The 72,089-nt window shown below is 43.3% G+C and overlaps 1 protein-coding gene and 1 pseudogene across 1 annotated transcript; one reads left to right on the top strand and one right to left on the bottom strand.

Moving 5' to 3' along the window:
* Positions 1 to 15,146: 15,146 nt before the first annotated feature.
* Positions 15,147 to 16,856, top strand: LOC147972854 (uncharacterized; annotated as a pseudogene).
* Positions 16,857 to 23,976: 7,120 nt separating this feature from the next.
* LOC147972853 (uncharacterized) lies at positions 23,977 to 53,933 on the bottom strand. Its single transcript, XM_087524475.1, has 2 exons — positions 53,144 to 53,933; positions 23,977 to 24,149 (listed from the first exon to the last, which is right to left on the bottom strand). Exons 1-2 carry the CDS (start codon positions 53,931 to 53,933, stop codon positions 23,977 to 23,979), a joined length of 963 nt encoding a protein of 320 aa, XP_087380601.1.
* Between the last annotated feature and the right edge of the window lie 18,156 nt (positions 53,934 to 72,089).

Here is a 72,089-nt window from a genome sequence, read left to right as displayed (position 1 = left end):
GAGCCGCCGCCGTCTCGCCTTTTTGAGTAGGGCATAAACCCTAACAGAACTCCAAGAAGTATCTAAAAACCAAACACTGTCGCTGGCAAAGGCCGGGATCCATCGCGCCCCAAGGGCCCTAAGTCCATCAAAGACGAGACGGACCGGCGACGGCACCAGCGAGAGGCGGAGGGACCCCCTGGAGACCCTGAGCTTTTTGGGGAGAGGAGGCGGCGGCGGCTGCCGTGCAAAGTTTCTTCTTCTTTGCAACTAACCTGTACCACAAGTTCACAAATTAGGGCTCCTTTGGTTTACATGAATTTTATAAAAATTCTGAAGGATACAAATTTTTTACTCTATAAAAATTTCTTTAGAACCCTTTGATTTATAGGAATGGAATTACAATTGGAATCAATTCTTAACATTTCAAAAGAAAAAATATATTAGCCTTGACTCAATAAATAAAAAAACACCCTTCCTTGCGTGTCCATCTGTACCAGCCAAGTTAGAAAAAATCATTCAGTCAGCCAGTCTACGGTCAATCATTCAGACCGTAACCCTGATGTGTTTTCATTGATTAGTTTTTCACTGAAAAACAAAAGTGGCCGGCTAGCTTACCTCTGCAAAAGCGTACACGCGGTTCAATTATATGATCGTTCTCCACCGCGTCTAATGACAGGTAGGCAGGTGCAGGATAAGTTAACTCGAACCAATGCCGGCGGATAGTTAGTGAGGCTCCAAGCCAACGACGGGCGGCGTAATGCGGAGTCCGTTGTTGGAGTAATCCAAACATGCCTACGTGGCGTTTTTGGCTTGCATGCCATCTTGCAGTAACATATGTGTCGAGTCCGATTAGCACTAGTTTGAATAGTCTAAGAAGAATAGTACCACGTACGGCAATCATCTCAAATAGTAGTACAAGGTAAAGCAGAAGGCCCTGGTTAGAGATACAAGAGTTGAGAGCAAGAGACGAGCCTAACATCTTGAGATTAAGCAAACCACTAGAAGCAGGAACCTAAACAAGATCCTCACGAACAACTAGGCAACAAAGAAAGCCGAAGCAAAAACAGCAGAAATAGCTTCGGCAAGGGAGCAATACATCAGATCACCGAAAAAAAAAAAAAACATGCTGGCATCTTTGATCGCCGCAAGGCATGATTCATGTGACCTGTGAATTTCATCCATTTGAAATGGGCAGATATTTGGTGCCTGTGTTTGGACAGTTGGCATCCCACACGCTGTCTATGGACTCTATTCTGAAGATTGACGAAATCATCACAAACACCTTATAGCAATGAGAACATATTATTTCACTAAACGGACATCCCTAAAAAGGCTAAAATAATTCAGAAAAATGTGAGCTTCAGGGGAAGTCTAGAACTTGACCCTGATGGATTGGTTCTACCGCAAGGAACTTAACCATATGAGCTAATGCCAATTTGCGTCCGTGGGCATTTGATGCCACCAAATTTGATCATCCATGATTGGAGTTGCCGTTACAATTTCGGATTTGCATCTCAAGACCCTAATGGCTTGCATAACCATCGTGGCATGGGCCAAACCTGGCCATACAATGTTTTTCTTTTTCCTTTTTTGCTACTAATCCATACCAAGTCTTTTTTGAACACAGTATAGATTCAAGCGCTCATATATACGTGCATACACTCATCATTATGAACGCACACACGACCCTACCTCTATGAGCACCTTCAAGAGACCGAGCCAACATATCACCTGAGATTTACGAAGTCACTGTAGGCGCCTAGTCGATGAGAACGTTTTCACCCACTGAACGCGTATTGCCGGAAATCCTAAAATAAATACAAGAAAATGGGAGCACCAGGACTTGAACTCTGGTGGGCTAGGGGATACCACTGTACTCCTAACCATCCAACCACAAGTTGATTCGCAATCCATACCAAGTTAAACTCACCCTTTCCAGCGTGTTCATATGTACCAGCCCAGTTAGAACAGGTGACAACACAACATATTGCAAGGGCCGTTGCGGCAAGTAATAAAAGGCGACATTGTACCACAGTAGCTCAGGGGAGCCCGTGAGCAATGCTAAATACAACATTTGCTTTGTCCTAATACTAATGGTGGTGTTAGAGAGGATGTTCAGGGGAGCTAAACATAGTAATAGAAGCTCTATCGGATACTTATTTGACCTTCCTACCATGATTAGGGTTGACATAAGTGATTGTTTTTAGCATCTTAGAATCTGTCAACTTTTGGAGGGTTGGAGGAAAAAAACACCTCTATATGCATGGCATGGAATTTTTTGTTGAAATCGGTAGCTCAAGCAATTCCATCCTATGCTATGTCGGTGTTTAAATTACCAGAAGAAATACAGAAGTCAATTACTGATGAAATTGTTGGGTTTTGGTGAGGAGATAATGAAGAGAAGAAAAAGAGGCACTGGTTTTCTTGGTGGAAGATTCCAAAGAAGAAATGGGGTTTGGGGTTTAAATACCTTCATAATTTTAACCTTCCTATGTTCACAAAATAGTGTTGACGACTACTCTAGAAACCGGACTCTTTCTGTGTGCATGTATTAAGTGCTAAGTTTTATGCAAATGGTAATATTCTGAAGGCTGGGCTGAAGAGAACTTTATAGACTTGGCAGAGCATTGTGGCGAGCATACAAACCTTTAAAGGGGCTGCATATGGTGTGTTTGGTCGGGTTCACAAATCAATATTTGGCGTGACCTCTGGATCCCAACAAGTGTGTCATGAAAACTAATTACACCTAGAGGTGCAACACTTTTGAGAAGGGTTTAAGAGTTGATAGACCCGCACTCCGAAAAGTGGGACGAAGTACTTATCCAGGGTATTTTTTCACCAATGGGTGTACAGAGGATCCTTCAAATTCCACTCAATGTTCAGATGTGGATGTTTTTGTCGCATGGAATTAATTATACCCACTTGGGTAGTACTTCTCAGTTCGGTCAACATATCACAAAGCATCAATTTGGCCAGCGACGGATAAGTGTTGATGGGCAGGGCAATGTGCACATTAATACCATCTGGAAGGAAATCCGAGGTCTCAATGTTCCGAGGAAAATTAAGCACTTAGCTTGGAAAGTCTTACATGCTTGGTCGGGGTCGAGGATGTACATCACTGTGTTTACTTGCCGTTGGGCTAGGGATGTAGTATGTACTGAGCTTGGTTTGAAAGAAGTTATCATGAAATCTATTATTGAGGACCGATCCGGCTCGATTACTATGGAGATTATTATTGAGCTACCAACGGTGGAACTTGTGATTGTGGCGGCCCAGTATATCTGATGGCAGCGTCGCCGATTTGTCAGGGGAGAGCTTGTCCAAACACATGATAGAAAAACATTAACGTTTAAGGTACTTGCTACAAATTACATCAGACAATCCATGCCTAAACGGCCTATCCGAAAATATGTTCACATCTGGAAGAAACCGAGAAAGGGTGTTGTCAAAGTTATGTAGACGCAGTGTTTCAGGCGAGAGTGGATTTTCTACTCTCGGGTGTACTACACCCGAGTTCATGAAAAACCATAAAATCAATATCAAACATGATCCAAAAATTCTGAAATTCTGCGACATGAGATATGATCAAATGTTTTAGGTTGTTACCAAATTTCATCCAAAAATAACATTTGAGGAGATCTTGTCAAAAAGCACAAAATGATGTACACAAAAAATGCAGAAAACATTGACCAGTGATTTAGTTATTTTTGGTGAGAGCTCCTCGAATGTTATTTGTAGATGAAATTTTGCAAGTCTCAAACATTTTTTCATGTTTGATGTCAGAAAAAATTCAGATTTTTTGGATTACGTTTGATACGTGTTTTGTCAGTTTTTTGAAAATTCGGATGTAGTACACCCGAATGTGGCCACACCTTTCCGCTTTCACGCTGAAACTCTTTCTAGTGCCACTGGATCTGTAGCTCGTGATGAGCATGGGAACTTCATAGCGGCAGCAACATGGTTCCTACCTCATGTTAGCAGTGTCGATTCGGCTGAGGTGACTGCTATTAGGAACGAGATGTTTCTCGCACCAAAAGTCGGGTGCAACAGTTTGCCCATTGAATCGGATTGCATGCAGCTTCGTCGTGGAGGCAGTACAGCATCCAGACTATTATGTTGGTCTGGATGTAGCTAGTGTTATGGAATGCAAGCAGCTAGTCACGTACCTCGTGAAAGTTTTATACATGCAATGTTATGGCCAAGCAAATGAGGTGGGAAATGGATTGAGATTAGCTAAGAACTCTTTCAACACTAGATCCTCCAGTTTCTGGGACTCTTCGATCGTGACTGTATTTCTCACTTATTTGTAAACGATATGACGATCAGTTGAGGAATAAAGTCTATTTACTGTAAAAAGTAATAAAAGGCGACACACACACACCATCTCTGCTTATGCAACTTATTCATTCAGTCAACCAGGCTACCGTCATTCATTCAGACCGTAACCCTGCTGTGTTTCCATTGATTAGTTTCACTGAAAAACAAACTGGCTGGCCAGCTTACCTCTGCAAACGCACAGGCGGTTCAATTATATGAGCGTTCTCCGCCTCGTCTAACGACAGGCAGGCAGACAGGCGCAGAATAAGTTAACAAGACCACCGGCGCATAGCTTAGCTTGACGAGCGCCAAATATTCCGGAGAGTGAACTAATTTTGACTCGCAACAGAACGAAGGCGGTCCGGTTCCCTGTTCACACTTCTGATTTTGTTTTCTACTCTCCACGAGCTGTTCGTTGCGCGTTCCTTTTGAGTTCTCACATAAACTAGTGCAATGCTTACGACAATTAGTACCATCTCTCCGCTAACCTGACAAAAATATGGTGTCGTCTCTCACGTAAGTAGACAACGAAATGCACGTTCTCCTCCACACAGAATTTATATTGTACTGCATGGACTTCCAATATGAAGGAGGTGGGAGACTGAAAGTGCCCTTCTACCCCTGAGCTCATTTGAGCTCGGGATGAACAGTAAATTCCAAAAAAAGAAAAAAAATGAAAAAATTCTGAAATTATTTTGGTGCAAATTTTGAGAAATGTTCTCAGTGCTTGTAAATTTTCATCCCGAAATAACGTTCGTGGAAGTCATGAAAAAAACACTCCAAAAATCTTTGAAAAATTGCATTTTTGCAGTGCGGATTTTGTTTTTTTACCACCACGACTTTCAAGAATGTTATTACGTGATGAGAATTTCCAAGAACTGAGAACATTTGTGAAAGTTTGCACCAAATTTTTAGAAGATTTTTCAAGTTTTTTGCTATAACTTTTAGTTTTACTGTTCACTAGGGAGCATATGAGCTTGAGACTAGATACTCCGCATCCGTGGGAGACTACCAACATAATTTAGATGGGTCATTTACACTTGTAAATGAAACACTGCAATGGGAAGCAACGTTTTGGTATACATGCTATATGTAAGTCGTCTGAAAATTTATTTTGGGTAAGTCAATTTTCTAGACCATTAAATTAAAGATCCAACGGCCGTCCCTCTTTCTTCTTCCTCCTTCAACCATTTTTTTCTTACAAAACCGACTTATCATAGAGGTGTAGTGTCACTCTAATCTAACGGTTCATATTAGCCGGTTTAATTAATCTTCACTGTGGAAGCCTGGAAGTGTGTCTTACTTCTCGCTTGGTGCATTGTGTCCACTTAACGAACATCATCGAGGAGTCTGAAATAAATCTAGAAAATGCGAGCACCAATACGAAGTCTAGGAGATGAACCCTGATGGGCTGATTCCATCACAAAAAATCTAACCATCTTGGCTACACTTAGTTCACATCTCCCTAATGATTTTGACTCTATACAACACACATGCGGTTGGGTGGTATGATAAAATAAAAATAAACACCCAATATTAATCTGTTGTATGGTAAAAGGGCTTTTTCTATAAATTTAATCAAAGTTTGCAAAGCTTGTTCTTAGAAAACATCTATATTCCCCATGTTAGGAAATCAGATCGGAGTACAACCCACGGACGTATCTTTACGAAAACATCATCTCGTCGGGTAGTAACCATCCATCCCGGAGGCTGTTTTCGTCCCTGACTTTTGCCGCGCTTTATTAGCCCAGCTAGGTGATGTGCTATGCATGATTTCGATGTACACATCACTAAGTCCCTCTAATTAACTACTCTCTCTGTAAATTAATATAAAAGATCTAAACACTTCTATATTAGTTTATAGAGGGAATACGAGAGTATGATACATGTGCTAAGTACACCTACCTCCAAGTACAGAAGCATTGCATTGTTTTAGAACAGTTCTCCAAGCAGCCAACAGTGCATTATTTGCCCACGCACACGAGGGAGGCGATGCATGGGCGGTGCGTTCCGAAATTGTACTCCCTTGTGAAAAACATTCTGTTTAGTTTAGTGGTTGAGGAGAGACAATACGAATCATAGGCATTATTTGTGTGTGTGTGTGTGTGTGCGTGTGTGGGTGTGTGTGTGTGTGTGTCAAAAAGAACAGTGGCAGCTTCGAGTAAGTCTGACTTTTAGACCAGTGACAGATATGAATCATAGGCGTTAATATACAAATCATAGGCATTATTTGCGTATATACTAAAGTTTTGGTATATACATGCGATATGTATGTCGTTTGAAAATTTATTTTGAGTAAATCAATTTTTACATCATTAGATTAAAGATCCAACGGCTGGCCTTCTTTCTTCTTCCTCCAGTTTTCATCCTCCTTCGACCATTCTTCTTCTTACAAAATCGACTTACCATAGAGCTGTAGTATCAATCCAATCTAACGGTTAATATTAGCCGGTTTAGTTAATCTTCACCGTGGAAGCCTGGAAGTGTGTCCTTATTCTCCCTTGATGCATTGTGTCCACTGAACGAACATCATCGAAGAACCCAAAATAAATCTAGAAAATACGAGCATCGATGCTAAGTCTAGGAGTTTAACCCTAATGGGTTGATTCTACCACAAGAAATCCAACCATCTAACTTATGCTTAGTTCACAACTCTCTAAGAATTTGACTCTATACTACACATAACAATACCCCCCCCCCCCCCCCCCCCGCCCCTCCAAATATTAACCTGTTGTAGCAAAGCTTGTTTAATAAAAATACCTATGTGCACTATGTTATGGAATCACAGGGGACTACAAACTACCCAACTATATTTACGAAAACATATATCATAGGGTATTTTTCTTTTTGAAAAGGGAATATATTAATGTCATGAAGATAGCAATTACACCCACTCACGAGGAAAATATCTCAAAGAGATCCAGGATGCACGCAGCCAAAAAAAAAAAAAAACAAAGGCCCGCCATAGTGTTCAATTCCTCTCAGCAGCAGCACACAAACCAACACCAAAGACAACACCCGAAAAATATAAAAGATCTTCAAAAGCGACACCTTCAAAAAGAAAACAATGCACAAGCATCGTCGTCGTCGCCCGATCCAAGATTTTAGCTTTTCCCCCTAGAGAAAGTCCGAGCTCTCAAAATAATACCTTCAGCAAGGCAATTGCGAGGCACAACCAATGAAGGTCACACCTTAGATTTTCATCCTGAAAGTCACGACTCGGCACCTGAGGCGCACCATCAAAAATGAAATCCTTCCGTGCTGCCGCCCCCACTTGTCACTGTTGCTTCTGAAATTTATCAAATAACTAGCTGACTCAATCGCCTTCAAGGCCCCCTCTGCCGGTTATGTACCATCCACCTGGGCCGTTTGTGTCCCTGACTTTTGCCGTCGCTTTAATTTTTTTTAAAGGAGGAAGACCCCTGGCCTCTGCGTCTGGGCGATGCGTGCAGCCACTTTATTAATTATTCACAAAAGATCTTACAAAGAAATACAACAATAAGTTTAAAGCCATCATCTAGGCAACATCTGTCCCTACTCCTATCCAGTTGATGAAAAAATGTTGATAGTCCGGACCTAATACCACAGGCCTCGCAGCCAGGCCTGCCGTCGCTTTATTTAGCCCGGATAGGTGATGCGCCATGCATGATTTTGATGTACCCACCTCCAAGTACGAAGCACACTGCATTATTTGCCCACGCACACGAGGGAGGCGATGCATCGGCGGTGCTGTCCGTATTACTCCCTTGTGAAACACATTCTGTTCAGTTCAGTGGTTGAGGAGAGACGATACAAATCATAGGCATTATTTGTTTATACAAAAGACCAGTGACAGCTCCGACTGACGTGTGATCCATGAACATCTTGCAAAGTAACAACAAAAAATGGAGTGTGAACAGAGGATCACCGTCGTGTACGTACTTATGCTGCGGGTCAAAATGATTCTCTGGAACATTGCACCCGTCAAGCTAAACTATGAACCGATGGTCAAGTTTATTAAATTATCCAATTCCTGTCTCTTTGTACGGGTGTATATTTGCAGAGGTAAGCTATATACTTAGCTGGCCAAGCCAGATTAGTTTTCACTGCAGCCAACGTCTCGTCCATCGCTGTGGTTTGAACGACTTACGGATTGAATGAGCTACAAAGTGACACGACAGGGGTGGACTATATCTGGGCATATCTCCGACTGGGCCAAAAAAGGCCCGGTGCTAAAAACCCAGGCCCAAACCCGGCCCAGCCCGGCCATCGGGCCTATGAAATCGTGCCCAAGCCCGAGAAAGCCTGACACAGCTCGTTTGGCCCAACTATGACTAAAAACACGTTTTGGCAGGCCCGAGCCTGGTCCAATGGCACACTCGGGGTCAACACGGCCCGGGATTTTCGGGCTGGGTCGGGTCGGGCCGTTCGGGTCGGGCTGCACATGGCCAGGTCTAGTGTGGACTAGGATGCTGTTTGGATTGTGACTATTTTCGTCACATATTGCTACACTTGTCTTACTTGAGTTGTTCAAATTGTTAGCTATACTTTGGCTTGCTTAAGAGAATCTTATCATATTTTTTGTGTCTATAACATGTGGGATTCACTCCTTATAAAAATATTCTTGATTTAGGTATGGCTAGAATCATACATCCACCTAACTAAGTCAAACTTGCCTAAGGTAAGATATAATAAAATGTGACAAGATATGGCTAGGAATCAAACAGCCTCTAGATAATACCGCTTTTGTGACGTTGTCTTGCCAACACGTCTACAAAGTATCACACGCTGGAGCCGCGTAGAGGGTATAATTTCCCTGAAAGTTCAGTTCCTTGAAGGTGATTCCAGTTGTTGTCTGATATAGTAACTTTCGTAAGGTACCTTTCAGAGAAAAGGTTTTCTGTAAGGTTTGTGGACTGTATTCTGCACAGGTTCGTCTCTCATGCAAGAGCATCTCCAACATAGTCCATTAAGAAGCTTCCGAAGGCCACAAGAAGCTTCCAAAGAAAAGTTTTTTTTATTTTAAGTTCTGCTCCTTCAAGTATTTTTTTCCATGGAATCTTCCAAAGGCCACAAGAAGCAGCCGGGGGGCCCATAGCCCCCCACACGCTGCTTGGGCCCCTGGACCTTCGATCCACCGCCTCTCGACGCCCATGACTCTATATATACCGGAAAATACCTCTGGATTTTTTAACCCCAATATTTTATCCTCCGCATCTCTCTGTGATAATCCAACCTGAAGACCTTTTCTGATACTTTGTTGGAGGGGAAATTCTTCATGGTGGTCATCTTCATCAACTTGAAGACTGACATCATCGTCCATGAGTAGTTTTTTTTGAACTATGGGTCCATAGCAGTAGCTAGTTGGTTTCTCTCTCATATTTCTCAATACAAAGACCACATGAGCTGCCATATATGATTATGATCTATTTGGTGTAATCTCTTGGTGTGCTTTCTGCATTGTGATGAATTAACACTTTATGATCAGATTTATCCATGAATCTTTTTAGGTCTATTTGGTTTCTTTGCTGCATAACCATTATTCATATATGCTCTCCGGTCTATTGTTTTTTTTGCTTTGGCCAAGTTTGAGGGGTAATCTTCATGAGGGGGTTGTGTATAATATTTGGGTTCAATCTTACAAGTAATCTACCACAGTAACATAAAGTAGAAAAGAGTTGTAGTGTGTTGTTTCCACTATAGATAAAAATATGATTGTGTATTTTTGTTTGAACACAGCATGAAGACAATATATCATCTACTTCATGTCATCATATTTACTGCAATACTCTATTTTTAGTTAATACTTTAATATGCAAGCTGGATAGCGGGTGGAGTATTAGTTATAGATGCAGTTGGGTAACGGTCTACAAATATTGGGACGCGATGCTCATATTTTGATTATGCCATGGATAGTCATAATCATAAAAGCTGCAATTTAATTGGTAACAACTGTAATTTGTTCACCACATAGTGCTTTCTTTTGAAGAGAATCAACTAGTGAACTTATGGATCCCGATCCATCTTCTTTAAATATTCTCTCAACCTCAATCAAATGCTCTTTTTTATTCCTTAATTTTACTTTCTTGTTACAATTAAATCTTTCACACACATGTGCTTTTAATCCTTGTAACTAGTTAAGATAGTGAGACTGGCAACCTCGCTAGTTTTGTTTGGGGCCAAGGCAATTTTGTATTTGTGTGTGTAGGTGATGATCATTGTATGTGTTCCCAAATTCTTGTTGGTTATAAAAATTAAAGTCACCTACTTTAAGGGAAAATTGTTGCTTGCTACAAATACTTGGATTTGGGGCCCACAACTTCCTAGTTCAGAGGAAGTAACAAGCATCCTCAAGGCAGCTGTTACCTTCTGGTAACCAGAGAATCCTATGTTTCCAATGACATCCTTCTTCAAGATGAAGTAGTCATCATAGGCCCGGACACCATTGTAGAGGCGATCGAACACATTTCAAATCACCCGGAATCGACGACGAAAAAAGGACTCGAGTAGCGCATCAAGGACAAATTAGTCATCGATCAACATCATATGCATTCGTGCCTTCTTCCGATTCAGAACTCGATGCCCCTTGAAATTGAGAACATGCTCCTCCGCAAGTTGGCTTCTTCGAGAACCACATGCGTGATCGCCATTTCATTCGCATATTTATCCCCATCTGACGAGGATAAATCCATGAACTCGGCATAGAAGTACTCTGTGACCCAAATCATCATGTTTGCTTCAAAGTAAACAATAAAAACATCAATAATATTGGATATGGCATTTGGTCGAGCACTTTCCCGACGTGGTATCCACCATGGACAACAGTGTGCAGGGGTGTAGGGTACTTGAGCGGCGGCCGTACCAAGGGTGGAATGAAAGCGTATGGAAGTCAGCTAGCAGAGGTCCGGCAAGGCATGTATGACGGAGTGGGTAGTACAATAGCGGCGGAAGTCTCAGACTACGCGGATACACAGCAAGGGTGGAGGGACGGAGTGAGAAAGGCGAGGCTCCAGATGGAGTTTTTATGCGGGCTGGGGTATGATGTGGTGGTTGTCCAGGTTTGCTTCTAGTTTGCGGGAATTCGGATGTGCGACTGGTCCGTGGACGTCTCATGATGATGCTGGAGAGCTCAAAGTGTCCGGACCACATGGTACAGATGTTTACGGGCGGTCTGATGCACCGCGTTGGAGATTACCTAACCTTACTTGTGGCAACTCAAGGTCTTACGCATGTCTACAAGTATGATTGCCAATAAAGTTTTTAGCACTGGTCTATTTTATTTTAAGAAACACATTACATATGAAGATGTTTACAAATTCAAGTTTTTACAATCGTTCTATTTTATTTTAGGAAACACATTACATATGAAGATGTTTACAAACACGCACACACATTTTTCATGACAACTCAGAATCTTATGCATGTCTATAGTTATGAGAACCCCTAACTTCGTTCCGTATGATAACACATCTACCATTGAAAATGTTGTCACGGTCAAATTTAAGACATAAAAACCATGCAAAGTGTTTTCTTGCCAAAAAGGTTAAAGATTATACTCCTTCGGTTTCATAATGTAGTGCATATATTGTTTTTTCGAAATGTCAAAGTTTGACCAGGTTTATAAAGAAAATTATTTATATCTATGATACGTCTCCGTCGTATCTACTTTTTCAAACACTTTTTCCCTTGTTTTGGACTCTAACTTGTATGATTTGAATTGAACTAACCCGGTATGATGTGGTGGTTGTCCAGATGTGTGCAAACCTCCCCCAGGTTTGCTTCTAGTTTGCGGGAATTCGGATGTGCGACTGGTCCGTGGACGTCTCATGATGATGCTGGAGAGCTCAAAGTGTCCGGACCACATGGTACGGATGTTTACGGGCGGTCTGATGCACCGCGTTGGAGATTACCTAACCTTACTTGTGGCAACTCAAGGTCTTACGCATGTCTACAAGTATGATTGCCAATAAAGTTTTTAGCACTGGTCTATTTTATTTTAAGAAACACATTACATATGAAGATGTTTACAAATTCAAGTTTTTACAATCGTTCTATTTTATTTTAGGAAACACATTACATATGAAGATGTTTACAAACACGCACACACATTTTTCATGACAACTCAGAATCTTATGCATGTCTATAGTTATGAGAACCCCTAACTTCGTTCCGTATGATAACACATCTACCATTGAAAATGTTGTCACGGTCAAATTAAAGACATAAAAACCATGCAAAGTGTTTTCTTGCAAAAAAGGTTAAAGATTATACTCCTTCGGTTTCATAATGTAGTGCATATATTGTTTTTTCGAAATGTCAAAGTTTGACCAGGTTTATAAAGAAAATTATTTATATCTATGATACGTCTCCGTCGTATCTACTTTTTCAAACACTTTTTCCCTTGTTTTGGACTCTAACTTGTATGATTTGAATTGAACTAACCCGGACTGACGCTGTTTTCAGCAGAATTGCCATGGTGTTATTTTTGTGCAGAAATAAAACTTCTTGGAATGACCTGAAAGTCAACGGAGATTATTTTTGGAATACATTAAAAATAATGGAAGAAGAATCCATGTCAGGGGGCCCACACCCTGTCCATGAGGGTGGGGGCGCGCCTACCCCCCTAGGCCCGCCCCCTGCCTCGTGGGCCCCCTGACGCTCCACCGACTTCAACTCCAACTCCATATATTCGTGTTCGGGTAGAAAAAAAATCAGAGAGAAGGATTCATCGCGTTTTACGATATGGAGCCACCGCCAAGCCCTAAACTCTCTCGGGAGGGCTGATTTGGAGTCCGTTCGGGGCTCCAGAGAGGGGAATCCGTCACCATCGTCATCATCAACCTTCCTCCATTATCAATTTCATGATGCTCACCGCCGTGCGTGAGTAATTCCATCGTAGGCTTGCCGGATGGTGATGAGTTGGATGGGATTTATCATGTAATCGAGTTAGTTTTGTTAGGGTTTGATCCCTAGTATACATTATGTTCTGAGATTGATGTTGCTATGACCTTGCTATGCTTAATGCTTGTCACTAGGGCCCGAGTGCCATGATTTCAGATCTGAACCTATTATGTTTTCATGAATATATGTGAGTTCTTGATCCTATCTTGCAAGTCCATAGTCACCTATTATGTGTTATGATCCGTTAACCCCGAAGTGACAATAATCGAGACCATTACCGGTGATGACCGTAGTTTGAGGAGTTCATGTATTCACTATGTGTTAATGCTTTGGTCCGGTACTCTATTAAAAGGAGGCCTTAATATCCCTTAGTTTCCAATAGGACCCCGCTGCCACGGGAGGGTAGGACAAAATATGTGATGCAAGTTCTTTTCCATAAGCACGTATGACTATATTCGAAATACATGCCTACATTACATTGATGAACTGGAGCTAGTTCTGTGTCACCCTATGTTATAACTATTGCATGATCGATCGCATCTGACATAATTCTCCATCACGGATCCAATGCCTACGAGCTTTTCATATATTGTTCATCTCTTATTTACTTTTTCGTTGCTACTATTACGATCACTATAAAACCAAAATCTACTACCGTTACCACCAGTATCATATTACTTTGCTACTAAATACTTTGCTGCAGATATTAAGTTGTCCAGGTGTGGTTGAATTGACAACTCAGCTGCTAATACTTGAGAATATTCTTTGGCTCCCCTTGTGTCGAATCAATAAATTTGGGTTGAATACTCTACCCACGAAAACTGTTGCGATCCCCTATACTTGTGGGTTATCAAGACTATTTTCTGGCGTCGTTGCTGGGGAGCATAGCTGTATTCTTTGAGTCACTTGGGATTTATATCTGTTGATCACTATGAAGAACTTGAAAGATCAAAGAACCAAGATTTTCCCCTCAACTACGAGGGGAGGTAAGGAGCTGCCATCTAGCTCTGCACTTGATTCACCTTCTGTTTTGAGTAAACTTGCGAAACCTACACATGCTATTGATTCTGATAGGTCGCATGTTATTGATGATCCCACTTCTTCTTTGCATGATACTTATGATGAAACTACTTCTATGCTTGATACTACTGTGGCGCTAGGTGAATTTCTTGATGAACAACTTGCTAAGGCTAGAGAGAATGAAATTATTGAAATTGATAATATTGATGAAAGTGATGATGAAGATTCTCCCCTAGATATGAATTACTTGTTGTTCCTGAGGGTTATGTTATGGATGAAGAAACTGCTATAGACTTCTTAGCTTACAATGATAGATCTGATCTTAAAAAATTATTAGCTAAGCTTAAAGAGAAGTCTTTGAATGCCAGAATGAAATATGACCCTGCTTTTGCTACTTCACCTATCTTTATTACTGATAAGGATTATGATTTTTCTATCAACCCTGAGATAATTACTTGGTTGAATCTGATCCTTTTTATGGCTATGAATCTGAAACCGTTGTGGCACATCTTACTAAATTAAATGATATACCCACCCTATTCACTAATGATGAGAAAACTCGCTATTACTACATCCTTAAGTTATTTCTGTTTTCATTAAAGGGTGACGCTAAAACATGGTTTAATTCTCTTGATCCTGGTTGTGTGCGTAGTCCCCAGGATATGATTTATTACTTCTCTGCTAAATATTTCCCCGCTCATAAGAAACAAGCTGCTTTAAGGGAAATATATAATTTTGTGCAAATTGAATAAGAGAGTCTCCCACAAGCTTGGAGGAGGCTTCTACGATTACTTAATGCTTTGCCTGATCATCCTCTTAAGAAAAATTAAATACTTGATATCTTTTATAATGGACTAGCCGATGCTTCCAAAGATTACCTGGATAGTTGCGCTGGTTGTGTTTTCAGGGAAAGAATTGTTGATCAAGCTGAATTGCTATTGAATAATATGTTGACTAATGAAAATAATTGGACACTTCCTGAACCAACTCCCAAGCCAACTCCGAAGAAAAGGGGTATTCTATTTCTCAGTCCTGAAGATATGCAAGAGGCAAAGAAATCTATGAAAGAAAAAGGTATTAAAACTGAAGATGTTAATAATTTACCACCTATTAAAGAAATACATGGTCTTAATTTGCCGCCCGTTGAAGAAATACATGGTCTTGATAACCCCACACAGGTAGTAAAGGTAAATTCTCTCTATAGATATGATAAAGCTGGAATCCCGCCTATTAAGTTTGCTAGCCAATGCTTAGATGAGTTTGATAATTTTAATGCTTATGTTGGTAGACAATTGAAACACAATGCTTATATGATTGAACACTTGAGTGATTATATGGCTAGTGTTAAGGGTGAACTTAAACTTATTAGTAAACATGCTTCTATGGTTACCACTCAAGTAGAACAAGTACTTAAGGCTCAGAATGATTTGCTCAATGAATTAAATAATAAGAAAAATGATAATACTGTTAGATTTGTGACAGGAGGTGGTAAAATGACTCAGGAACCTTCGTATCCTGAGGGCCATCCTAAGAGAATAGAGCAAGATTCTCAGAGAACTAATATTGATGCACCTAGTCCTTCTAAAAGGAAGAAAAAGAAAAATGATAGGACTTTGCATGCTTCTAGTGAACCTGTTGTTGACACACCTAAGAATCCCAATGGTATTTCTATTTCTGATGCTGAAACACAATCTGGTAATGAACCTGAACCTAGTGATAATGTTAATGATAATGTTCATGTTGATGCTCAACCTAGCAATGACAATGATGTAGAGATTGAACCTGCATTTGATCTTGATAACCCACAATCAAAGAATCAACGTTATGATAAGAGAGGTTTTGTTGCTAGGAAGCACGGTAAAGAAAGAGAACCATGGGTTCAGAAACCCATGCCCTTTCCTCCTAAACCATCCAAGAAAAAGGATGATGAGGATTTTGAGTGCTTTGCTAAAATCATTAGACCTATTTTTTTGCGTATGCGTTTGATTGATATGCTTAAAATGAATCCTTATACTCAGTACATAAAAGATATTGTTACGAATAAAAGAAAGATACAGGAAGCTGAAATTTCCACCATGCTTGCTAATTATACTTTTAAGGGTGGAATACCAAAGAAACTTGAAGATCCAGGAGTACCAACTATACCATGCTCCATTAAAAGAAACTATGTTAAAACTGCTTTATGTGATCTTGGAGCCGGTGTTAGTGTTATGCCTCTCTCTTTATATCGTAGACTTGATTTGAATAAGTTGACACCTACTGAAATATCTTTGCAAATGGCTGATAAATGAACTGCTATACCTGTCGGTATTTGTGAGGATGTGCCTGTTGTGGTTGCAAACGTTACTATTTTAACGGACTTTGTTATTCTTCATATTCCCGAGGACGATAGTATATCTATTATTCTTGGAAGACCCTTTTTGAATACTGCGGGGGCTGTTATTGATTGCAACAAAGGCAATGTCACTTTTCATGTTAATGGTAATGAGCATACGGTACACTTTTCTAGGAAACAACCTCAGGTCCACAGTATCAATTCTATTGGAAAATTTTCAACTATTACTATTGGAGGTTTTGAATTTCCTCTTCCTACTGTCAAGAAGAAATATGATATTCTTATTATTGCGGACATGCATATCCCCATTGAGGTAACCTAGTGTTATTCGAAGATTCTCCGGTTTCATGTTATTCGAAAAGAGTTTGTTAACAAGACTTGATCAACCTTGTCAGTGGATTCCTTTTGATGAGCATGAGATGGATGAATTTAGAAAACACAACTCTCTGTACCCTCTTTTTACTTTCTGTTATTTATATTAAATAAAGCAAAAATAGTATTTTCTGTCTGTTTTCTGAATTATTCATGCAATAAAAAATACCCTGAAAATAGAAGTTCTCCAAATGCCCTGAAAATTTAATATGATTTTTTTAGAATATTTGAGAATATCTGGCACTAAGAACACATCAGGGGGAGCCAGCACCAGGCCACGAGGGTCCAGGGCGCGCCCCCTGCCTCGTGGGCCCCTGGTGCCCCCCCTACACTTATTCCAGCCACCACACACTTATTCTTCCTCCCCAAAAAATCACCAACCAGCTCAAGGACGATATCGAGCTCATCTTGCTGCCATTTTCGATCTGCTAGCTCAAAGCTCCATTCACAAAACTTATTTGGGGGATTGTTCTTTGGTATGTGACTCCTCCAATAGTCCAATTAGTTTTTGTTCTAGTGCTTTATTTATTGCAATTTTTTGCTTCTTAGGTGACCCTGTTCTTGAGCTTGCATGTCAAATTTATGTGGTCAAAAGTAGTTTTAATGCATGATATAGTCTCTAGGCACTTGTAGGAGTAGTTGCTATCAATACTGTTGAGTTTGTTTCACTTTTATTTTAAGTTACCAAAAATTTCAGAAATTTTTCAGAGGAAGAAATATGTTTAGGAAAATGTACCAAGGTGGTTCCTCAAGGAAGCAAGGACCCAGGCCCGCAATACGTGAGCCAGACGATGAACTACCAAGGAATGCTCAAGTGTGGCCTTGTGAATGGCCGTCAGAAGACTTCATGGTTCGAGCGGGAATCAAGGAGGAATTTGACGCATATGTGCGTAACGCTGATCTTAAGAACTTCGAGGCAGATAAGTGCCGTTAGTACCACTACCTCACTGATTCCTTTGTGAGAAGGTTTGAATTTTCATCATCACGCAATTCTCAAACTGTCCCGTTTGATCTTTATGATAAATCTTATACCATGGACTTAGAAGATTTTAATACTACATGTAAACTCCCATAGTGGGGTGATGTTAGTGAGCCTCGCAAATCTAAATATAGACTTTCTTGCTAGTATAACTGTGGGGGAATCTAGGGAAATCACGCATGCTACCATAGGGAGAATTCATTTTCCTGCTATAAATTATTTTGCTCTCTTCATAGGTAGATGCATTAATGGTAAGGATGAAGCATGTCACATGTGTGTCCCAGATCTTAGTGTTCTCAAGAGTGCTGTATTAGGAGATAGACGATATAACTTGGGAGCCATTGTTGCATGTAGGTTGCATAATAATAGGATTAATGGAGATTTCTTTGGTGGAATTTATGCAACCCATTTAGCTAATTTTCTTGAGATACCCATACGCGGATATGATATTGAGTTGCCTCCTGGTTATTTAGATTATGATGCTATGGTTCGTCATTAGTTTGTTGAGAGGAACGATCAGTCCCTCCAGTACTGACTAATCTTTGACAGACGACGCACCTACCATGTCTCTCTCCCTGCTCCTGCTTTCTTTGACTTTCAGGCAAAAGGGAGATATGTTATAACCAGGGAGGAGGCGCATGAGTACGAGAGGAGGACGGAGGCAGCCCGCCTCCAAGCTGCAGCCCTTCGGGCAGTAGCGGATGCATCTCAGTACGACCCCAGCTTTAACTTCAGATATCCACCAGGCCATCCATGGCCATAGACCAACTTAAGCCAAAAGCCTAAGCTTGGGAGAGTACGCATTTCTCACCGACATTACATTCATGTTCACACACTCATGCCAGTTGTTGGTGCTCATACTTTTTCATTGTATCATCCATGCTAGTTTAATTTCTTTTTAAGCTTTCTTCTTGTGAGTTTGAAAAACCTTAAGAATAACCAAAAAAATTAGTTGTAGCTTTTAGCTAGTTTACTTCGCATGCCTGTAGTAGTAGTAATTAAAAGAAAACCCAAAAATATTTCTTGTTCTTCTTTTGCTTGTTGGGAGCTTTCCCATGTAAATAGTTTTATTTATTTCTTTTTCTTTGGGGGTCGAAAGGAGAAGACCATGATTAAAATGTTAAAGTGGCTCTCATATGCATTATTGTTGATCTAACAAAGAGCCCATATTACCTTGTCTTCTCCCATGAATTGAATGCTTGCAGATTCCAGCTTAGTCCAATGCATGTGCACTATTATTATTATCCACACTATTCGGTCGTGCAAGTGAAAGGCAATAATGACGATATATGATGAACTGATTGAGATGAGAAAAGCTGGTATGAACTCGACCTCTCTTGTTTTTGTAAATATGATTAGTCCATCGTTCCTGATTCATCCTATTATGGAAGAAACATGTTTGCAATGACAACTAGAGATTTTAGTTGCTTATGCCATGCTTAATTAGCTAGGAGTTTATAATGGTTTACCTTGCGTTCCAACATGCTATTAAAATGGTTGTGATGTGGTATGATGGGGTGGTATCCTCCTATGAACGATTCGAGTGGCTTGCCTTGGCACATGTTCACGCATGTAGTTGAAACAAAATCAACATATATAGCCTCTATGATATTTATGTTCATGGTGAATTATATCCTACTCATGCTTGCATTCGGTGTTGATTAATTTTAATGCATGTTCATGACTGTTGTCGCTCTCTAGCTGGTCGCTTCCCAGTCTCTTTCTAGACTTCACCTGTACTAAGCGGGAATACTGCTTGTGCATCCAATTCCATAAACCCCAAAGTTATTCCATATGAGTCCACCATACCTACCTATATACGGTATCTACCTGTCGTTCCAAGTAAATTTGTATGTGCCAAACTCTAAACCTTCAAATAAACATTCTGTTTTGTATGCTCGAATAGCTCATGTATCAACTAGGGTTGTCTATATCTTCCATGCTAGGCGGGTTATTCTCAAGAGGAGTGGACTCTGCTCCTCACTCATGAGAAAATGGCTGGTCACCGGGATGCCCAGTCCCATGCTCAAACCAAATCAAAATAATTGCAAAAAAAAACTCCCCCAGGATTGTTGTTAGTTGGAGGCACCCGTTGTTTCAGGCAAACCATGGATTAATGCTTGTTGGTGGTGGGGAGTATAAACTTTACCATTCTGCTTGGGAACCGCCTATAATGTGTGTAGCATGGAAGATATCGAGATCTCTCGGTTGTTATGTTGACAATGAAAGTATACCACTCAAAATATTATTCATCTCTATTTCAAAATCGAGCTCTGGCACCTCTACAAATCCCTGCTTCCCTCTGCGAAGGGCCTATCCATTTACTTTTATGTTGAGTCATCATCCTCTTATTAAAAAGCACCAGTTGGAGAGCATCGCTGTCATTTGCATCCATTACTATTAGTTTACATTGAGTATGACTTGACTGGATCTCTTTTACCATGAATTACAATGTCTATTCAGTCCTTGATCTTTAAAGGTGCTCTGCATTTATGTTTTGCGATCTTAGAAAGGGCTAGCGAGATACCACCTTGTTATATCATATTATGATTGTTTTGAGAAAGTGTTGTCATTTAAGATTTATTATTATTGCTTGCTAGTTGATTATGCCATTGATATGAGTAAACATGAGACCTAAATGTTATTGTGAATATGGTTAGTTCATAATCTTTGCTGAAAGCTTGAATGATGGCTTTACATATTTACAACAACAAGAGCAAACAAAGTTTGTACAAGTTTTTCTTTATCACTTTCAGTTTATCAACTGAATTGCTTGAGGACAAGCAAAGGTTTAAGCTTGTGGGAGTTGATACGTCTCCGTCGTATCTACTTTTCCAAACACTTTTGCCCTTGTTTTGGACTCTAACTTGTATGATTTGAATTGAACTAACCCGGACTGACGCTATTTTTGGCAGAATTGCCATGGTGTTATTTTTGTGCAGAAATAAAAGTTCTTGGAATGACCTGAAAATCAACGGAGATTATTTTTGGAATATATTAAAAATACTAGAAGAAGAATCCACATCAGGGGGCCCACACCCTGTCCACGAGGGTGGGGGCGCGCCTACCCCCTGGGCGCGCCCCCTGCCTCATGGGCCCCCTGACGCTCCACCGACCTCAACTCCAACTCCATATATTCGTGTCCGGGGAGAAGAAAAATTAGAGAGAAGGATTCATCGCGTTTTACGATACGGAGCCGCCGCCAAGCCCTAAACTCTCTCGGGAGGGCTGATCCGGAGTCCGTTCGGGGCTTCGGAGAAGGGAATCCGTCGCCATCGTCATCATCAACCTTCCTCCACCACCAATTTCATGATGCTCACCGCCGTGCCTGAGTAATTCCATCGTAGGCTTGCCGGACAGTGATGGGTTGGATGAGATTTATCATGTAATCGAGTTAGTTTTGTTAGGCTTTGATCCCTAGTATCTATTATGTTCTGAGATTGATGTTGCTATGACTTTGCTATGCTTAATGCTTGTCACTAGGGCCCGAGTGCCATGATTTCAGATCTGAACCAATTATGTTTTCATGAATATATGCGAGTTCTTGATCCTATCTTGCAAGTCTATAGTCATCTATTATGTGTTATGACCGTTAACCCCGAAGTGACAGTAATCGGGACCATTACCGGTGATGACCGTAGTTTGAGGAGTTCATGTATTCACTATGTGTTAATGCTTTGGTGCGATACTCTATTAAAAGGAGGCCTTAATATCCCTTAGTTTCCAATAGGACCCCGCTGCCACGGGAGGGTAGGACAAAAGATGTCATGCAAGTTCTTTTCCATAAGCATCTATGACTATATTCGGAATACATGCCTACATTACATTGATGAACTGGAGCTAGTTCTGTGTCACCCTATGTTATAACTATTGCATGATCGATCACATCTGACATAATTCTCCATCACCGATCCAATGACTACGAGCTTTTCATATATTGTTCTTCGCTTATTTACTTTTTCGTTGCTACTGTTACAATCACTATAAAACCAAAAACTACTACCGTTACCACTACTATCATATTACTTTGCTACTAAATACTTTGCTGCAGATATTAAGTTATCCAGGTGTGGTTGAATTGACAACTCAGCTGCTAATACTTGAGAATATTCTTTGGCTCCCCTTGTGTCGAATCAATAAATTTGGGTCGAATACTCTACCCTCGAAAACTGTTGCGACCCCCTATACTTGTGGGTTATCAATCTACAATACCAAAAATATAAAATGTAAATGTTGTATGTTTGACATTCTAGATGTAAATGTTTTTCTGCACAAACTTGGTCAAAGTTTGTGTGGTTTTACCTTTAAAATAATATATATGCACTACATTATTGAACGCAGGGAGTATATTAAGTAACAAAAACTCTTATAAAAACACTCCCACATAAAATGAAAAATACATCCAAATACTTGAAGGTGTCGAAGTCTTCTTCTTCTTCTTCTTCTTCTTCTTCTTCTTCTTCTTCTTCTTCTTCTTCTTCTTCTTCTTCTTCTTCTTCTTCTGCATCATGCATCCACCGATCATGTGCTTGAGAAAAGCTTGTTGTCATCTATGGGCCTCCTTATTAGTGTACCAAACTTGTTAAACCGAGGAGCTTATAGAAACCTTGCCAAGTTCCTATTGCATGCTGAAGTTACCTATAAAATTGGGGAGTTGGTGGAGTTAGAAACATGGTGTATTCCCCACAGCCAATGACAGTGTTACGGCCCAAATGTGTCTCACCTCTCTGGTTATTGGCCAAAGTAGGCTGGCCCGAGGCCGGCCCATGGGCTCTATAGAAGGAAAATTCCGAGAACTTTTCGTTGAAGATAAGGAAGTCGGATGCTACCTGTGAGCTGTGTTCGGATTTTCTCGACAAGGAGAGGATAAAGCAGTACATTAGACATAAGTATTTCCCTTAGTTAAGAATCAAGGTTATCAATCTAATGGGATAAGCACATAGAACCTCGTTAGCAGCTGCTGCACACAGAAAAACAAATACTTGCACCCAATGCAAACAAGGGGGTTGCCAATCCCCTTGGTGGTTACTGGCAAGGAATAAATCTCTTAGTGGTAGGTAATAAGATAAATTTCAAAGCATAATAAAAGAAATAAAATTGCAGCAATGTATTTTTGTGTTTTTATATATGATAAAAGTAGACCCGAGGGCCATAGTTTTCACTAGAGGCTTCTCTCTCGAGCACATAACATATGGTAGGTGAACAAATTACTGTTGGGCAATGGATAGAAAAGCGCATAGTTATGACGATATTCAAGGCAATGATCATGTATATAGGCATCACCTCTGAGACATGTAGACCGACTCGTGCCTGCATCTACTACTATTACTCCACCAATTGACCGCTCACTACTACAGGTTGCTGCTAACGCGACACTACGATCAGAGACCCTTCGACAAAACTGTGTGCGATGCCATAATCGCAAACGGTGGTGTAAAAAAAATTGTCAAAAAGGTGCAAAATGTTTGCAGTGGAGGATGCATCAAACACGGTTTATATTTTTGTTGCGTGTGCGATACAAGGCATACGGTTTAGCTCAATTAACTGTTTGCGATGAGGAGGAACAAAAGAAACGGGCAGCCAGATGAAGGTGTGTGCCATATATAGCATACGGTTCACTCGGATACTGTTTGTGATTAGGCAACACAAAAGAAACGGGCAGCCAGATGTAGGTGTGTGCGATATATGGCATGCGGTTCACTCGGATGAACTGTTTGCGTTGAGACAAGATAATAGAAACGGTTCAATATAAAAAGATGTGTGTGATACGCGGCAAACAGGTTTGTAAACAGAAATGTGTGCGAATACCGATAATAACAGAAATGGTTCCCTAGTGTGGTTCGTGTTCATCCGATCATCATCTCCTTCTTGTGCTGGCTTGATGTTCCTTCTATGCTGAGTTTCCATTAATTGATGGTGTTTTATGAACACGCTACCGTTTCTCGTCATTTCCACACCTGTTTCCCGCCATCCAGCGATATTGCGCATAGGCGGCGCGCGACGCACATAGGCAACAAGTGCAGCCTGTAGCACATCCACCTTTTCCAAGCATGTCAACCCACCAAAGCGCCGCATCTGCCATCAACCTCGCTTACGAGGAAAACGAGCAGGCACCATGGCCCGTCGAGGCCGAGGCTCTCCCTGGCAATGCGATGGACGACACCGTGATGCGCGTCATCGCCAGGGTTGAGCAGACCTTTAGCGCATGGCGCTTGAGCGCCGCCGATCTAGATAGGCATGTCAGCATCGACAGGCTGTAGCTCGCTGCACAACATAATGGATGGCGTGTCGCAGAGCAAGCTAGGCGCATCTGCGCCGGTAGGCTGCGGCTCGCCACATGGCGAGATTGTTCGAGCGCCGCTGAGCGAGAGGAGCGGCGCGCCGCACAGCAAGAGCGGATCCATAGACGCTTGCCTATTGTCGACACGGTGTCGCAGTTGGGTACACGTCCGGTCAGTACCCCCATTCCTGGCCAGGAGTGGGCAGAGGCCCTCACCGTCGTACTTGCACCAGAGGCCGGCCGCACCGTACTTGCACTAGATGCCCGCCGCGCCGTTCGCATGGGTGCCGCCGTTCTCCTTGTCCCCGGCCCGCTAGATGCCAACGCGCTGGTCCGTAGGCTCGACTGCCTCCTTGGCCCAGGTGTCCACCTAGGCACAATAGAGGAACATGGCCGTCGCATCCTTGAGCTGTTGATCTCCGATGAAATAGCCAACTTGGAGCTCAAGATTGTGCTCCAGATGTACCGCGAGCGTGTCGACCGCTTGGACGAAAGCCTGCACGAGTTCAGGCAGAGCCAAGAGCTATGTATTCATGGTCTCATGGACGCGTTTTATTTTGAAAAGTCATTTCGACGTGGATAGCTACGTATTCACAATAATCATAATATCGCTCTGTTTATTGCTCTGTTTCAATGTGTGTACTCTGTTTTCCATTCTTATATGTTCTGTTTCAACGTGTGTATATACGTTTTCCATTCTGTATATGTGGATGATAACAACTAGATTTAAATTAGTATACAAAAACATATAGAAAATGGAATTCATAATATATATATATTAATTGCTCATTAGTTCATCAAAGAATATGTTAACAACTATGTGCTAATGCTTTGTTCTGGTTCTCTATTAAGAGGAGGCCTTAATATCCCTTAGTTTCCAATAGGACCCCGCTGCCACAGGAGGGTAGGACAAAAGTTGGTATGCAAGTTCTTTTCCATAAGCACGTATGACTATATACGGAATACATGCCTACATTACGTTGATAAATTGGAGCTAGTTCTGTGTCACCCTATGTTATGGCTGTTACATGATGAACCGCATGCGGCATAATTATCCATCACTGATCCGGTGCCTACGAGTTTTCCATATACTGGTTTACGCTTATTTACTTTCCCGCTGCTACTGTTACAATCACTACAAAATACCAAAAAACATTACTTTTGCTGTCTTTACTTTTGTTGCCGCTACCACCACTATCATATTACTTTGCTACTAAACACTTTGCTACAGATACTAAGTTTCCAGGTGTGGTTGAATTGATAACTCAGCTGCTAATACTTGAGAATATTCTTTGGCTCCCCTTGTGTCGAATCAATAAATTTGGGTTGAATACTTTACCCTCGAAAGCTGTTGCGATCCCCTATATTTGTGGGTTATCACTTGATGTACTGATCTGCCTCTTGCTGGCGGACGCGCGCGGCCGATCTAGCCATTTCGTTGGGCGCCCACCGGAGCTCCTCATCGGTGGCACACTGGAGCTTATTGGCCCACCTCCACGCAGCGACGAGGCGCCCATCGCCTATGACCTTCCTTGCGAAGTACCCATCTTCGTACACCTCCTCGGCACGACGACGCGCCCGGCTCCAAAGCTCCGCCGCCTCCTTTTTCCAGGCGGCATCACGGGCTTTAGAGGCCGCGTAGTACCTGGCTTCCTCCTCCGCCATCTCCTTCTTGAACGCCACTTGCCTGGGTTTATCAGCCGGTGACAGCGACTTCCAGAGACAAAGATTGTACTGGCCCCAAAACCAATCCAAAGTTGGGGGGTCCGGCGCAACCTCGTCAGGATGTGCGTAGGGGTCCTCGCTGCTGCTAATCGAGTGAGCATCCTCGGGGGGGGGGGGGCAGCGAGTCCTCATCGGCACGTGGGCAGACTGGCGGCGCCATGGCAGAGATTTGAGAGAGAGAGAGAGAGGGCGAGCGAGGGGAGGATGTAGATGAGAATGCAGGCGGGACGACGTGAGCAAGGTAGTATTTATTGGCGGCCGGAATCTAGATCGACGGGGACAGTACAAACACCGGTCGCCGGAATTTACAAGTACTGTAGTTTCAATTACACATGATTCCCGCCGCAAAATCTGTGTGTGAACATAATAGCCAAAATCCGTGTGTTAACATAATAGCTGACGGTTTCCAATGCAGTACCGTGTATGATTAATGGTCCCCGCCACTCACGTACTAAACCTCGAGCCGCGAGATAGAGTGCCAATCGTGTGGGGGGCGGTTGTCTTGCCAGATCTTTACATTTTCTTTTTTGAACACTAGATATTTACATTGTCTGATGATTTTTTAACTCGCGCACAAGTACACAAAAATATGATTTTTCCAACCGTTATGGTTGGGCGTTGCATGTAGATGTAGTTCAAATTTGAATTATGGTCATTAAATGGTTAGAAAATCACTTAAATGTCTTTAAAAGGTCAAATGATCCCTGAAATTTTCGAAATTTTCACATGACAAATGTATTTGTGCACGTTAAACATAGAAAAAAAATTGAAGGCTGTAAGAGGAAGCTATCTCCCGTTCGTCATCAAACATGCCTTGTTCCCTCTCGGAACCACGAGCCTTCTAGTGTGTTGCTCCGGTTTGTGAGGGGTGTGTGTCCAAACTTTCGTCAAACATGCCAATTTCTTTACCACATCATCTTGGTGGCATGACATTAAATCAAGCAAGGTTTCATGTTTTCTGATCATTTTTTAATTTTTTGGAATTAAAATGCCATGGCACTCCATGCATTTGTGCCCATGCCTTAAGACCAATATGTTTGAAAATCCCTTCTAATTTACTGCACATGGAATTAACTCGCACACAAGTACACAAAAATATGTTTTTTCAAACCCTTATGGTTAGGCGTTGCATGTAGATGTAGTTCAAATTTGAATTACGGTCATTAAATGGCTAGAAAATCACTTAAATGTCTTTAAAAGGTCAAATTACCCCTGAAATTTTGAAAAAAATTACATGACAGTTGTATTAGTGCACGGTAGACGTAGAAAATATTGAAGGCCGTAAGAGGAAGCTATCTCCCGTTCATCATCAAACATGCATTGTTCCCTCTCGGAACGACGAACCTTCTAGTGAGTTGCTCCGGTTTGTGAGGGGTTGATACGTCTTCAACGTATCTATAATTTTTGATTGCTCCATGCTATATTATCTAATGTTTTGGACATTATTGGGCTTTATTATCCACTTTTATATTATTTTTGGGACTAACCTATTAACCGGAGGCCCAGCCCAGAATTGCTGTTTTTTTGCCTGTTTTAGGGTTTCGAAGAAAAGGAATATCAAACGGAGTCCAAACGGAATGAAACCTTCGGGAATGTGATTTTTGGAACGAACATGATCCAGGGGACTTGGACCCTACGTCAAGAAATCAACCAGGAGGCCACGAGGTAGGGGGCGCGCCTCCCCCCCAGGCGCGCCCTCCACCCTCGTGGGGCCCCTGTTGCTCCACCGACGTACTCCTTCCTCCTATATATACCTACGTACCCCCAAACGATCAGATACGGAGCAAAAACCTAATTCCACCGCCGCAACTTTCTGTATCCACGAGATCCCATCTTGGGGCCTGTTCCGGAGCTCCGCCGGAGGGGGCATCGATCACGGAGGGCTTCTACATCAACACCATAGCCTCTCCGATGAAGTGTGAGTAGTTTACCTCAGACCTACGGGTCCATAGTTATTAGCTAGATGGCTTCTTCTCTCTTTTTGGATCTCAATACAATGTTCTCCCCCTCTCTTGTGGAGAATTATTCGATGTAATCTTCTTTTTGCAGTGTGTTTGTTGAGACCGATGAATTGTGGGTTTATGATCAAGTCTATCTATGAATAATATTTGAATATTCTCTGAATTCTTTTATGTATGATTGGTTATCTTTGCAAGTCTCTTCGAATTATCAGTTTGGTTTGGCCTACTAGATTGATCTTTCTTGCAATGGGAGAAGTGTTTAGCTTTGGGTTCAATCTTGCGGTGTCCTTTCCCAGTGACAGTAGGGGCAGCAAGGCACGTATTGTATTGTTGACATCGAGGATAACAAGATGGGGTTTTCATCATATTGCATAAGTCTATCCCTCTACATCATGTCATCTTGCTTAAGGCGTTACTCTGTTTTTAACTTAATACTCTAGATGCATGCTGGATAGCGGTCGATGAGTGGAGTAATAGTAGTAGATGCAGGCAGGAGTCGGTCTACTTGTCTCGGACGTGATGCCTATATACATGATCATACCTAGATATTCTCATAACTATGCTCAATTCTGTCAATTGCTCAACAATAATTTGTTCACCCACCGTAGAATACTTATGCTCTCGAGAGAAGCCACTAGTGAAACCTATGGCCCCCGTGTCTATCTTTATCATATTAATCTCCTACTACTTAGTTATTTCCTTTGCTTTTTTACTTTTCCTTTATTTTACTTTGCATATTTATCATAAAAATACCAAAAATATTATCTTTATCATATCTATCAGATCTCACTCTCGTAAGTGGCCGTGTAGGGATTGACAACCCCTATTCGCGTTGGTTGCGAGGATTTATTTGTTTTGTGCAGGTACGAGGGACTCGCGCGTAGCCTCTTACTGGATTGATACCTTGGTTCTCAAAAACTGAGGGAAATACTTACGCTACTTTGCTGCATCATCCCTTCCTCTGCGGGGAAAACCAACACAGTGCTCAAGAGGTAGCAAGAAGGATTTCTGGCGCCCTTGCTGGGGAGGTCTATGCAAAAGTCAACATACCAAGTACCCATCACATACCCTTATCTCCCGCTTTACATTATTTGCCATTTGCCTCTCATTTTCCTCTCCCCCACTTCACCCTTTCCGTTTTATTCGCCCTCTCTCTCTCTCTCTATCCTCCCTCTCTTTCTCTATTTGCCTCTTTTTGCCCATTTGCTTGTGTGTTAGTTGCTTGCTTGTCACGATGGCTCAAGATAATACTAAATTATGTGACTTTACCAATACCAACAACAATGATTTTATTAGCACTCCGATTGCTCCTCTTACCGATGCTGAATCTTGTGAAATTAATACTGCTTTGCTGAATCTTGTCATGAAAGATCCGTTTTCCGGCCTTCCTAGTGAAGATGCCGCTACCCATCTAAATAGCTTTGTTGATTTGTGTGACATGCAAAATAAAAAAGATGTGTACATTGATATTGTTAAATTGAAGCTATTTCCTTCTTCGCTTAGAGATCGTGCTAAAGCTTGGTTTTCGTCTTTGCCTAAAAATAGTATTGATTCATGGAATAAGTGCAAAGATGCTTTTATCTCTAAGTATTTTCCTCCCGCTAAGATCATCTCTCTTAGAAACGATATTATGAATTTTAAGCAACTTGATCATGAACATGTTGCACTAGCTTGGGAGAGAATGAAACAAATGATACGTAATTGCCCTACTCATGGTTTAAATTTGTGGATGATTATACAAAATTTTTGTGCTGGATTGAATTTGGCTTCTAGAAATCTTTTAGATTCGGCCGCGGGAGGCAGTTTTATGGAAATCACTTTAGGAGAAGCTATATTATGGTTAATTATTCTCAATGGCATACTGAAAGATCTACTAATAAAAAGGTGCATGCGATAGAAGAAATTAATGTTTTGAGTGGAAAGATGGATGAACTTATGAAATTATTTGCTAATAAGAGTGTTTCTTTTGATCCTAATGATATGCCCTTGTCTACTTTGATTGAGAATAATAATGAATCTATGGATGTGAATTTTGTTGGTAGGAACAATTTTGGTAACAACGCGTATAGAGGAAATTTCAATCCTAGGCCTTATCCTAGTAATCCCTCTAATAATTATGGTAATTCCTACAACAATTCTTATGGAAATTATAATAAGATGGCCTCTGATTTTGAATCTAATATTAAAGAATTTATTACTTCGCAAAAGAATTTCAATGCTTTGGTTGAAGAAAAATTGCTTAAGATTGATGATTTGGCTAGGAACGTTGATAGAATTACTCTTGATGTGGATTTTTTGAAACTTAGATCTATTCCACCTAAGCATTATGTCAATTAGTCTCTCAAAGCCATGAGAATTTCCATTGATGAGTGCAAAGAAAGAACCGCTAGAATGCATGCTAAGAAAGATGCCTTTATAATGTTGGGGAACGTAGCAGAATTTTAAAATTTTCTACGCATCACCAAGATCAATCTATGGAGTCATCTAGCAACGAGAGAGAGGAGTGCATCTACATACCCTTGTAGATTGCGAGCGGAAGCGTTCAAGAGAACGGGGTTGATGGAGTCGTACTCGTCGTGATCCAAATCACCAATGACCGAGCGCCGAACGGACGGCACCTCCGCGTTCAACACACGTACGGTTGGGGAAGACGTCTCCTCCTTCTTGATCCAGCAAGGGGGAAGGAGAGGTTGATGGAGATCCAGCAGCACGACGGCGTGGTGGTGGAAGCAGCGGGGATCTCGGCAGGGCTTCGCGAAGCTCAGCGAGAGGGAGAGGTGTTACGAGGGGAGAGGGAGGCGCCAGGGGCTAGGGTGTGGCTCCCATGCGCCTCCCCACTATATATAGGGGTGGAGGGGGCTGGTTTCTTGCCCTCCAAGTCCATTGGGGCGTTGGCAAAGGTGGGGGAAAGAAATCCCATCATTTCCCTTCCCCACCGATTGTTATCCCCCTTTTTAGGGATCTTGATCTTATCCCTTCGGGATATGATCTTATTCCTTCTAAAGGGGGATCTTGGTGCGCCTTGACCAGGGGTGTGGTGCCTTGCCCCCACTACCCACGTTCATGTGGGTCCTCCCATCCAGGTGGGCCCCACTCCGGAACCTTCTAGAACCTTCCCGGTACAATACCGAAAAATCTCGAACATTTTCCGGTGGCCAAAATAGGACTTCCTATATATAAATCTTTACCTCCGGACCATTCCGGAACTCCTCGTGACGTCCGGGATCTCATCCAGGACTCCGAACAACTTTCGGGTTACCGCATACTAATATCTCTACAACCCTAGCGTCACCGAACCTTAAGTCTGTAGACCCTACGGGTTCGGGAGACATGCAGACATGACCGAGACGACTCTCCGGTCAATAACCAACAGCGGGATCTGGATACCCATGTTGGCTCCCACATGTTCCACGATGATCTCATCGGATGAACCACGACGTCGAGGATTCAATCAATCCCGTATTCAATTCCCTTTGTCCAGCGGTATTGTACTTGCCCGAGATTCGATCGTCGGTATCCGATACATTGTTCAATCTCGTTACCGACAAGTCTCTTTACTCGTTCCGTAACACATCATCCCATGATCAACTCCTTGGTCACATTGTGCACATTATGATGATGTCCTACCGAGTGGGCCCAGAGATACCTCTCCGTCACACGGAGTGACAAATCCCAGTCTCGATTCGTGCCAACCCAACAGACACTTTCGGAGATACTCGTAGTGCACCTTTATAGCCACCCAGTTACGTTGTGACGTTTGGCACACCCAAAGCATTCCTACGGTATCCGGGAGTTGCACAATATCATGGTCTAAGGAAATGATACTTGACATTTAGAAAAGCTTTAGCATACGAACTACATGATCTTTGTGCTAGGCTTAGGATTGGGTCTTGTCCATCACATCATTCTCCTAATGATGTGATCCCGTTATCAACGACATCCAATGTCCATGGTCAGGAAACCGTAACCATCTATTGATCAACAAGCTATTTAACTAGAGGCTTACTAGGGACATGGTGTTGTCTATGTATCCACACATGTATCTGAGTTTCCTATCAATACAATTCTAGCATGGATAATAAACGATTCTCATGAACAAGGAAATATAATAATAACCAATTTATTATTGCCTCCAGGGCATATTTCCAACATATAAGAGCGTGTTCTTCTAGTTCCTATGAAAATAATGATGAAGATCTAAAAGTTATTGATGTGTCCCCTATTAAATCTTTGTTTTTCCATATGAATCTTGATAATGATGGGACTGAATATGATCCACCTTTACCTAGAAGGCGTTCCAAGAATTCGGAATTTGTTGATCTTGATGCTAAAATTGATAAAAGTGGGATTGAAGAAATTAAAACCCTAGATGTTGCTAAACCCACTATTATGGATTTTAAGGAGTTTAACTATGAAAATTGCTCTTTGATTGATTGTATTTCCTTGTTACAATCCGTTCTAAATTCTCCTCATGCTTATAGTCAAAATAAAGTGTTTACTAAGCATATTGTTGATGCCTTGATGCAATCTTATGAAGAAAAACTTGAATTGGAAGTTTCTATCCCTAGAAAGCTTTATGATGAGTGGGAACCAACTATTAAAATTAAAATTAAAGATCATAAATGCTATGCTTTATGTGATTTGGGTGCTAGTGTTTCCACGATTCCAAAGACTTTGTGTGATTTGTTAGGTTTCCGTGATTTTGATGATTGTTCTTTAAATTTGCACCTTGCGGATTCCACTATTAAGAAACCTATGGGAAGAATTAATGATGTCCTTATTGTTGCAAATAGGAATTATGTGCCCGTAGATTTTATTGTTCTTGACATAGATTGCAATCCTTCATGTCCTATTATTCTTGGTAGACCTTTCCTTAGAACGATTGGTGCAATTATTAATATGAAGGAAGGAAATATTAGATTACAATTTCCATTAAGGAAAGGCATGGAACACTTTCCTATAAAGAAAATTAAATTACCTTATGAATCTATTATGAGAGCCACTTATGGATTGCCTACCAAAGATGGCAATACCTAGATCTATCCTTGTTTGTTATGCCTAGCTAGGGGCGTTAAACGATAGCGCTTGTTGGGAGGCAACCTAATTTTATTTTTATTCCTTGTTTTTTGATCCTTTTTAGTAATAAATAATTTATCTATCATGTGTTTTGTTTGTGTTTTTTGTGTTTAATTAGTGTATGTGCCAAGTAGAACCGTTGGGAAGACTTGGGGAAAGTCTTGTTACACTTGCTGTAAAAAACAGAAACTTTAGCTCTCACGAGAACTACTGCCATTTTTATTTGGAAAGTGATATTTAGTTAATTATTTTTGAATATTATTAATAGATAAATTCTCACGTCCAGAAATTTATTTTAGAATTTTTGGGGTTCCAGATCTTGCGCTAGCTACATATTACTACAGACTATTCTGTTTTTGACAGATTCTGTTTTTCGTGTGTTGTTTGCTTATTTTGATGAATCTATGGCTAGTAAAATAGTTTATAAACCATAGAGAAGTTGTAATACAGTAGGTATAACACCAATATAAATAAAGAATGAGTTCATTACAGTATCTTGAAGTGGTCTTTTATTTTCTTTCGCTAACGGAGCTCACGAGATTTTCTACTTTAAGTTTTGTGTTGTGAAGTTTTCAAGTTTTGGGTAAAGATTTGATGGATTATGGAACAAGTAGTGGCAAGAGCCTAAGCTTGGGTATGCCCATGGCACCCCCAAGATAATCTAAGGACACCTAAAAGCTAAAGCTTTGGGATGCCCCGGAAGGCATCCCCTCTTTCGTTTACTTTTATCGGTAACTTTACTTGGAGCTATATTTTTATTCACCACATGATATGTGTTTTGCTTGGAGCATCTTGTATGATTTGAGTCTTTATTTGTTAGTTTACCACAATCATCCTTGCTTTACACACCTTTTGAGAGATCCATATATGATTTGGAATTTGTTAGAATACTCTATGTGCTTCGCTTATATCTTTTGAGTTGTATAGTTTTGCACTATTACTTCACTTATATCTTTTAGAGCACGGTGGTGGATTTGTTTTATAGAAACTATTGATCTCTCATGCTTCACTTAGATTATTTTGAGAGTCTTAAATAGCATGGTAATTTGCTTAAAATCCTAATATGCTTGGTATACAAGATTAATAATAAAACTTTCTTATGAGTGTGTTGAATACTATGAGAAGTTTGATGCTTGATAATTGTTTTGAGATATGAAGATGGTGATATTAAAGTTGTGCTAGTAGAGTAATTGTGAATTTGATGAATACTTGTGTTAAAGTTTGTGATTCCCGTAGCATGCACGTATGGTGAACCGTTATGTGATGAAGTCGGAGCATGATTTATTTTTTGATTGTCTTCCTTATGAGTGGCGGTCGGGACGAGCGATGGTCTTTTCCTACCAATCTATCCCCCTAGGAGCATGCGCGTAATACTTTGCTTTGATAACTTGTAGATTTTTGCAATAAGTATATGAGTTCTTTATGACTAATGTTGAGTCCATGGATTATACGCACTCTCACCATTCCACCTTTGCTAGCCTCTCTAATACCGCGCACCTTTCGCTGGTATCATACACCCACCATATACCTTCCTCAAAACAACCACCATACCTACCTATTATGTCATTTCCATAGCCATTCTGAGATATATTGCCATGCAACTTTCCACCGCTCCATTTATTATGACACACTGCATCATTGCCATATTTCTTAGCATGATCATGTAGTCGACATCGTATTTGTGGCAAAGCCACCGTTCATGATTCTTTCATACATGTCACTCATGAGTCATTACATATCCCGGTACACCGCCAGAGGCATTCATATAGAGTCATATTTTGTTCTAAGTATCGAGTTGCAACTCTTGAGTTGTAAGAAAAATAAAAGTGTGATGATCATCATTATTAGAGAATTGTCCCAGTGAGGAAAGGATGATGTTGACTATGATTCCCCCACAAGTCGGGATAAGACTCCAGAAGAAAAATAAAGAGAAAGAAAAGAGGCCATAAAAAAAGAGAGAAGGCCCAAATAAAAAAAATGAAAAAATGAGAGAAAAAGAGAGAAGGGACAATATTACTATCCTTTTACCACACTCGTGCTTCAAAGTAGCACCATGATATTCATAGTAGTGAGTCTCTCATGTTATCACTTTCATATACTAGTGGGAATTTTTCATTATAGAACTTGGCTTGTATATTCCAATGACGGGCTTCCTCAAATTGCCCTAGGTCTTCATGAGAAAGCAAGTTGGATGCACACCCACTTAGTTTCTTCTTGAGCTTTCATACACTCATAGCTCTAGTGCATCCGTTGCATGGCAATCCCTACTCACTCACATTGATATCTATTGACGGGCATCTCCATAGCCCGTTGATATGCCTAGTTGATGTGAGACTATCTTCTCCTTTTTGTCTTCTCCACAACCACCGTTCTATTCCACCTATAGTGCTATGTCCACGGCTCACGCTCATGTATTGCGTGAAAATTGAAAAAGTTTTGAGAATTTCAAAAGTATGAAACAATTGCTTGGCTTGTCATCAGGGTTGTGCATGATTTAAATATTTTGTGTGGTGAAGATGGAGAATAGCCAGACTATATGATTTTGTAGGGATAACTTTCTTTGGCCATGTTATTTTGAGAAGACATAATTACTTTGATAGTATGCTTGAAGTAATATTATTTTTATGTAAATATTAAACTTTTGTCTCGAATCTTTCAGATCTGAATATTCATACCACAATTAAGAAGAATTACATTAACATTATGCCAAGTAGCACTCCCCATCAAAAATTCTGTTTTAATCATTTACCTACTCGAGGACGAGCAGGAATTAAGCTTGGGGATGCTTGATACGTCTCCAACGTATCTATAATTTTTTATTGCTCCATTCTATATTATCTACTGTTTTGGACATTATTGGGCTTTATTACCCACTTTTAAATTATTTTTGGGACTACCCTATTAACCGGAGGCCCACCCCAGAATTGATGTTTTTGCCTGTTTTAGGGTTTCGAAGAAAATGAATATCAAACGGAGTCCAAACGGAATGAAACCTTCGGGAACGTGATTTTCTCAACGAACAAGACCCAGGAGACTTGGACCCTAAGTTAAGACACAAAAGAGGAGGCCACAAGGTAGGGGGGCGCGCCTACCCCTAGGCGCGCCCTCCACACTCATGCCCCCCTGTTGCTCCACCGACGTACTCCTTCCTCCTATATATACCTACGTACCCACGATCCGATACGAACCCAAAAACCTAATTCCACCGCCGCAACTTTCTGTATCCACGAGATCCCATCTTGGGGCCTGTTCCGGAGCTCCACCGGAGGGGGCATCGATCACGGAGGGCTTCTACATCAACACCATAGTCTCTCCGATGAAGTGTGAGTAGTTTACCTCAGACCTACGGGTCCATAGTTATTAGCTAGATGGCTTCTTCTCTCTTTTTGGATCTCAATACAATGTTCTCCCCCTCTCTTGTGGAGAACTATTCGATGTAATCTTCTTTTTGCGGTGTGTTTGTTGAGACCGATGAATTGTGGGTTTATGATCAAGTCTATCTATGAATAATATTTGCATATTCTCTGAATTCTTTTATGTATGATTGGTTATCTCTGCAAGTCTCTTTGAATTATCAGTTTGGTATGGCCTACTTGATTGATCTTTCTTGCAATGGGAGAAGTGCTTAGCTTTGGGTTCAATCTTGCGGTGTCCTTTCCCAGTGACAGTAGGGGCAGCAAGGCACGTATTGTATTGTTGCCATCGAGGATAACAAGATGGGGTTTTCATCATATTGCATGAGTCTATCCCTCTACATCATGTCATCTTGCTTAAGGCGTTACTCTGTTTTTAACTTAATACTCTAGATGCATGCTGGATAGCGGTCGATGATTGGAGTAATAGTAGTAGATGCAGGCAGGAGTCGGTCTACTTGTCTCAGACGTGATGCCTATATACATGATCATACCTAGATATTCTCACAACTATGCTCAATTCTGTTAATTGCTCAACAGTAATTTGTTCACCCACCGTAGAATACTTATGCTCTCGAGAGAAGCCACTAGTGAAACCTATGGCCCCCGGGTCTATCTTTATCATATTAATCTCCTACTACTTAGTTATTTCCTTTGCTTTTTACTTCGCCTTTATTTTACTTTGCATCTTTATCATAAAAATACCAAAAAAATTATCTTTATCATATCTATCAGATCTCACTCTCGTAAGTGGCCGTGTAGGGATTGACAACCCCTATTCGCGTTGGTTGTGAGGATTTATTTGTTTTGTGCAGGTACGAGGGACTCGCGCGTAGCCTCCTACTGGATTGATACCTTGGTTCTCAAAAACTGAGGGAAATACTTACACTACTTTGCTGCATCATCCCTTCCTCTTCGGGGAAAACCAACGCAGTGCTCAAGAGGTAGCAGGGGTGTGTGTCCAAACTTTCGTCCAACAGGCCAGTTTTTTACCACTTCATCTTGGTGGCATGACATTAAATCAACCAAGGTTTCATGTGTTTTTGATCATTTTTTTATTTTTTGGAATTAAAATGCCATGTCACTCCATGCATACATATGCATATGGCCATGTCGTGAGACCAATATGTTTGAAAATTCCTTCTAATTTATAGCACATGGAATTAACTCGCACGCACGTACATAGATATGATTTTTCAAACCGTTTTGGTTAGGCGTTGCATGTAGATGTAGTTCAAATTTGAATTATGAACATTAAATGGCTAGAAAATCACTTAAATGTCTTTAAAAGGTCAAATGACCCCTAGAATTTTCAAAAAAATTACATTATAGTTGTAGTAGTGCATGTTAGACGTGGAAAAAAATTGAAGGCCGTAAGAGGAAGCTATCTCCCGTTCGTCATCAAACATGCATTGTTCCCTCTCGGAACCATGAGCCTTCTAGTGTGTTGCTCTGGTTTATGAGTGGTGTGTGTCCAAACTTTCGTCAAACATGTCAATTTCTTTACCACATCATCTTGGTGGCATGACATTAAATTAACCAAGGTTTCATGTTTTTCTGACCATTTTTTAATTTTTGGAATTAAAATGTCATGTCACTCCATGCATACGTATGCATGTGTCCATGTCGTGAGACCAATATGTTTGAAAATTCCTTCTAATTTACTGCACATGAAATTAACTCTCACACAAGTACATAGATATGATTTTTCAAACCGTTTTGGTTAGGCTAATGTAGATGTAGTCCAAATTTAAATTACGGTCATCAAATGGCTAGAAATTCACTTAAATGCCTTTAAAAGGTCAAATGACCCCTAGAATTTTCAAAAATTTCACATTACAGTTGTAGTAGTGCACGTTAGATGTAGAAAAAAAAATTGAAGGCCGTAGGAAGAAGCTATCTCCCCTTCGTCATCAAACATGCATTATTCCCTCCCGAAACCACGAGCCTTCTAGTGAGTTGCTCCGGTTTGTGAGGGGTGTGTGTCCAAACTTTCGTCAAACAAGCCAATTTATTTACCACATCATCTTGGTGGCATGACATTACATCAACCAAAGTTTCATGTTTTTCTGATCATTTTTTTATTTTTTGGAATTAAAATGCCATGTCACTCCATGCATACGTATGCATGTGTCCATGTCGTGAGACTAACTTGTTTGAAAATTCCTTCTAATTTACTACAGATGGAATTAACTCACACACAAGTACATAGATATGATTTTTCAAACCATTTTGGTTAGGGGTTGCATGTAGATGTAGTTCAAATCTGAATTGCGATCATTAAATGACTAGAAATTCACTTAAATGTCTTTAGAAGGTCAAATGACCCCTAGAATTTTCAAAAAAATCACATTACAGTTGTAGTAGTGCACGTTAGACGTAGAAAAAAATTGAAGGCCGTAAGGGGAAGCTATCTCCCGTTCGTGATCAAACATGCATTGTTCCCTCTCGGAACCACAAGCCTTCTAGTGACTTGCTCCGGTTTGTGAGGGGTGTGTGTCCAAACTTTCGTCAAATATGCCAATTCCTTTACCACATCATCTTGGTGGCATGACATTACATCAACCAAGGTTTAATGTTTTTCTGATCATTTTTTTATTTTTTGGAATTAAAATGCCATGTCACTCCATGCATACGTATGCACGTGTCCATGTCGTGAGACCTATATGCTTCAAAATTCCTGCTAATTTACTGCACATGGAATCAACTCGCACACAAGTACATAAATATGATTTCAAAACGTTTTGGTTAGGCATTGCATATAGATGTAGTTAAAATTTAAAATACGGTCATTAAATGGCTAGAAATTCAGTTAAATGTCTTTAAAAAGTCAAATGACCTCTAGAATTTTCAAAAATTTCACATTACAGTTGTAGTAGTGCATGTTAGACATAGAAAAAATTGAAGGCCGTAAGAGGAAGCTATCTCCTGTTCGTCCTCAAACATGCATTGTTCCCTCTCGGAACCACGAGCCTTCTAGTGAGTTGCTCCGGTTTGTGAGGGGTGTGTGTCCAAACTTTCGTCAAACATGCCAATTTCTTTGCCACATCATCTTGGTGGCATGACATTACATCAACCAAGGTTTCATGTTTTTCTGATCATTTTTTATTTTTGGGAATTAAAATGTCATGTCACTCCATGCATACGTATGCGTGTGTCCATGTCGTGAGACCAATATGTTTGAAAATCCTTCTAATTTACTGCACATGGAATTAACTCGCACACAAGTACATAGATATGATTTTTCAAACCAATCTGGTTAGGCGTTGCATGTAGATGTAGTTCAAATTTGAATTACGGTCATTAAATGGCTATAAATTCAATTAAATGTCTTTAAAAGGTCAAATGACCCCTAGAATTTTCAAAAATTTCACATTACAGTTGTAGTAGTGCACGTTAGACATAGAAAAAAATTGAAGGTCATAAGAGGAAGCTATCTCCCATTCATCATCAAACATGCATTGTTCCCTCTCGGAACCACGAGCCTTCTAGTGAGTTGCTCCGGTTTTGTGAGGGGTGTGTGTCCAAACTTTTTTCAAACATGCCAAAATTTTTTCCGCATCATCTTGGTGGCCTTACATTACATCAACCAAGGTTTCATGTTTTTCTAATCATTTTTTATTTTTTGGAATTGAAATGCCATGTCACTCCATGCTTAATTCTGTCATAGCCGTTAGACCAATATGTCTAGAAATTCCTTCCAATTTAGTACACATGGAATTAAATCGCACACAAATACACAAAATATGAGTTTTCAAACCGTTATGGTTAGCTGTTGCATGCACATGTAGTTCAAATTTCAATTACGATCATTAAATGGCTAGAAAATCACTTAAATGTATTAAAAGGTCAAATGACCCATGAAATTTTCCAAAATTTGACATGACAGTTGTATTAGTACTACAAAATTTCTCGTACATTTAAAACACCATTCGTTGCCACTGTACTCCATACACGTCTTTCACAGCTAATAAAAAATATCTACAACATCACACCAAGTTTTTTTCTAGGAACCGTTTGCGATGAAAATATCTGGGTCTATTTAAGTCTTCCTCCTTAAGCTTCGCCGACTTGTCTGCTCCAGTGCCGGCAACCCCCGAATCCACGAATCCCGACCCTCATTCTCGCACCCCTTCTTGCAAATATGACGCCGTGGAAACGCTTCGTGAAGGCCCGTACGATGGTCGCATCCCCCCCCCCCCCCCCCCCCGAGCGCCGCCGCCTATGCCGAGAGCACGGCCGCCTACGCCGAGAGTGCCGCCGCATCCACATTGAGTGTGGCCGCTTTCGCCGGGAGGGCGTCTGCGGCAGCCGACAGGGCAGCTGCAGCTCCTGCTGCAATGGCGGCTACAAACGCCGAGAGCACTCGAGCTGCCGTCCGTGCCACCGATGTCGCCCTGGCCCGGTTCGAGGCCATCCATGCCAAGATCGAGGATGCACACACCAAGATATTCCAGGCCACCTCAGACTCCAGCATGCAACCCACGTCTGAAAAAGCGGCGGTGGCCATGGAGCACCTGCTTCCTCATGAGGTCGCCGAGCGGGAGCTGGAGATGCAGGAGGCGGCGGAGATCGAGGAGCGACGGGAGGAGGAGTTGCACGTGGCCGAGGTCGAGGTAGAGAATAGTCTATCCGTCGAGGAATCGACGGTGGAGTACCAACATGAGCTCTGGCGCAGCCACTACTACGAGTACTACAACCTTGAGGGCAGTGTCGAGGACGAGGACAAGGACGCGGTCGACTTCAGAAGGGGGGACGCGGAGTCCACCAACGGCGGCAACTCACCAGGACAAGTCATCGACGTCTCATCTCACACCGGTGATGCATAGGCCGGTGCGGCGGCCGATTTGTTAAAATTATGCGTACTTAGGCTTTGTTTTTAATGTTGGTCTTTTGTTAGAGCAATGTTTAGGTCAATTGGCTCTGTTTAATTACTAAAATTGCTCGATTAAGTAAGTGTGGTCTGTCAGCTATATGCTCTTTTGTGTGCCCAAATTAGCAATCGATGTTAAATTATGCAATGACGTACCTGGGGAAATTTCCACCAAAATTTGAATTATCAAACTCATCCCATGCGTGTAAAGCAGAAGAATCATTTGCGATGCACACAATCGTTCAAAGTCAAAGGTCCGGCAGCACTGCGCGTAAAGTTTCCCTCCACATTTCAAAAATTTTGGCCTACCGAAAATATCTACCCCCGCCCCCCTTCCCCCTTCCCCACCACCTTTTCTCCCCGACCACAAGTCACATTTCCCCTGTTTCCTCCTTCCTTCCTCCGTAAGCTATAGCCGCTTCCTCGCTCTCGCCATTTCACGTCCTACCGCCGAGGTCGCCATGATCTTCTTCAAAGACCTCTCCAGCGGTTCCTCCTCCAGCGACGACTCCTTCACCACCCGGGTAGGCCTCTCTTCTCTCTCTCGGGCTATGATTTGGAATGAATGATTTTTACCCGGTGGTGGATTTGAGTCATTTCTTCCTCTTGTAGGTCCCTAGGACCATCAGTGGCAATGAATGGAGCGGGGTGGCTGAAGATCTATCTGCTCGTTGTCACCATCAATCTCAATGCGTGAATCTAGTGGCGTTTGATTCTGTGGACAGTGGGAGGAAGTTTCCGGCATGTGCAGAGAAGGTTAGACCCTCTTTCGTTGTTACAAATCATTTGTTAGATGTGATTCACACACTGTCATGGTCCCAACCCATTCATACAACACCTTCAAACCAAACACATCCTAAGACAGTGTCACAGTTTGTACCTAGTATCTTAAATTGTTGCCATCTCATCAGCGATGCCATTAGAAATTTTTTTGGCACCGCTTCAGCAGTTTGTGCAACCAACTTTGGTCCACACATCCGAGCATCCAAGCAGTAAAATACTAGATCTTTATGGCACGAAGGAACTGGGCATCGGAGCAACTACGTGCTCCGGAGTCCGGGGCCCTATTTTTTCCCGCTACATCGGTTCGCCAGTGTAGGGCACCGGTGCGAGATGTAGCAACAGTTGTATTTACCCCAGTTTTGGCATACATAGTGGACAACCTTAGTGCTATTAGCTCTATGTTACTAAAATTGTGCATGTACACACGTGTTAGTATCAATTTGCTGTCATCCAAACACTGTCGCTATGCTATTGTAGTTATATTTACCTTCCTCATAAAATGTTCAATTTGTACATGAGTAAGAACTTGTAGCATCGTTGTAGTTAATTATAGCTTCTGATGTTCCAGAATTTGGTTCTTGTCTCAGTACCAATTATTTCATTTGCACTTTGATCTTTTTGAGAAGATATGTCATAATTAGCATGTTTCTTCAGGTTTTCAAAATAAGCATTGGTGATTTTCTATGTTTCTATAAACCCATTTCCCCTACAATTGTTACTAATCTAGTTTTAAATATTATAGGATGAATGGAAGTGTTCTTACTTGGAGTGGGTTGATCAAGAGCGGCCACAGTCTTTGAAGATGCGCCTAGCGAACCTCTGGAGCATGTATGAGGAAGAGAACAGACGTAGGCTTAGATAAACTCTTGTCAACGCTGAAGAATATTTGAAGATGCGGGATAAAAAGTTGAAGGTGGAGAATGAGCTCAGATTTTTTAAATCAGACTTTGCTAAGATGGTGTTGGCGAAGGAGGAGGCAATTTCCCAATTGGCCTGTGCAAAATAGGTTCTTACTGAGCTGAAAGCAAAGGTGGATAAGACAAGCCTGGATGATCTCGATTAGGGAAATGAATATATTGTTCTTATGAAGTTGAACTAGCTATATGTTGTACCGTGTTGTTTTCATGTAGCTACCGTACTGTGATGTTATAATATATTTATGTGCCTGATATGAAATTTGCAAACAGTTGTTCGATATGAAATGTGAATTTCCGTAATACAGGAATTATTAGTTGTAAGCTAAGAAACCTGCTAAATGTGTCATGGACCTTTGCAAACGATTCTAGCAGTAAAAGCGCTTGCGATGGATAGCCCAATGCCACACAGTTTTCTTCATCAAATCGTGTGTGATATAGTTGATAAAAGCAAACAGTTAACCAAGGCAGACCGTGTGTGATAGTTACACCTTTCACACACGAGCCTACAAATAAAACTGTGTGGGATGTACGTGAATGGAAATTTTTTCCCTGGATTGACTGTGTGGGATGTACGTACGAACTGGAATGTTTTCCCTGGATTGACTGTGTGGGATGTACATAAGAACTGAAACGTATTCCTTGGATTGACTGTGTGGGATGTACATAAGAACTGAAACGTATTCCTTGGATTGACTGTGTGTGATATACATACGAATGGAAATGTTTTTCTGGGAGTCACCGTGTGGGATGTACATACCTACAGAAATGATTTTCTTGGATTACCGTGTGGGATGTACATACCTATGGAAATGATTGGGTTTCGATGCCTCACCCGATCGCACACGGCCCCACCCTAGGTCCCAGGAGGGCTTATCCCCGACGATTTCTGGGTTGTGTGGGGAGGACACCCTATCGCACACACTCACATGGCGACGGTTCCAAATGCCGTCACGGAAAGGGGTTAAAAACCGTTTGTTTAGGACCGACGCGTACCAGTAGCTAGCCAGCATGCATCTATGGTAGTAAGTATACCTACTAATAAAGCAAGGTGCGTTTCTCCAATTTTTTCATCCGTTCACCATCAATTTTTTTTTCTACCCGAGGTGGTACTAAACTTTTGTCGTCGTCTGTTAGCAAAGGAAAAACGATTTCTGCAGAATTACGTGTGTGGGCCGCGCGCGCTAGGGCCCAGTAAAGTCAGCCCGGTTTCCCCTGCCCACGCAACAATCAAAAATCATATTTCTCGCACAATGCGACAAATAGTTTCAGCTACGCACAGGGCACCCAAGACTCGGCGGCCCATCTTTGCTCATGTTCTGTTCCAATTTTTCTTTTTCTGTTTTTTCTCTTTGTAGTTCCTGTTTCTTTTTCATTTTTCACTTTCTAAGTCTATTTTTTACTTTTCTTATGAAATATAAAATTTTCAAAAAATATTTGCAATTTAAATTTTTATTTAAAATTTCATAAAAAGTTATGAATTAAAAAATGTGTTCCTATTCTAAAAAAATGTTTGTACTTTTTTCTCATGCCAATAGTTGTTCAAAAATTTAAAAATATTCCCATTTTCCCAAAAAAATGTTGTTATTTTCCAAAAAATAAAGATAAAAAAAGCATTTGACAAATGTTCCAAATTCGAAAACTATTTTGTTATAGCGATATGTGCAAAATGTGAAAGTAATGTTGGCATTGAAGAAGCACATTTTATAAAAGTCTTCTGAATTTTCAAAAATTGTGCATAACTTAAAAACTGTTCATATTTTCTATAAAGGTTCATGTTTTTAACAAATTTATGTGAATTTCAGGAAATGTTCCGTTCAAATTTTTTTGTTCTTTCTTTGTTTTAAAATCTATGGAATTTCCAAAAAACATTGTTCACATTACCAAATATATTCGGTAGTTCATGTTATGAATTCAAAAATTGTGTTCATTCTAAAAAATGTTTGCAATATAAATTTTGTTGTCATTCTTATTTTTTTCGGAATTTTAAAAATTATTCCAATTTTTTGGAATATATTTAGTTTTTTCGAATTTGTTGAAGATCTAAAAAATACGAGAGATATTTTTTCTATCCGAAGTGGTACTAAACTTTTTTCTTCGTTTGTTAGGAAAGGAAAAATGATTTCTGCAGATTACGTGCGTGGGCCACGCGCGCTATGACCCAGTAAAGTCAGCCCAGTTTTCCCTGCCCACGTAGCAATCAAAAATCATATTTCTCGCACAACGCGACAAATAGTTTCAGCTACGCACAGGGCACCCAAATAGTTACAATCATGCATAATAAAGTTCAGAGAATACTCAATTAAAATTCATGAATAATATGATCATAAACTCACAATTCGTCAAATCCCAACAAACATACCGCAAAAAAATATTACAGCGGATAGAGTTCCAAGAAGAACGAGGTGAACATTGTATTGAAGGTCAAAGAGAGAAAAGAAACAATCTAGCTACTAACTATGGACACGTAGGTCTGTGGTGAACTACTCATGCATCATCGGTAGGGCAGCAATGATGATGTAGAAGCCCCCCGTGACTGATTCCCCCTCTGACAGAGTATCGAAGAAGGCCTCCAGATGGGATCATGGAAGAACAGAAACTTGCGGCTACCAAAAAAGTGTTTTGGGTGGTTCTATGTTGGTTTCCCGAATTTAGAGAATTTATGGATGCGGAATTAGGTCAGATGGCGCCACGTGGGGCCCATAAGGCATCAGGGCACACACACCATTTTCTTGTCATTTCCTCACTTCTCGTATGGTCTGCTCCCGAAGCTTTGAGGGTCTCTCTTGTTCAGAAAAAATCATCAAAAACTTTCATAACGTGTGGACTCAACTTGGTACTAATTTCCTTGAAAATAAAACAAGCAGAAAACAGAAAGTGGCAGTAGGCACGGGGTTAATAGGTTAGTACCAGAAAATGGTATAAAATAGCATACAATTGTATATGAAACTTCCAAGATTGATACTATAATAGCATGGAACAATCAAAAATTATAGACACGTTGGAGACGTATCTATAATTTTTGATAGTTCCATGCCAATATTATACAACTTTCATATACTTTTGACAACTTTTTATACTATTTTTGGGGACTAACATATTGATCCAGTGCCCAGTGCCAGTTCCTATTTGTTGCATGTTTTATGTTTTGCAGAAACCCCATATCAAACGGAATCCAAACGGGATAAAAACGGCCGGAGAATATTTTTGGAATGTTTGGAAAATATGGGAAGAAGAATCCATGCGAGACGGTGCCCGAGGGGGCACGAGGCAGGGGGGCGCACCCCTGACCCTCGTGGGCCCCTCATAAGGCGGTTGATGCTATTCTTTTGACGCAAGAAAGCTAATTTTCAGGAAAATATCTCGGCAAAGGTTTCAGTCCAATCGGAGTTACGGATCTCCATATATATACGAAATGGTGAAAGGGCAGAACACGAGAACGTAGAAATAGAGAGAGACAGAGAGACAGATCCAATCTCGGAGGGGCTCTTGCCCCTCCCATGCCATGGAGGCTAAGGACCAGAGGGGAAACCTGTCGTGGAATTGTCACGGCAGATGTCCTTCGTGTCAGGACTTAGTCGCGAGGCCAACGCATCTATGTGGTAGCTTGAGATGGGTTGAGCGGGATGAGAGACGCGATGTTTTACCCAGGTTCGGCCCCTCACGGTGGAGGTAAAAGCCTACATCCTGCTTCATTGATATTGATGATGATGATCACGGTTACAAGAGTTCTCTATCTCGAGAGCTATTGCCTAAACCTAACTTGTCCAACTTGTGGAACTTGTGAATCTTGTCCCTCTTGGGGTGCCCTGCCCCTCCTTAGATATGTTGAAGGGGCGGTTTACCTGACTAGTCCTATTAGGATTAGGATTACTCTATTATAAGTGGAGTCCTAGTCTTGCTTCCTCTGTAAGGGAATATTCCTTATGCTTTCCTCTTAATCCGGCCCACCATAATACGAGTCGGCCTTCCATGAACCGTCTGCTTGGGACACCGGGTCTTGTTGCTCCTCTGCTCTGCCGGCCGGGTCACCAATGAGTCACCTGGCTCGGCCGGGTCATCAGTGAGTGGAGAGATCCGGGCGGGTCACTTAGTGCGTCGCCAAGTCAGGGCGGGTCACCAGTGAATCACCAAGTCTGGCTGGGTCATACTTCCGGCCGGTTCATACCGCGGGGTATATCCCCGACATTAGCCCCTAGTTTAGTTTGGATTTATCCATGTTAAACTGATCCTGCAAAATAAACAAAAAAACAAATTTGACAGGTTGTGATCCGGGTTAAAGATTTTTGTAAGCCCGCACCTGATCATCTTTAAGTCCTTGTCATTTCCTTCTTGATACATGCCCATGAACTCATAGCAAATCTCCTTTAGTAGATATGTTCATGTTGGTTAATGTCGTAATTTCAAAAAAATTCCTACGCACACGCAAGATCATGGTGATGCATAGCAACGAGAGCGGAGAGTGTTGTCCACGTACCCTCGTAGACCGAAAGCGGAAGTGTTATCACAATGCGGTTGATGTAGTCGTACGTCTTCACGATCCAACCGATCAAGTACCGAACGTACGGCACCTCCGAGTTCATCACACGCTCAGCCCGATGAGGTCCCTCGAACTCCGATCCAGCCGAGTGTTGAGGGAGAGTTTCGTCAACACGACGGCGTGGTGACAATGTTGATGTTCTATCGACACAGGGCTTCGCCTAAGCACCGCTACAGTATTATAAAGGTGGACTATGGTGGAGGGGGGGGGGGGGGGTACCGCACACGGCTAAGAGATCAATGATCAATTGTTGTGTCTATGGGGTGCCCCCTGCCCCCATATATAAAGGAGCAAAGGGGGGTGAGGCTGGCCATAGGAGGAGGCGCGCCGGAGGAGTCCAACTCCCACCGGGAGTAGGACTCCCCTCCTTTTTCCTAGTTGTATTAGGACTTGGGGGGGAGGAGGAGAGAGGGGAAAGGAAAGGGGGGGGGGGGGCGCCGCCCCCCTCCTTGTCCAATTCGGACTTGGGGGGGGGGGACGCGCGGCTGCCCCTTGGCCGCCTCTCCTCTTCCTCCACTTGGGCCCATAAGGCCCAATAGCCTCCGTGGGGTTCCGGTAACCCCTCCGATACTCCGATAAAATCACTATTTCACCCGGAACACTTCCGATATCCAAACATAGGCTCCCAATATATCAATATTCATGTCTCGGCCATTTCGAGACTCCTCGTCATGTCCATGATCACATCTGGGACTCCGAACAACCTTCAGTGCATTAAAACACATAAACTCACAATAAAACTGTCATCGTAACGTTAAGCGTGCGGACCCTACGGGTTCGAGAACTATGTAGACATGACCGAGACACGTCTCCGGTCAATAACCAATAGCGGATCCTGGATGCTCATATTGGCTCCTACATATTCTACGAAGATCTTTATCGGTCAGACCGCATAACAACATACGTTGTTCCCTTTGTCATCGGTATGTTACTTGCGCGAGATTCGATCATCGGTATCTCAATACCTAGTTCAATCTCGTTACCGGCAAGTCTCTTTACTCGTTCCGTAATACATCATCCCGCAACTAACTCATTAGTTTCCATGCTTGCAAGGCTTAAGTGATGTGCATTACCGAGAGGGCCCAGAGATACCTCTCCAACAATCGGAGTGACAAATCCTAATCTCGAAATACGCCAACCCAACAAGTACCTTCGGAGACACCTGTAGAGCACCTTTATAATCACCCAGTTACATTGTGACGTTTGGTAGCACACAAAGTGTTCCTCCGGTAAACGGGAGTTGCATAATCTCATAGTCATAAGAACATGTATAAGTTAGGAAGAAAGCAATAGCAACATACTAAACGATCGTGTGCTAATCTAACAGAATGGGTGATGTCAATCATATCATTCTCCTATTGATATGATCCCGTTAATCAAATGACAACTCATGTCTATGGTTAGGAAACATAACCATCTTCGATTAACGAGCTAGTCAAGTAGAGGCATACTAGTGACACTCTATTTGTCTATATATTCACACATGTATTATGTTTCCGGTTAATACAATTCTAGCATGAATAATAAACATTTGTCATGATATAAGGAAATAAATAATAACTTTATTATTGCCTCTAGGGCATATTTCCTTCAGTCTCCCACTTGCACTAGAGTCAATAGTCTGGATTACACAGTAGTGATTCTAACACCCATGGAGCTTTGGTGTTGATCATGTTTTGCTCGTGGAAGAGGCTTAGTCAAGGGGTCTGCAACAATCAGATCCGTATGTATCTTGCAAATTTCTATGTCTCCCACCTGGACTAAATCCCGGATGGAATTGAAGTGTCTTTTGATGTGCTTGGTTCTCTTGTGAAATCTGGATTCCTTTGCTAAGGCAATTGCTCCAGTATTGTCACAAAAGATTTTCATTGGACCCGATGCACTAGGTATGACACCTAGCCCTACTGGGAAAAGGCATGCTAGTGGCGCACCAGTTTTGCCTACTAATGGCGCACTACTGGTGCGCCACTAGCATCACGCCATTAGAATTAAATTCTAATGGCGCACCACCGGTGCGCCATTAGTATCTGGTGTTCTAATGGCGCACCACGTAGTGCGCCATTAGTATAGCCCACAGTGCGCCATTAGAATGCCTCCCAGGGGGCCATATGTACCCATGTGCTTTGGCATACTAATGGCGCACTAGTGGGTGATGCGCCATTAGTGTGATTATCACAGTGCGCCATGAGTGTCTTGTGTGGTGCGCCACTAGTATGAATATTAGGATTGTTTTTTTTCATTTCTGATATTTTCACAGGTTACACAATATATTATTGTACAGAATTTAGACAACAGCACACAGCAACAGCAGATTCATCAAATACAATAGAAGATTAGTCTCCGAATACAATTCATCATATTAGTCTCCGAATTCAAAACACCGAACAAAGATAGAACATTACAAGTCTCGAGACCGCGAGTAGCGAGTTTGTCTTCACATTACAAGTCGATATCGATCATCTAAACTACCATCACATAGAAGAGAGCTGCGGTCATCACGATGAGCATCATCGCGATGAAACTGGTCTTCATCCGGTTCCTCCAACGCTCCCTCCTCTCTCCCGCTAGATAGTGGGCATATCTAGATTCCGCCTCCGCCCTAGTGGTGTACCCTTTGTAACTGTTACCGCTGAAACGGTGAACCTGTGTCCGACACTCCTCCCAGTCGTCGTAGACTCCGGGAACCTTACCCTTGTACACGACATACGACGACATCTGTATGCAGAAGCCAAACAACAGACAATACATAAGCAATATATAAGTATGCAACAAAAGGATCGGAAAAGAAAGCAAGACATTAATAGCACGATTCATGGTCCTACTAATAAATAGCATCGATTACATCTAAGTTGAATGATTGTCCAAACCAAAGAGACATACAAGTTCATTGAAGTTTAATTACAACATGAGCCAATCAATGTTTCAGAACTACACATAGCATCAGTACTGTCAACTCGACTCATGGGACCGGAGCGTGGATGAAGCCTCCGTCTGTCATGATGGTCATGAAATCGCGGGCGTTGTCACCCTGCATTTGTAGCGTTCCGTCTATCTCACTGTTGGACGGTTGATATCTGAGGTAGAACTGCCCCGAGGTATGAAGGACATCTCGATGGATGATGTCCGCAAACTCCGACTGGATGCGAAAGAATTCTTGTCTGATGTCCGCGTCCTGGATTGCCGACAAGCTCGCGGCCCAATCTTTGAGATTATCTGGTAGCAGAAGGTGATGATGGTCCCTTATGATCGCTCGCATGTGATGGAGGGCGTAGTAGGCATCCTTCTGACCACCAGGCGGCTGCTTGACGCAGCAGAACTTCGTATTGTGGGTGAACACGTGCTTGCCGTACTTACGAACTACCCTGGTGAAGGTGCCTCGAGATTTGGTGTAGCCGGGGAGAACATCATCAAGAACTTTCTTGATATTTGTGTAGTCTATCTTGGAGTCACGGTTCGGGTCGAAATACATGGCCATGGAATATTTTAGGCTTAAGAGCATGAGTGTGCAATGTGTGTCACTGCACAGAACACGGAATGTTAGAAAAAAAGAAGGATCGAAATCTAAGAAATCATATGTTACGGGGCGGTTAAGGGATGACTTACTCGGGAAAGTAAGCCACGAGGAAGTTATCCTTATCTGGGTTTGCCAGAATGACGCCTTCGAGGTGTGAACTCGCGACTTGGCGGTCCCCGGCGCTGCCCAAGAGCTTGGCACGCATGTAGAAGGGGTCGACTATCACGATGTCCGGGGTCTTGTCTCTAATGATCCGCATCTCCATACTCAGCGAAAACAGCCGAACGAAGGTGTAGTGCAGCGGATGACGGTTAAACATAGCAAAGATGTCATCAAACCGCAGGACGATTGTAGCCCCGATGGCTCCATCCACAAAGCCCTTGCCCTCTGGCACATTGGCCACGAAAACTGGGTATGCCACATCATTCTCTCTAAGACGCCGCTTCTCCAAAGAAAGAACAATGTCATGCAGACTCCGCATAGCACCGGTTGCAGCATTGAGCATATTTGTCGGTAGCATCGCCCTACCCGCCACATGCACCCTCCTCGAGATATCCTTAGGTGAAGGTGGCCCGTCCTAAGCACGGATCGTACTCGGTGCCGGCTGGCTCGCACCCTTGTTACTCTTTCTTTTCCGTCCCTTCTTCTTCTGTTGTAATGGGACCGAGTTCTGCTCACAGACCGCCTTCTTGAGTGTGTTGGGGCTGATAATATTTGGCACCTCGGCTATCTGAGGCTCGGTGAAGTCGGCAGCTGGAGGCGTCTCCTGAGAACTGAACGCCAGACAACGCCTGTTGCAACTGGGTTTCTCCGCCGTACCAACTAGACCGTGGCCGTCTTGGTTGGGTTCTTGAGAAAGAGGCCCGCAGAATTCGTCATTGTACCCATGTTCGGCAAAGTACTTATCGACATTGCTAAATGTACGGCCGTCGTCATTGTCGTCGTCGTCCAGATCATGTGCCATATGCATGTTCGGATCCTGTGCCATAGGGATGTCCGGCATGTCCAATAGCGTTGCGGCGGTCTTGCCATGGCTTGGCGCCGGCACGACTGGCGGTGTTGTATTTGGGGTGGTATGCCCCGCCCCCTAACGAATCTGGCTCTTCGGCCAAAGCAGGGGCCAGCTTAGGCAGGCGCTGAGGGTCATTAGATCATCTTCGTCGGCCCCGGCGGGTTGAATCGGAGGTAACAACTCGTTGCAGCCTGGCAGCACCCAAACCAGTTGAACCCTATACACGGTGGGTGGCATCGGTTTACCGTGGAACGCAGGGTTGCCCGGTTGAACGATTTTGCCCTTGGCGACATTGACCAACTCGTCGTTCACGAAGTGCAGGAGAGTGCACGGAACATCGGCGGTGCCCTGCGAAAACATGTAGGGCGTCAGGGATGCCCAGTCAAAGGCAAGGAGATGAAGTCCTCGGCCGAGAGGCTTAATTAGTTACCGTGATGATGGCATCGAGCTCGGCTAATGTCGAGGCACCGCCAACGGCGGGCGTGCAACTGACGGAGGGGCCGCTTGCTGGCGAGGTGCCAGCCGGCGTACACCCGGGTGCATTAAGCTCCAATGCCGGCCGTGCTGGCGTCGGAGACACCAATACCACCGCTGCCGGAGACACCAATGGCGCCGCCTGCGCGTTGTGCGAGTTGCTGGCCGTGAAGCTGGGAATCGGGGGCGGCCCCTGTTGGCCACCCGCAATCCACGTCGTTATCCCATGAATCAAGGTAGGGATAATGCCGGTGAGCGTCGATCCCAGTTGTTGTTGCACTTGCTCTTGGACAATCTCCGGAATCCGCATCACTTGTGCCTTGAGTGCTTCAACCTCGCGCGACTGGCTTTCCGAGCTGGTCTTTTTCTCCTTTCGCCCACCAGCGGTATAGTATGACGACCATTTTGTGGACAAGCCTTTGCCAGCCACACGACCAGCTGACGACGGCTTAGTGAGCTTGTCCTTGTTTTTCATTACGTTCAACGCCCTATTTAGAGTGCTGTCCCAAGCAGGGGTGCTCTGAGACGACCCCACGCTACTGCTTTCAGTCTCCTTCGCTAGAACAAGCTCAAGCGCCCTGGTCTTCGGATCCGTGATAAGCTCCATTGTTATCGGGTCCTCCTTGTACCGGGCCCTGACATAGTTCCTGGTCTGCTTGTCACTGCTGTATTTCTCGAAGCAGGGCGGTAGGCCTTGCTCGGCACGCTTCGCGTCCTCCTTGTACCATATAGGCTCCGCCACTCTGTAACCGCCGGGACCGAGTTTGTGTTCCCCTAAGTTCAACTCCCGCATTTCTTTCCCCCACTGACTTGATTCGGAGGTTGCGGGGCTCTCGCACTTGATCTTGAACTCCTTGTAGTCCTCTTCGCTGATCGAAGGATTTTTCGCCTTGATCTTCTCATAACTATCACCTTTCTCAATCATTCTCTTCACCACGCTTCTCCAAGTAGACAGGGTCGTGCTCATCCTCGTGAGGGCGGCACTGTTCACTTTATTCCCTGAGAGGCGTGTGTTTTCAAATTCAGCGGGGAACTTGTATCGTTTGTGCAGCTTCATGAAGAGGAGGTTGCGCAAATTCCCTCGGTCCTTATGCCTAAGGTTCTCGGTGTTGATCGAGACGGTGCTCCGGAGAATGCACCCGAGCTGAACCGAGTAACCCTTGACTATATGTTTGGGCTCCGCTGGATGCCTGTCGGAGTCCACTTGAGTAAATTCCTCCTTGACGGTGCGGAGCGCGTTCGGGCGCCGGTCCTTCCGTTGCTTCTTCGGTTGGCTGCCATCTATGCGTGCGCCGCCATCATCAGTTGTGGCATCCTCGGCGGCACCATCAGTGGTGTCATCTCCGACGCCACTAGGGGTTGTGTAGTCAGGATCGGTGTCTTCTGCGGCATCCTCATAGCGGTGAGGTTGTTCCTCCATCTCCTGGGACAGCTCCCAGAATTGCTTGCCACCCGAACCGCCGGCCTCATCGCTGTGGGCCATGTTTCGCTCTAAATAGGAAAAAAGTTTGGTCAAAAAGTTGGTTATTGTCAAGGAACAAGATCATGGTCTCATCATTTAGGGTTTGTCGACACCGAGGCATCCTAAAAGCTAAGCTTTTATCATTTAGGGTTTGTCGTCGCCGAGGCACCCTAAAAGCCTAAGCGTACATCATTTAGGTTCTCATCGACACCGAGACACCCTATAGAAGCCAAGGTTTCATCATTTAGGGTTTGTCGATGCTGAGGCACCCTAAATGCTAAGTTAAGTTTTCATCATTTAGGGTTTATCGATGCCGAGGCACCCTAGGTTGGGCCTAATCACTTGGCACTAATCACTTGGCTCTATTGCCACCTATGTAGCAAGAATGGCGGGGCAGTTGATCCTCCTTAACTAAGTACTAAGATACCTCGTCCCATGCATTAGTCGCAAGTACCCCATATGTCCTATTTTTAGCAAAGTCATGCTAAAATTCACGGAAAATTTCAGCATGACCTTTCTGAAAATAGGACATATGGAGTACCCGAATTTGCCGAAATGGAAGTTAATCGACATTCCGACAAACTCAAGGGCCTCTTGGGGTACCTGCAATATCATTATCCCCGCGTAATGAAGTCGCCAATGGGTCATTTCAGAAGATCACAAGTAGCATCATCACAAGTACAACATCATCTATAGCTTTATATTAACAAAGCATCAACACATATACAAAAGACCACTTATGCCAACAGTATGGTTTATATCAGATTCAGAGTTAGAAACAGGAAAAACTGGTGCTTCAAAGCCTACTGGACACAATTTACATCTATCAGTACGGGATGTCCTGACTAATTTCAAGTGTTTTTTTGACCATGAAGACTGCAGGGCTTACACCCCACAGCATTGTATTAAAAAAACAAATATATACATGGTTTCCTCAAGGAGGAAGAAAAACTATACAGGGTAGAGGAGCACTATACCTATAAATTACAAATAAACAAAGGAGACAAACTGGAACTCTCCTCAAGGAGGAAGAAAATCAATCCACTTAAGAAGGGCATCTCTAAATTTCCTTTTGATACGGTGGGAGAGCAGAGTAATATCATGAATGAAGCTATTCCTCCATGTCTTGAAAGAGGGCTGAATGTTCCTGAAAGTTCTATCATTCCTGATCTTCCAAATATTCCACCAGGCCACGAAAACCACCTCCCCAAAAAAAGGTTTGTTGAAATCCTTCCTTGCATGATGAGCAAGTTCCACCATATCGTCATCATTTTTCCATTCAATTTGTAGGTAATTCCAGACTCGAGCACTAAAATTGCACTGGAAGAACAGGTGGTTTCTGTCCTTCAGAGCACCAGTCAGACAAAGAACACATTCAGGCCCTTCATTGATTCTCCAATGTCTCCTCTGGATCATGTCCTTGGTGTTAATCCTGTCCATGATGACAAGCCAAGCAAATATCTTGATCGACATAGTGCAGCAACTTTTCCATATCCATCCCAGGATGGGGTTTGAGACCATTGGCTGATAGACAAAATCATAAAACTTTTTTGCTGTATACTCTGATTTCTTGCCATGCCTCCATCCCCAGTGGTCATTAGATTGATTGTCCAAATGGAAAGACCCCATCAATGAGGAGAGCTGTTGCATTTCTTGGAAGGCTTGTTCAGACATAGGCAAGTAGAAAAGCTCCTGAAAAGAACGAGCCTGAAAGACTTCCTTGACTGAGAGGTTTTTGTGGAGACAAAAAGAAAATAGCCTAGGAAATCGCTGTTGCGGAGGAACCGAACTATTCCCAATTTGCCAGTAGTCTAACCAAAACTGCACTGTATCTCCACTATGAACATCAACCGACGTAACGGCTCTGAAATTATCCATCAACTTGCATACATCTTTCCACCAAAAGGAGCCACAGAGAACAGTATCATGCGGAATCCTTTCAAAGTAGTAAGAGTCCCAAACTAATTGCACCCAGGGCACATCCATCACTAATTTCAAGTGTTCACAGGTGAACTTGTACCATGGATGAGCCTAGTGCTTCATTAGTCAACTGAACAGAGATAACAGGGCATGACACCATACATAATGTGATGAGCATACATACTACCGTCCAAGCAAATTAACTGAATAGTATTGTGTCAAGTTCAGTTTGAAAATTCAGTTACTGCTTGAGTGATTTGACACCAAAAATTACTCCCAAAAATTACAATGGTTGTATATTGACCGCATATATTCACTGTACAGGATTGAATTCAGTCAAGAAAACCTGTCAATTTCTGTTCACTGCATATATTCACTGTACAGGCTGTCAAGTTCTATTTCAACTCAAGTTTCATTACAACACAAACACTGTAATTCATCTGGTCACAGAAAAATTAATAATAAAAATCAAATTACAATAGGGGTCCCAGGTTTGACCCCATGATACGTGCTATCCTGGGATTATTCCTCTTCTGAACAAACCATCATGCATCATTTTCTAACCAAGGCATAGCTCAGGAAAACCACTTGCATTGACCAGAACTAGCTGATTACCCCAAATCTCATGGTAAAATTAGCAACGCAGAGCATTTCTCTTACATGACCATAGCAAGAATGACACACTCAACTTCATTGCTTCAACCACATGGACAACAAAGCAAATGTTGGAAGTTGACAATATACTTTAGATTCACACATGCTCCCCTAATTATTTTGTCTGTATCTTTAGATTATCTACTTTAAGCACAATCATACACAATTCTGACTAATTCATCACTCTAGGCCAGCATGAAACACACTCCTCCAAAAAAGCCTAAAATTCCACTATTATTGCCTGTAAAAAGGCCTAATATCCACTAGTATTGCCTCTAAAAAGCGTTAAAAGTCCACTATTGCTGACAATCAAAATATGATCTGAACTATAAGGAGTTAATTGAAAAATGAGTGGTTGTTGGCATGAGGGAGTAAACTGATTGTTGGCACAAAAATATTGGTTCTGCAAACATGAAAACAGTCACAAAAATAATGCACTTGGTTTGTGTTGAGTTTTTGCTTTCAGGGATTGGTTTGTGTTGAGTTGTTAACCTAAAGGTTCCGCAGTTTAAATCTCCTTTAGCTAGTTTGAATCCATGGACTACCCTGTTAGATTGGGACTGAAGATAGGTACCTGCTTATCTTTCTATTCCGTCACCAATAGTGGCTTTTCCAAGAATAATATCCCTGCATGAACATAGGTGAGAGGTTAACTAACTGCCTTAAAGGCATAATCAATGGGGAATGGTGGAGAGAGGGAGGAAGGAGGAGAGGTACCTGGTCGCCGGAGGGGTCGGGGTCGGGGTCGGCGAAGGGGTCAGGGTCGGGGTCCGAGCTCGTCCAGGTCCTCGCTCGCCGCGGTCGAAGGAGAGCAGGGGCCAGTGGCGGAGGACGGCAGGGACTAGCGGGGTGGGTGCGTCGGGGCCGCGCTCGCCGACTGCTGCAGGGGCCGGAGGAGGCCCTCGCTCGTCGGAGGGAGGAGGAGAGGAGAGGAGCGGGCGGCGCGCGCTCGGCCGATCCCGTTCGGGGGCCGCGGGGGCGGCGGGGGTGGAGTCCCGCGGGGGTCGGGGCGGCGGCGTCGGGGCAGCGCAAGACCACATCGGCGGCGGCGTCGCCGACGGCGTGCAGGCATGGAGGACGGAGGGGGAGAAGCAAGGGGGTGGTGGCGTACGGTTGGGGTCGAGTGGGGGATCTGGTGAGGGAGGGAGGGAGGCCACAGTGCGAGGGGAATAGGTGGAGTGGGGGAGGGTTAGCAATGGCGCACCTCCCCCTAGTGCGCCATAAGTACGACGATTCTAATGGTGCACCTCCCCCTGGTGCGCCATTAGAATTTTGTTTTAATTACTAGCCCGACTGGTCAGGTTATATTCCACCTAACACTATCTCCATCAGAACATGCCCACTAGCCCGACTGGTCAGCACACATCACACACACTAGGAGGTCCTGGGTTCGATTCCCAGGCTCCCCAATTTTTATTTTTATGCATTTAAAATGTTGTTTGATATTTATTTGTGTTTAAATATGTTCAAACTTGTTTAAATCATAACAGTAATATTTTTTATAAAAACAATAATAATTTTTTAAAAATATCATCAAATTTGTTATTTGAAAATATTTATGAATATGAAAAAATATCATCAAATTTATTATTTGAAAATATCATCAAATTTGTTATTTGAAAATATAATCAAATTTGTTTTTTTGCAATTTTAGTTGCATTCATTTGTGATGGTGGAGCGGGCCAGGGAGGGTGCGGGGGAGAGGGTGCGGGTGGTCGTCGGCGGCGATGGAGTGGGGGAGGGTGCGGGCCGGGGGTCGGTGGCCGGTGGAGTGGGGGAGGGTGCGGTGGGTCGTCGGCGACGGTGGAGTGGGGGAGGGTGCGGGCCAGGGGTCGGCGGCGGCCGGTGGAGCGGGGGAGGGTGCGGTGGGTCGTCAGCGGCGGTGGAGTGGGGGAGGGTGCGGGGGGTCGGCGGCGGCGGCCGGTGGAGCGGGAGAGGTTGCGGTGGGTCAGCAGTGGCGGTGGAGTGGGGGAGGGTGCAGGGGGGCGGCGGCGGCCTGTGGAGCGGGGGAGATGGTGCGGGGGGTGCTCGGCGGCAAGGGGACCGGATCTGGCGAGGTGGGATAGCGATCGAGATGGAGGGGGATCGAGATCGAGTGTCCATGAAATTTAAAAACATTCATGAGTTCAAAAAGTGCCCATGAAATACAATCGAGAAATGAAGGCTACGATTTAAATACAATCGATCTTAGCTAGCTATCTGTTCACAATCTTCTTGCCCTTCTTTTTCGCAAATGGAGTTCTTCTGTGGAACGGACGTCCTTTAGGTAGGGTGGTCCTGCTTCTTCTTGTGGTGTATGCTGCTACTTCATCGTCGTCGTCATGTTCGATCTTCGGGTCGCCGTACTTGTCGAAGTCTTGCTCATTGGCTACTCCATCCATTCCGATGATCTTCCTTTTGCCTCTCCTCACGACAATCTTTCCCGGCAGTGGGCAATCTTTCCAATTTTTCAACAGCTGGTCTATTTCCTCGCCGCTCCTCGTACACGGGCGTCTTCGGGGTTTGGTTTCACCATCGAACAGATCCTTGTGTTTCCTCCACGGGTCATCGTCACGAAGCCACCTTCAATGTCCCATGAACACGGTTATTGAAGACCCAGGATCTCTATCTAGCTGGTGATATGTTGTGTCATCCATGCACCTGACGTATCCAGAAAATCCGTGGACCACCTGCCCCGTGAGATATTCGTAACCGAGATAGTCATGCACCGTCGTGAGCAGTGCGGCTCTCATAGGGAAATATTCTTTCTCTGCGGCGTCCCACATATTGGCTGGCATTTTCCACAGCGTGTCTAGCTCCTCTTTCAGCAGCCCCAGATACAGATTGATGTCGTTCCCTGGTTGTTTCGGCCCTTCAATTAGCATACTCATGTGAATGTACTTCCTCTTCATGCACAACCAGGGGGGAAGGTTGTACATCCACACAAACACAGGCCAGGTGCTATGTGTGCTTCTCTGGCTGCCAAACAGATTGACTCCATCGGTGCTCGTGCCTAGCATGATGTTCCTTGGATCCTTTCCAAATTCTGGGTGTTCGAAGTTTAACACTTGCCACTGGCTCGCATCCTGTGGGTGACTCAGCATCTTGTCTTTTTTATTTATCTCCGGATCATTTGCGTCATCTTCTCGCTTCTTCTCCTCCCTATCCGCGTGCCAACGCAGGAGCTTTGCTACCTTAGGGTCCGCGAAATACCGCTGCAGACGACGAGTGATCACAAAGTACCACACCACTTTTCGAGGAGCTTTCTTCCTCTTCTTGTATCGAGTGACGCCGCACACCGGACATATGGTAGACTCCGTGTGCTCGTCCCGATAAATGATGCAATTGTTCATGCACACATGGTATTTCACGTGCGATAAATCCAGAGGACACACGATTTTCTTCGCCTCCTCGAAACTGGTCGGGCACTTGTTCCCCATGGGAAGACGTTCGTGCCAGAATGACATGTTCTCGTCGAAGCATGCGTCGGTCATTTTGTGTTTTACCTTCATCTGCAAAGCCATGAGCGTTACTTTCACACGGGTATCCTCGGGCCTGCATCCTTCATAGAATGGAGTAACTGCGTCTATCTCTAGTTGATCTAGCTTGGCTTTCTCTCGGGCGGCAGCTCTTGCATTATCTGTCTGCTTGAGAAGCAGCTCTTGAATATGAGGGTCCTGCACACAGCCCATCGATGGTCCATCGTCGTCTGCTCCGCCGGCATCTTCATCTTCATGATCATGCCCTTCGTCTGCTCCGGCATCTTCCTCATCATCATGTCCGGCATCTTCTACATGATGTCTGTGTACAGCATCACCGTCGTGATCATGTCCTGGAGATTCTTCATCTTCTCGCCCGCCCGAGCAGCGGTGGTTGTCTTGCTGCCCTTCCTCATTTCTTGCCTGCCCCCCATGGACGACTTCATAGTCATCTTCATCACCTTGTGTGACGCCCCGAGACCGATGTGCCAGGTGTCGTCCAGTTATTCGCTGTTGTTGCCTTGTCATTGCTTGCGTGTCATGCATCTCATATCATGTCATCATGTGCATTTCATTTGCATACATGTTCGTCTCATGCATCTGACCATTTTCCCCGTTGTCCGTTTTGCAATCCGGCGCTCCTATGTCACCGGTGCCCCTTTCTACCTCTTTTCGTGTGTGGGGTAAAACATTTCTGGATTGGACCGAGACTTGCCATGCGGCCTTGGTTTACCACCGGTAGACCGCCTGTCAAGTTTCGTGCCATTTGGACTTTGTTTGATACTCCAACGGTTAACCGGGGGACCGAGAAGGCCTTGTGTGTGTTGCAGCCCAACTCCCCTCCAATGTGGCCCAAAACCCATCTAAACCTCCTCCATCATCTCGGTCGTTCGATCACGATCGCGTGGCCGAAAACCGCACCTCATTTGGACTCTCCTAGCTCCCTCTACCTATATATATGTGCATCTCCCCCGAAATCCGGGTCTAAACCTAGATCTTCCTCCTCCGCGCGCCGGACATGTCCAGCCGCCGCGCCGGACCAATCCGGGCGTGACACGTCATCCCGCCGGACCTCCTCTCTCCTCCCCGCAGCCGAAGCCCGCCGGCCCAGATCCGGCCCACGCGGGGCCGAACCGTGCCAGATCCCGCCGCCGCCAACCGCGGGCGCTGCCCCGCCTACGACCGCCCGTCGCCGCCGCGGCGCGCCTCGCCGCCGCCTACTCCACCGGCCATCGCCGCCGACCGCCGCCGTGCCCACTTCCGGTGCCGCCTCGTGCGCTGCGCTCCGGCCACCGCTCAACCCGCCGCCGCCAGTCGCCATCGCCCCGAGCGCCGCGGCACCACGAGCTCCTCGCCGCCGTGCCTCCTGCCTCGCCGCCTCCGACGACCAGAGCTCGCCGGAGCTCACCGCCTCGTCCCGCCGTCGTCCGGATCCAGCGCCCCATACCGGATCCCTTCCTGGATCAGTTCCACCAAGCCGGCCATCCAAACGCGGCTCTTCATCCCCCGGATCTCCTCGTCCCTATTCGTCCCGTCCCGGGTTGACTTTTTCGGAGGGTAATTTTTCGACCAAGTCCCCGAAATTTCCAGATTCAAATGACCATGTTCATCATGTCATAACTTTGGATCCGTAGCTCCGTTTTGCGTGTATAGTATATCAAAATGTTCATCTCAGAGAGTACATCATTTCATCTCATTGCATCATTTTTATTGGAGCTCATCTTGTTGCCCGAAATGCTGTTGGAAGAGGGCTATTTGAGATAATTGTCAGATCTGCTGCATCAAATAGCTATTTGTCATTTTTGCCATGTTTAATGTGTGCATGATATGCTCCTGAGCTCTACATGAGTTTTGTTACATGCCATGCCATCTTTACATAGGTGCTTACCATGTATTTTTGTGATATGTGTGGTGACTAGCACAAGCTTGCAAAGTAGCGTATTCGGTAATGCTCATTTCAGGGACTTAAAATTTCACTAAGTCCTTGATCTGATTTTTGTCAATATGCCATATGTTCATGTTGTTTCCTAGTGATCCGTGCCTCTTTTGAGGATGATCAGTAAGGATGTTTTGTTAGAATTGTGGTGCTCTATCCATCCATGTCTTTGTTTGCATTTATGGAGCACCCTAGCTTGAGTCAATCGAGCTCTACTTTTTCTATATCGTGAATCCTGACAGATTGTTGACTTGTTAGCGATTTTGCCGAGGATGTTGTTGTTGATCGGTGCATGCTATGTCGTTGTTCTTGCCATGTATAGCTTCTATGATATGTATTCTTGATGGGTGTATCCTTAGTTTGTCATGCCATGATCTGTAATGAGTGCATCGAGCTCGTGAACATGCCTACTTGCTAATCTGATTTGCATGCTCCAGTTTTTCACTAAGTCTGTAACCTGATTATGTTTTTGCCTTGTTCACATGCTTGCAATTGTATTTTCTGATCCCTTTTGGCTCAAGGTCACTAAGGGACTTTTGTTAAGTGCTTTGAGTAGCTTCGTGGCATGCCTTTCTTTGCCATGTTAAGTTGCTTTAGCATATAGTTTTCATGCTCCAAAGTGTGCTACCTGATCTGAAATTCCAGACCTGTGTTAATTTCACTAAGTCTGAAACCTGTTATCGTTTGCATTTTTGACATGCTTGTTTGAACCTGTTAATGGATGAATTGGCCATAGCTAAGTGTTCATATTTTGTCAAGCATCATGAGTGGATCCCTGCCATGTATTTTGTTGTCTTGTTTGAGTGCTGTAGCATAATTATCCTGATGCATTTATATGGCTACTTGTTGTTTATCGCAGACCGGTGCCATATTTGTTTTGCTTGCCATTTCCAAACCGTGCATCCGATTCCGGTGATCCTTATATCGATTTCAACCGAAATCACCTCACCTTTCCAGTGGCACTCTTGGATTTCCAAGTTGAGGTCAGGTTCAATCATTCCTTGTCAAATCTTGCATATGCATCTATCGCATCCCGCATAGCATTCCATGTTTGCATCATGTTGTTTGAGCTTTGCCCGTGGTTGATTGTGTTCCTTTTGCTTGTTTGTCTTGTTTGGGTAGAGCCGGGAGACAAGTTCGCTAACGAGGAGCCCATTGAGTTTGCTTACGAGGATCAAGTCAACTCTGACAACTTTGCAGGCAAGATGACCATACCCTCGAAATCACTTCTATCTTTGCTTGCTAGTTGCTCGCTCTTTTGCTATGCCTATGTTGCGATACCTACCACTTGCTTATCATGCCTCCTATATTGTTGAGCCAAGCCTCTAACCCACCTTGTCCTAGCAAACCATTGTTTGGCTATGTTACCGCTTTGCTCATCCCCTCTTATAGCGTTGTTAGTTGCAGGTGAAGATTGGAGCTTGTTGCATGTTGGAACATGGATATTTTGTTGGGATATCACAATATCTCTTATTTAATTAATGCATCTATATACTTGGTAAAGGGTGGAAGGCTCGGCCTTATGCCTGGAGTTTTGTTCCACTCTTGCCGCCCTAGTTTCCGTCATATCGATGTTATATTCCCGGATTTTGCGTTCCTTACGCGGTTGGGTTATAATGGGAACCCCTTGACAGTTCGCCTTGAATAAAACTCCTCCAGCAATGCCCAACATTGGTTTTACCATTCGCCACCTAGACTTTTCTTTTCCCTTGGGAGTCGCGCTCCTGAGGGTCATCATTATTTTACCCCCCGGGCCAGTGCTCCTCTGAGTGTTGGTCCAAACTAGAGCCCTGTGCAGCGCCCCCTCGGGGAAACTCGAGGTTTGGTTTTAGTTGTATGGAGATCTCATCTGAGTGTGCCCTGAGAACGAGATATGTGCAGCTCCTATCGGGATTTGTCGGCACATTTGGGCGGTGTTGCTGGACTTGTTTCACCATTGTCGAAGTTGTCTTGTAGAACCGGGATACCGAGTCTGATCGGAATGTCTCGGGAGAAGGTTTATCCTTCGTTGACCGTGAGAGCTTGTGATGGGCTAAGTTGGGACTCCCCTGCAGGGATTTGAACTTTCGAAAGCCGTGCCCGCGGTTATGGGCAGATGGGAATTTGTTAATGTCCGGTTGTAGAAAACCTAAAGTTAATCTTAATTAAAATACATCAACCCCGTGTGTAACCATGATGGTCTCTTTCCGGCAGAGTCCGGGAAGTGAACACGGTGTTGGAGTTATGCTTGACGTAGGTTGTTCTAGGATCACTTCTTGGTCATAGTTTCTCGATCGTGCTTTGCCTTCTCTTCTCGCTCTCATTTGTGTATGTTAGCTACCATATATGCTAGTGGCTTGCTGCAGCTCCACCTCATACCTTTACCTTACCCATAAGCTTAAATAGTCTTGATCGCGAGGGTGCGAGATTGCTGAGTCCCCATGACTAACAGATTACTTCCAAAACCAGCTTGCAGGTGCCGATGAGTCCGTGCAGATGACGTAACCAAGCTCTAGGAGGAGCTTGATGAAGATCTTGTCCTTTGTGTTGTTTCGTTCTAGTTGATCAGTAGTGGAGCCCAGTTGGGGTCGATCGGGGACCTTGTCGCATTTGGGGTTCTTCTTTTATTTTGGTTCCGTAGTCGGACCTTGTTTGTATTTGGATGTTGTAATGTTGTATTCATGTATTTGTGTGAAGTGGCGATTGTAAGCCAACTATGTATCTTTTCCCCCATTGTATTACATGGGTTGTTTGCGAAGATTACCTCACTTGCGACATTGCTTTCAATGCTGTTATGCCTCTAAGTCGTGCTTCGACACGTGGGAGATATAGCCGCATCGAGGGCGTTACAAGTTGGTATCAGAGCCTTCCCCAACCTTAGGAGCCCCCTGCTTGATCGAATCGCTGGCGTTATTGAGTCTAGAAATGTTTTGAGTCATTTAGGAATTATATATATCGGAGAGTTAGGACTTATTTTTACTCCTCAGTCCCTTCATCGCTCTGGTAAGGCATCCTGACGTAGAGTTTTGACTCTTCTCTTCTCAAATTTCACTAATTTTTTTTAGGATTACGCGGGTATCTTGGAATCGTTCCGATGGTTTTGTGACGAGAACATTGTTCTTGGTGCCTCCTGTCATTTAGGGGTTGTGGCAGTGTCCCGGGGAGTTGAGCTCCGAGGTGTTGTCATCACAATTTTATCATTGCAGTTCTGGAATACCTGAGTTTAGTTTCGCCGACATTGAAAATCTCTTTTATGCAGTTGTTGGTGAGATAACCTCGATGCCACCCAGTACTGGGGCGGGAGTTTGGGAGTATTGCCATAACTCGTATAACGGATGCTTTTCGAAGGTTGAGGTAGATGATTTCCGAAGGTTTCTTGGTTATGTGTTGAAGGATGGATACAGCTGGATGTAGGATTTGCTAGTTTTGGGTGAGATATTATGCTTCCCCTATATCCCCAACACCTGATTGCATAACCAGAAAATTTCGGGAGTTTATAAGTGGGAATTCAAGTAGCTCTTAGGATATCTTTCCGACAGATGTATGATATGAAATTGGGGTTCGACGTCTAGTGGTCCGCCTATTAACGGTTGGTTTTACAGTGGTCTCATTGTGTCTTAAAGAGTCCTTGGCTATGCCGACTCGGGGACGCTTCGTATGTCATGTGCACTGCCTTGTACATGATGGTGCTGTACGATCGAGCCCGTGTAGGCCCCACCATGAAAACTTCGGAAGAAATCTCTATCATATGTTTGCTCCGGCTATTTTGCAAGCCAATCCTTTGTTTTGTTTTGAGTTGTGGTATTTGAGTTGCTTCGAAGTCAAGTGTTGATTCCATACCTTTCCTAAGCGGTGTTGTCATTCTCCTTTGTGAATACTAACCCTTCTTCATCATCGAGATGGTCATGTCAATTCTTTTTCCAACCGGCGTGTTTTCTCTTCAAGTGGATCCGATCATTTCAACATCAGCAAGATCAATTATCATTTCTTCTCAATGGTGTTTGTTTCATCCGTCCCAAGTTGCCTTTGTTTTCCCACCCACCCACCCTTTTTCTTCAAGGATTCAGATTTCTTGATCAAGTATCCATCTTATTGATGTGAAGTCTCTCCATCCTTTTCCTTCAATGTTCTTATCCGGTGATTCTCATGAAGATACTAACGGAGCCTCAAGTTCGTCATTCTTCATTCTTTTCTTCTCCGGTGGATTCAAATCAAGATTTGGTGTTGATCATATCCTTTTTCCTTGTTTCAAATGCTTTATCATGCCGGTGCACCTCTTAATCATCCACTTCTCGGTATTCAATTGTTCCGGAGTGCTAAAGATATCTCAGAAGATTCGTGTTTCCACTCTGCTTTCGTTCAAGCTATTTCGAGGTCCTATCTTATTCAAGCCTTTTAATTCAACCGGTGCAATCTCCCCTTCAAATCGTTCTACGGTGTATCTTTCGAGTGGGCCCTAACCCACAGGTTTTTTTCCCAGGATCTTACCTGGCTCTTCTTATTTTCCCGGAGCTATCCTAAATTCTTTTCCAAGTTTGACGTAAGAATGAGTTATCATCAGTCAAATGCTTTTCTCCAAGATCTTTCAAATTCTTTCATCGTTGGCTCTACCTTTCTATTCTTCATTCCGGAGTATCTCAACAATTTGGTGGTGTCCCTCATCGTCATTCTCATATTTTGGAAGACCGAAGAAGATTGTTCTTTCAATCTTTCTCTTTTCTCTTCAAGATTCGTGATTCTAGCTTTATGCCATCCTCGCATAATTGTTTTAGATTGTGAGAATTCTTTTCACCTATCCGGAGCAATTCAAGATTCTGTTCAGTTTGTTCATCCGGAGTCCATCATCTCAGATTTATTCATTCTCAGCTTTCAGCTCTCTTTCTCCAAATCTTACCGGTGCTTCGTTCAAGTGATCTCTAATCAGTTCGTGATCCCTTCGTTCTCATGTATCTAGATTCTCTCGAGCATCTTCGTTCATTTGCAAATTCTTCCCGGTGATTCGTTATCTTTTATTCGTTCTTTTCAATTCTTACGGTGGTTCGTTCAAGATTCTTCTTACCTTGTTATCATCTCAATTCATTTGTTGTTTTCAATCCTACCGGTGGATTTGTCGAAGACCTTCCCAAGTTTGCGCTATATCTCGCTTAATCCTTTCTACGAGAATAAGTAGTATGCCAATTCCATTGCTTGTCATCAATTTGAATTGGTGAAGGATAAGCATAATGTAATTGTTATTCTTGTTTCTTCCAAGTGATTCAATTCCTTATTCCGGAGGTTCATTGAAAAATTCTTGGTTTCTTTTGCTCATATTTCTTTTCTAGGGTACCAAGTTTCCACTTTGTCTTGTCACGAAGCTCCATTCAAATCATCGCAAGGCTTCACCTTGTGTTTTTCAGGTTCTCTTTTTTCTCGTTATCCTTTTGTTACCGGAGTTCTTCATGAAGGTTCTACATGATGGTTCATCTAAGATTTAATTCCTTTTCAAAGTTTTCATTGAGATTCTTTTCAAAGGAGCTCAATCATTCTTCATCTTGCAATCCGAAGTGCAATTCTTTCTACCGTATCATCGGAGGTGGTATTATGTCACTCTTGACAATTTGAGTTCGTGTTTCATGATACAACAATTGTCAAGAATGAGATAGTTAAATCCACCAATTTCTTCGAGCATGAGCTCTTCTCAATCCATCAATCGCTTTGTTGGAGTTATCTTGGGTTATATTTCACCTTAAACCTTCCCTAAGGATTGTTGCTATTTATGGTGCTTATAAAGGACCCAAGTTCTTCTTTATCCTCTCGGTGAAATACGTTCTCGTCTCCTTGGTTATACCAATCCAATCTTTTCCGTGAGTGGCAAGTTGTCACCTCATAATGTTGATATGCCTTCTATAAGCCCACTTCAAGCTTGTCCTTCCGTTGTTGGTGTTCCAACAACTCCGTTCGACCCTTCTCCTAAGTATGCCTTTTCAAGCTCTTTCATGACAGAAGTTGGCATTTTCTTCTCCATTCTCCTATTTCATTTATATATCTTCTATTCTTTCGTTCCGGAGGCTTTGCGATGTTGTTCTTTTCACCAATCATCTCGTTTGGTCAAAGATCATGTTCTATTCATGCCTATCCATTTAACCGTAGTGTTGTGCCCTTTTGCCCAAGTTCTTTTCGCCTTATCAAGCCTTGCACCTCTTTTCAACCAGAGTGCTGTCTGAGATCTTTCTTACCTGTTGTTCCATTCATTCAATAGTTCTGGAGGCTGTATGTTGTTGATCTCTTCAAGTATCTTCTCATCTTATCAAGTTATTATTCAATTCCTTTTCTTTTCAATCGGAGTGCTGCCCGAAGTTGTTCTTCCTTGTCCCTCTTCCCTACCGGAGTGTTTTCAATTTTGTTCATCTCTGTTTTATTCTTTTCTCGAAATGACTTAACCTTTCAAGGTTCTTTGATTTCACTCATTTGTCAAAGAAGCAACTTAGTTTTACCTCTTCTCTTCCTTTTCCGTTTCCTCTGGTGCCATTCTAGATCTCGGGACGAGATCCTCTCGTAGAGGTGGAGTGTTGTGACGCCCCGAGACCGATGTGCCAGGTGTCATCCAGTTATTCGCTGTTGTTGCCTTTGTCATTGCTTGTGTGTCATGCATCTCATATCATGTCATCATGTGCATTTCATTTGCATACATGTTCGTCTCAAGCATCCGAGCATTTTCCCCATTGTCCGTTTTGCAATCCGGCGCTCCTATGTCACCCGGTGCCCCTTTCTACCTCTTTTCGTGTGTGGGGTAAAACATTTCCGGATTGGACCGAGACTTGCCATGCGGCCTTGGTTTACCACCGGTAGACCGCCTGTCAAGTTTCGTGCCATTTGGACATCGTTTGATACTCCAACGGTTAACCGAGGGACCGAGAAGGCCTCGTGTGTGTTGCAGCACAACTCCCCTCCAAAGTGGCCCAAAACCCACCTAAACCTCCTCCATCATCTCGGTCGTTCGATCATGATCGCATGGCCGAAAACCGCACCTCATTTGGACTCTCCTAGCTTCCTCTACGTATATATATGTGCATCTCCCCCGAAATCCGGGTCTAAACCTAGATCTTCCTCCTCCGCACGCCGGACATGTCCAGCCGCCGCGCCGGACCAATCCGGGCGCGACATGTCATCCCGCCGGACCTCCTCTCTCCTCCCCGCCACCGAAGCCCGCCGGCCCAGATCCAGCCCGCGCGGGGCCGAACCGGGCCAGATCCCGCCGCCGTGCCCACTTCGGACGCCGCCTCGCGCGCTGCGCTCCGGCCACCGCTCAACCCGCCGCCGCCAGTCGCCATTGCCCCGAGCGCCACAGAACCACGAGCTCCTCGCCGCCGCGCCTCCTGCCTCGCCGCCTCCGGCGACCGGAGCCCGCCGACTCGTCCCGCCGTCATCCGGATCCAGCGCCCCATCCCGGATCCCTGCCTGGATCAGATCCACCAAGCCGGCCATCCAAACGCAGCTCTTCGTCCCCCGGATCTCCTCGTCCCGATTCGTCCCGTCCCGGGTTGACTTTTCCGAAGGGTAATTTTTCGACCAAGTGCCCGAAATTTCCAGATTCAAATGCCCATGTTCATCATGTCATAACTTTGCATCCGTAGCTCCGTTTTGCGGGTATAGCATAACAAAATGTTCGTCTCAGAGAGTACATCATTTCAACTCATTGCATCATTTTCATTTGAGCTCATCTTGTTTCCCGAAATGTTGTTGGAAGAGGGCTATTTGAGATAATTGTCAGATCTGCTGCATCAAATAGCTATTTGTCATTTTTGCCATGTTTAATGTGTGCATGATATGCTCCCGAGCTATACATGAGTTTTGTTACATGCCATGCCATCTTTACAAAGGTGCTTACCATGTATTTTTGTGATATGTGTGTTGACTAGCACAAGCTTGCAAAGTAGCGTATTCGGTAATGCTGATTTCAGGGACTTAGAATTTCACTAAGTCCTTGATCTGATTTTTGTCAATATGCCATATGTTCATGTTGTTTCCTAGTGATCCGTGCCTCTTTTGAGGATGATAAGTAAGGATGTTTTGTTAACATTGTGGTGCTCTATCCATCCATGTCTTTGTTTGCATTTATGGAGCACCCTAGCTTGAGTCAATCGAGCTCTACTTTTTCTATATCGTGAATCCTGACAGATTGTTGACTTGTTAGCGATTTTGCCGAGGATGTTGTTGTTGATCCGTGCATGCTATGTCGTTGTTCTTGCCATGTATAGCTTCTATGATATGTATTCTTGATGGGTGTATGCTTACTTTGTCATGCCATGCTGTGTAGTGAGTGCATCGAGATCGTGAACAAGCCTACTTGCTAATCTGATTTGCATGCTCCATTTTTTCACTAAGTCTGTAACATGATTATGTTTTTGCCATGTTCACATGCTTGCAATCGTATTTTCCGATCCCTTTTGGCTCAAGGTCACTAAAAGACTTTTGTTAAGTGATTTGAGTAGCTTCATGTCATGCCTATCTTTGCCATGTTAAGTTCCTGTAGCGTATAGTTTTCATGCTCCAATGTGTGCTACCTGATCTGAAATTCCAGACTTGTGTTAATTTCACTAAGTCTGAAACCTGTTATCGTTTGCATTTTTGACATGCTTGTTTGAACCTGTTAATGGATGAATTGGCCGTAGCTCAGTGTTCATCTTTTGTCAAGAATCATGATTGGATCCCTGCCATGTATTTTGTTGTCTTGTTTGAGTGCTGTAGCATAATTATCTTGATGCATTTAGATGGCTACTTGCTGTTTATCGCAGACCGGTGCCATATTTGTTTTGCTTGCCATTTCCAAACCGTGCATCCGATTCCGGTGATCCTTATATCGATTTCAACAGAAATCACCTCACCTTTCCAGTAGCTCTCTTGGATTTCCAAGTTGAGGCCAGGATCAATCATTCCTTGTCAAATCTTGCATATGCATCACATATCGCATCCCGCATAGCATTCCATGTTTGCATCATGTTGTTCGAGCTTTGCCCGTGGTTGATTGTGTTCCTTTTGCTTGTTTGCCTTGTTTGGGTAGAGCCGGGAGACGAGTTCGCTAACGAGGAGCCCGTTGAGTTTGCTTACGAGGATCAAGTCAACTCTGACAACTTTGCATGCAAGATGACCATACCCTCGAAATCACTTCTATCTTTGCTTGCTAGTTGCTCGCTCTTTTGCTATGCCTATGCTGCGATACCTACCACTTGCATATCATGCCTCATATATTGTTGAGACAAGCCTCTAACCCACCTTGTCCTAGCAAACCATTGTTTGGCTATGTTACCGCTTTGCTCAGCCCCTCTTATAGCGTTGTTAGTTGTAGGTGAAGCTTGGAGCTTGTTCCATGTTGGAACATGGATATTTTGCTGGGATATCACAATATCTCTTATTTAATTAATGCATCCATATACTTGGTAAAGGGTGGAAGGCTCGGCCTTATGCCTGGTGTTTTGTTCCACTCTTTCCGCCCTAGTTTCCGTCATATCGGTGTTATGTTCCCGGATTTTGCGTTCCTTACGCGGTTGGGTTATAATGGGAACCCCTTGACAGTTCGCCTTGAATAAAACTCCTCCAACAATGCCCAACATTGGTTTTACCATTCGCCACCTAGCCTTTTCTTTTCCCTTGGGTGTTGGTCCGAACTAGAGCCCTGTGCTCCTCTGAGTGTTGGTCCGAACTAGAGCCCTGTGCAGCGCCCCCTCGGGGAAACTCGAGGTTTGGTTTTAGTTGTATGGAGAGCTTATCTGAGTGTACCCTGAGAACGAAATATGTGCAGCTCCTATCGGGATTTGTCGGCACATTCGGGCGGTGTTGCTGGACTTGTTTCACCATTGTCGAAGTTGTCTTGTAGAACCGGGATACCGAGTCTGATCGGAATGTCTCGGGAGAAGGTTTATCCTTCGTTGATCGTGAGAGCTTGTGATGGGCTAAGTTGGGACTCCCCTGCAGGGATTTGAACTTTCGAAAGCCGTGCCCGCGGCTATGGGCAGATGGGAATTTGTTAATGTCTGGTTGTAGAAAACCTGAAGTTGATCTTAATTAAAATACATCAACCGCGTGTGTAACCGTGATGGTCTCTTTCCGGCAGAGTCCGGGAAGTGAACACGGTGTTGGAGTTATGCTTGACGTAGGTTGTTCTAGGATCACTTATTGATCATAGTTTCTCGATCGTGCTTTGCCTTCTCTTCTCGCTCTCATTTGCATATGTTAGCTACCATATATGCTAGT

Source organism: Triticum urartu, chromosome 5A, assembly GCF_056163025.1.
Source record: "Triticum urartu cultivar PI428250 chromosome 5A, HENAU_Tu73, whole genome shotgun sequence".
NCBI classification, from domain to species: Eukaryota; Viridiplantae; Streptophyta; class Magnoliopsida; order Poales; family Poaceae; genus Triticum; species Triticum urartu.
This window is presented reverse-complemented; position numbering and strand designations above follow the sequence as displayed.

Coding starts and splice junctions, on each gene's coding strand:
- LOC147972853 (XM_087524475.1), bottom strand. CDS start 53,933: ATGGCCCACAGCGATGAGGCCGGCGGTTCGGGTGGCAAGCAATTCTGG. Junction 24,150..53,143: donor CGCGAAGCGTGCCGAGCAAG/GCCTACCGCCCT, acceptor TATGTTGTGCAG/CGAGCTACAGCCTGTCGATG.